This window comes from Bos grunniens, chromosome 5 (assembly GCF_055505025.1).
Source record: "Bos grunniens cultivar Pamir isolate PY7600 chromosome 5, Bosgru_T2T1.0, whole genome shotgun sequence".
NCBI lineage: Eukaryota > Metazoa > Chordata > Mammalia > Artiodactyla > Bovidae > Bos > Bos grunniens.
Window position 1 is genome coordinate 56,059,622 of NC_141169.1, and position 72,089 is coordinate 56,131,710.

Sequence of the window (72,089 nt, forward strand, 5' to 3'; positions counted from 1 at the left end):
TCAGACTGAATTGAAGAAAGTAGGGAAAACCACTAGACCATTCAGGTATGACCTAAATCAAATCCCTTATGATTATACAGTGGAAGTGAGAAATAGATTTAAGGGACTAGGTCTAATAGACAGAGTGCCTGATGAACTATGGATGGAGGTTCATGACATTGTACAGGAGACAGGGATCAAGACCATCCCCATGGAAGAGAAATGCAAAAAAGTGAAATGGCTGTCTGGGGAGGCCTTACAAATAGCTGTGAAAAGAAGATAAGTGAAAAGCAAAGGAGAAAAGGAAAGATATAAACATCTGAATGCAGAGTTCCAAAGACTAGCAAGAAGAGATAAGAAAGCCTTCCTCAGCGATCAATGCAAAGAAATAGAGGAAAACAACAGAATGGGAAAGACTAGAGACCTCTTCAAGAAAATTAGAGATACCAAGGGAACATTTCATGCAAAGATGGGCTCGATAAAGGACAGAAATGGTATGGACCTAATAGAAGCAGAAGATATCAAGAAGAGGTGGCAAGAATACACAGAAGAACTGAACTGTACAAAAAAGATATCTGGTCTTAACGACCCAGATAATCACGATGGTGTGATCATTCACCTAGAGCCAGACATCCTGGAATGTGAAGTCAAGTGGGCCTTAGAAAGCATCACTACGAACAAAGCTAGTGGAGGTGATGGAATTCCAGTTGAGCTATTTCAAATCCTGAAAGATGATGCTGTGAAAGTGCTGCACTCAATATGCCAGTAAATTTGGAAAACTCAGCAGTGGCCACAGGACTGGAAAAGGTCAGTTTTCATTCCAATCCGAAAGAAAGGCAATGCCAAAGAATGTTCAAGCTACCGCACAATTGCACTCATCTCACGTGCTAGTAAAGTAATGCTCAAAATTCTCCAAGCCAGGCTTCAGCAATGTGTGAACCGTGAACTTCCAGATGTTCAAGCTGGTTTTAGAAAAGGCAGAGGAACCAGAGATCAAATTGCCAACATCCGCTGGATCATCGAAAAAGCAAGAGAGTTCCAGAAAAGCATCTATTTCTGCTTTATTGATTATGCCAAAGCCTTTGACTGTGTGGATCACAAGAAACTGTGGAAAATTCTGAAAGAGATGGGAATACCAGACCACCTGATCTGCCTCTTGAGAAATGTGTATGCAGGTCAGGAAGCAACAGTTAGAACTGGACATGGAACAACAGACTGGTTCCAAATAGGAAAAGGAGTGCATCAAGGCTGTATATTGTCATCCTGCTTGTTTAATGCAGAGTACATCATGAGAAATGCTGGGCTGGAAGAAGCACAAGCTGGAATCAAGATTGCCGGGAGAAATATCAATAACCTCAGATATGCAGATGACACCATCCTTACGGCAGAAAGTGAAGAGGAACAAAAAGCCTCTTGATGAAAGTGAAAGAGGAGAGTGAAAAAGTTGGCTTAAAGCTCAACATTCAGAAAACGAAGATCATGGCATCAGGTCCCATCACTTCATGGCAAATAGATGGAGAAACAGTGGGAACAGTGGCTGACTTTATTTTGGGGGGCTCCAAAATCACTGCAGATGATGACTGCAGCCATGAAATCAAAAGACGCTTACTCTTTGGAAGGAAAGTTATGACCAACCTATATAGCATATTCAAAAGCAGAGATATTACTTTGCCAACAAAAGTCCGTCTAGTCAAGGCTATGGTTTTTCCAGTAGTCATGTATGGATGTGAGGTTTGGACTGTGAAGAAAGCTGAGCACCAAAGAATTGATGCTTTTGAATGTGGTGTTGGAGAAGACTCTTGAGAGTCCCTTGGACTGCAAGGAGATCCAACCAGTACATCCTAAAGGAGATCAGGGTGTTTTCCTGGGTGTTCTTTGGAAGGACTGATGCTAAAGCTGAAACTCCAGTACTTTGGCTGCCTCATGCGAAGAGTTGACTCATTGGAAAAGACTCTGATGTTGGGAGGGATTGGGGCAGGAGGAGAAGGGGATGACAGAAGATGAGATGGCTGGATGGCATCACCGACTCAATGGATGTGAGTTTGAGTGAACTCCGGGAGTTGGTGATGGACAGGGAGGCCTGGTGTCTGCAATTCATGGGGTCACAAAGAGTCGGACACGACTGAGTGACTAAACTGAACTGAACGGATGCAAACATAGGTCAGGCTCCTAGAAAACTCATTTGTATGGAAGAATTCTTTCCCCAATATTGATGAATAAATAAAGTATTTCTCTATTTAGAAAACTGAATGCAAAAATCCTCAAAAAAATTTTAGTAAACAGAATCCAACAACACATTAAAAGGATCATACATTATGATCAAGTGAGCTGTACCCCAGAGATGCAAGGATTCTTCAATATATGCAAATCAATCAATGTGATATACCATATTAACAAACTGAAAGATAAAAATCATATGATCATCTCACTAGATGCATAGAAAGATTTTGACAAAATTCAATACTCATTTATGATAGAAAACTGAAATTTGACAAACTCTTTTTTTTTTTCTTAATTTATACAGTTTTAGGGAAAATAGTATATACAGCAGTTATGTAGAACAGTATACTCAAATAGTTGCAACTATCAAAATAGTGAGAAGTTAATAATTGAGTATTTGGATTATACCTATTTTTAATGTGTTTTAAGGGCAAAGCAGGGGTAAGTAAATTAATTAAGGGCAATAGAATGGGCAAATCCACTATCTAAAAGAAAGACCCTGAACTTTCATCTCAACTGTTAAAACTTGTCTTATAAAGAGACATCATTTCTTATAAAATAAAATTTTACTTTCTTTATTGGACTTTGCACCATGAGATTGTAGTAAAAAGTATCTGTGAAGAAGTTATAAGGAGCAGAAGTATTAGTAACATTAAAATGGTATTGTTTTCACTGAACTATTTATGACAATATTAAAAATAGCTTTTGTCAGTAATTCTGAAGTAGAAACTAAAATTCAAAGAGGGAAAAATTATTCTATTTCGTTTTTTACTTTGTTTTATTTTATTATTATTTTAATATCTTCCACGTAAGTTCTCAAACTTCAGAGGTCATCAAATCACCTAAAGAGATTTTTGAAATGTGGATTGATTTTACTCCCAGAGTTTCTAATTTCCCTGGTGGCTCAGACGGTAAAGAATCTGCCCACAATGCAGGAGACCCAAGTTCCATCCCTGGGTTGGGAAGATCTCTGGGAGAAGGAAATAGCAATTGCTATTTCCAATTGCTATTTCCAATTGCTCCAGCATTCTTGTCTGGAGAATTCCATGGACAGAGGAGCTCCAGTGTGCTATACAGTTCATTGGGTCACAAAGAATCAGACATGACTAAACAACTAGCACTTTCCCTTTCAGATCTCAGGTAGGACCTTAGAATCTGCATTTCTAACAAGTTTCCAGGTGGTATCCACATGGTTGAGAACCACTGTTCTGTAGAGTTGCTAACAATTGATTATAATAAAGTAGTTTTCTGAAATATTTCCCAAACTAAGAACACTGAGAAAGAACCTACACTTACTTTACACAAGATATTTGTTTAAATTGGTCCACAACATCCATTTGTATATTTCAAATTCTATGGTACAGTGCCGAGAGGACAATGTTTATTATTTTAGGAAACCTGTGATGTATTATGGCATGGAGTGAAAGATACTTTGGTAAATCAAAAAATTGGGTGGTAGAGCCTGTAGTGGAAAGAAATATATTTTAATTGGTTTAATCACCCACAGGATCTCACACATTTGTGGACATGTAGCTATGACTCAACAAACACATGTTGACTGATAAATAATCCTCTGCTGTATGGAGTATACAAGTCTAGGTTTTTATAAATCTAGTTCACTTTAAACATACTTTCCTAAAGCGTTTTCTCATGTCCATTACATGGAATCTCTTGAACGCCAAAGTCATCTCTACATCACCGTCTCCTGCATCCAGCCCTCCCGCCTCCCTCTAGCTTTACCTTCACTTCAATCATATCTTGCCTGGAGAATCCCAGGGACGGGGGAGCCTGATGGGCTGCTGTCTATGGGGTCTCACAGAGTCGGACACGACTGAAGGGACTTAGCAGCAGCAACAATCATATCAAAACGTTAAGTTCCTTGGTCTCTCCATTTTCTCATGTCTTTCAGCTACCTATGGCTTCATGTCCTTCCTCTCAGCCCCATGATGAATTATCTCAATCACTCTCATAACATTTTCCACGATTATCTTGTCTTCTTTGTCTCAACACCGTTCTTTAAACAAAAGCCCCATGCTGGATCACACCAATCATCCAGCATCACCATTTCTGCATCTCTGCATCTGAAGGAGAAAAATCACACAATCAGGCAAGATGGTGCATCTGCATATTTTTTATTTTCTGTTTCATCAGAACGAGCTCTCAACCCAACCTGACCTGACCATTCTACACATGGAAGGGGCTGTCTTTCGCATTCTCCTGAGGAGTGATTCCAAACCTCAGCCCCTGCCCCCAAACTCCCTCTTCCACCCTCTTACTCTCAGAAAATGACGTTGCCTCCTGCTTCACTGAGAAAACTGAAGCCACAGGTCAGTCTCTTTCTCAGTTTCCTCCCCTTTCTCTTACATTGCTCTTTGACAGAGCAAAAGTACACTTGAGTTCTGTGGTAGCCATCCTCTAAGATGGACCCCAGTGATCCCTACCTGCTGGTGTTCACACCATTTGTAGTTCCTCCCACATTATACCAGGATTAATATGTACAAACAGAAGTGATGGTTAATGATGGTATTACACCAATGTTAGGTTATAAAAGACACAGCAGCGTCTCTTTGGGCTTTTACTTTCTTACACTCTCTTGGATCACTTGCCCTAGAAATCTTGTCATAAGCAGAACTATGGGGAGGCCTATGTGGTGAGAAACATAAGCTTCTTGTTAACAGTTCAGATGCAGCTGCTCCAGCTCTAGTCAAATCTTCAGAGACTGTAACTCTGGCCGCCAGGTAAACTGCACCCTTCCAAGATATCTGGAGCCAAAACTACCCAGCTAAGCAGCCCTCAGATTCCTGACCTTCAGAAATTATGTAAGATATTAAATGTTTATCATAAGCTGCTAAATTTTCAGGTAATCTGTTACTTAGCAACCAGTAACTAGTATAGAGTCTAAGACTAAATCACCCACTTCTCCTTGCCCCTTTCAGAAGCATTATTCTGTCATCTTTTCACCCTATATTTCGAGCTTTTCTAGTCTACCTCCTTTCCTGTATGAGATTGCTCCAAGTCTCCCTTTTTTCAAAAAAAAAAAAAAGACCACTCCTTGGGAATTCCCTGGTAATCCAGGGGTTAGGACTCCAAGCTCTCACTGCTGTGGTCCAGATTCAGTTCCTGGTAAGGGAACTAAGATCCCATGAGCTGTGCACTGTGGCCAAAGAGAAAAGAAAAAGAAGGAAAAAAAAAAAACAAAACACTCTTCTATCCCTTATGCTGTCTTTTGTTGCCCCCTTACCTCTCCCCTCATCTTCATATCAAAATTCCCAAAATGATGACTGGCTAGCCACAATTTCTAAACTGCCACTGGCTCCTCCACCCTCAGTAGACTGCTATTCACAGGCACAGCTTCACCAAAGTTTCTCACAGAAGCTGTTAATGCACTCAGTGTTGCCAAGGGCAATGGCTATGGTAAGGAGTTTGGATTTTATTCTAAGGGCAGAAAGAAGCAGACAAGAGGCAGCCAACTGCAGTGGTTAGAAGCACACACCTCATAGCCAAAATGCCTGGGAAGCAGAAACAGCAGTTAGAGAAAGGGCTCTAGTAGCAGCCAGGAGGGAAAAGATGATGACTTACTCCAAGGTTGTGGCAGAGGAACTGGAAAGAAAGACTATGTTTTTGGAGACTGAAACAATAGAACTTGCTGATGGGTTGCTTATGGGAGGAAAGAGAAAAGAAGAAATTGAAAATGACTTCCAAGTTTGGGGCTGGAGTGACTGGTGACAACTGATGATTTTATAAAGATATAAGGCTGGGGGAAAATAGGTTGGGGAAGGAGAGGTAAATGTGAAGAGTTTTGGCATTATGTTTGAGATGTCTAGCAGACATCCAGATAGAAATACCATGAAATAAAAACATGTGGAATAGTATCCTGACCACCAATAACTCCTGACCATTTTTAAAATATGACAAGTGAATTCAAAAACATCTATCAGAAACAGCTCATTATTTGTATATTTTAGCAAGTGTAAAGAAACTACTTTCCACAGGTTCAGCAATACTTGAAATCCCGTTTGGTTCATATTTCTTGAAATTAAGGCTCAACTAGGGTTTAATATTACATGAGCAATCAAACACAAAGACAGAGTTCAAAATTGGTGACTTTCAGAATCAAACTCTGCAGGGATTTGGGGCTTCTGATTAAAATATATTGACAGCACATAATTTAGGGTTAAATTTATCTCAGTTCTGGTTCTGTAACTTTAGTCCCAGAGGAGAAATAAGACCTAGCATATTAAGCATCCATCAGGGAGTCTGAAAACCAAGATCTAATTTGAGTAAGACTTTTATTGGATCACCATGTCCTAACACTTGTGAAAATAATTTAAACTCTCTCTTCGAGAATGAGAAAAGCAAACACAGAAAAAATAGAAGAAATACAGTTAAAATAATAAATAATAAGTAATGCCAGAAGGAATAACAGTAATAAGAAATAAAGAAAAAGCAAAAATAAATTATTGTGATCAGAAATTCATTTGAAAATAAAAATCATCTTGATATTAAATGGGCACCTAGCTAATACTACCAAACATTTAAAGAACTAACACATGTTTTTCTCAAATTATTTCAAAAATTTAAGAGAAGAGAATATTCCTGAACTTATTCTACAAAGCCAGTATCATCCTAATACCAAAACCAGGAAAAGACACCACAAAAAGAAGAAAATTAGAGGCCATTGATTAACATAGATGCAAAAATCCTCCACAAAATATTCGCAAATCAAACTTAACAATACATTAAAAAAATCATAAACTATAATCAAATGGAATTAGTTCCAGAGATCCAAAGATAGTACATCTGCAAATCAATCAATTTGATATACATGATTAACAAATTAAAGAACAAAAATCATTTGATCGTCTCAAGATACAGAAAAAGTATTTGACAAAATTCAACATTCATTTGTGATAAGAACTCTCAGCAAGATGTGTATAGAGGGAACATACCTCAATATAATAAAGGCCATTTATGATCAACTCACAGCTAACATCATACCCAATGGAGAAAAGCTGAAAGCTTTTCCTCTAAGATCAGGAACAAGACAAAGATGCCCACTCTCATCACTTTTATTCAATATAGAATTGGAAATCCTAGCCACAGCAATTAGACCAGAAAAAAAAAAAAATAGAGGCATCTAAATTGGAAAAAGAGCAGTAAAATTGTCACTCTTTGCAGACGGCATATTATATACAGAAAATTCTAAACATGTCACCAAAATCTATTAGAACTAATAAATGAATTCTGTAAAGTAGGACACAAAATTGGTATATAGAAATCTGTTGCACTAACAATGAACTATCAGAAAGAGAATTGAAGAAAACAATCCCATGTATGACTACATCAAAAAAGAATAAAACAACTGGAACCAAATCTAACAAAGGAGGAAAGGATATACACTCAGAAAATTCTAAGACACTGATGAAAGAATTGAAGATGACACAAACACATGGAAAGATATATATCATATTGGGTCTTCCTTGGTGATCTAGTGGCTAAGACTCCGTGTTCCCAATGCAGGAGGTCAGGGTTCAATCCCTGGTCAGGGAACTAGATTCCCACATGCTGCAACTAAAGATCCAGCATGCCTTATCTAAGACTTGGTACAGCCAAATAAATAATTAAAAAAAAAAAAAAGATATACCATATTTAAGGGCTGAGAGAACTAATGTTGTTAAAGTGACCATACAACCCAAAGCAATCTACAAATTCATACAAGTTCTATAAAAATACCAGTGGCATTTTTCACAGAATAAATCTAAACTTTGTGTAAAAAACCAAAAACATCTCAACTAGCCAAAACAATCTTGAGAAAGAAAAACAAATTTGGAAGTACCATACACTCTCTGATTTCAAACTATACTACAAATCTACAGTAGTATAATCAAAGCAGTATGGTATGGGCACAAACTAATCAAACCAGTATGGTATCAGCACAAAAACAGACACATGGATCAAAAGAAAGGAATACAGAGCACGGAAATGAACCGTACTCATTGTTTTTGTTCAGTGGCTAAGTCATGTCTGATTCTTTGCGACCCCATGGACTGCAGCACGCCAGGCTCCTCTGTCTTCCACTATCTCCCAGAGTTTGCTCAAATTCATGTCCATTGAGTCAGTGATGTTATCTAACCTTCTCATCCTCTGCTACTTCCCTCTCCTTTTGCCTTCAGTCTTTCCCAGCAGCAGGGTCTTTTCCAATGGGTCAGCTCTTCGCATCAGGTAGCCCAAGTATTGGAGCTTCAGCTTCAGCATCAGTCATTCCAATGAATATTCAGGGTTAATTTCTTTTCTGATTGACTGGTTTGATCTCCTTGCAGTCCAAGAGACTCTTAAGAGTCTTATCCAGCACCACAATTCAAAAGCATCAATTCTTTGGTGCTCAACCTTCTTTATGGTACAACTCCTACATGGTCAATTAAGCTATAACAAAGGAGGCAAGAACATACAATGGGAAAAAGATAGCCTCTTCACTAAATAATGTTGGGAAAACTAGACAACTACATACAGAAGAATCAAACTGGACTGCTTTCTCACATCATACATAACACACACACACACACACACACAAAACCTCTATATGGACAAAGACTTGAATGTAAGACCAGAAACCATAAAACTTCTAGAAGAAAACGTAGGCAGCACACTTCTTTGACTTCAGTCTTAGCAATATTTTTTTGGATGTGTCTCCTTGGGGAAGGAAAACAAAAACAAAAATAAACAAATGGGAGCAAATGAAACCAAAAAGTTTTACACAGTGAGGAAAACTATTAACAAAATGCAAAGGCAGTCAACTGAATGGGAGAAAATATTTGCAACTAATATATCTGATAAGAGATTAATATCCAAAATACACAAAGAGTTCATAAACTCAACATCAAAACAACAAACAACTTTATTTAAAATGGGTTGAGGATCTGAATGGACATTTTTCCAAAGAAAACATGGTTAACTGACACACAAAAAGCTGCTCAATATAACTAATAGCAGGGCTTTCCCAGTGGCTCAGCAGGTAAAGAATCTGCCTACAATACAGGAGATTTGCAGGAGACATGGGTTCAACCCCTGGGTCAAGAAAATGCCCTGGAGGAGGAAATGGCAACCCACTCCAATATTCTTGCCTATAAAATCCCATGGACAGAGGAGCCGAGTAGGCTACAGTTCAAAGGGTAGCAAAGAGTCAGACATGACTGAGCATGCACAGAAGCACAAATCACTAATAATCAGGGACATGTAAATCAAAGCCACAATGAAATTTCACTTCACACCTGTCAGAATGGCTATTATCAAAAAGACAAGAAATAACAAGTGTTGGCAAGGTTGGAGAGAAAGGGGAACCCTCATAGTGTTGGTAGTATTATAAACTGGTACAACCACTGTGGAAAACAGTACAGAAATTCCTCAGAAAATTAAAAATAGAACTACCATCGGATTCAGCAATTCCATTTCTAGGTATTTACATGAAGAAAACAAATTCTAATTTAATTCTAAATTATAAAAAAAAAAAAAAACACTAATTCAAAAAGATACATGTACCCCTATGTTCATCAGGTCATTATTTACAATAGCCAAGACATGGAAACATCCTGTGTCCACTGACAAATAAACAGTTAAAGAAGGTATGGTGAATATAATATATATACCATACCTATACTACATATATATATACATATACATGTGTGTGTATGTGTGTGTATAATAGAGTATTATTTAGCCATAAAAAGTAAAATCTTCGCATTTGCAAAAGCATGGATGAACCTAGAAGATATTATGCTAAGTGAAATAAGTCAGATAAAGACAGATACTGTTTAATCTCACTTACATGTGGTATCTAAAAGCAAGACAAGCAAGCATCTTATAGAAATAAAATAGAAATAGAGTCATAGATACAGAGTACAAACTGGTAGATGTCAAAGGAGAAATAGTAGGGAAATGGTTAAGGAAGATTAAGAAGTCTGAACTTCCAATTATAAAATATATAAATCACAGAAATGTAATGTAGAGCCTAGGGAATGTAGTCAAATAATATTGTAATAACTGTATGATGACAGATGGCAACTAGACTTCTCATGGTGATTATTTTGTAATGTATAAAAATATCAAATCACTATGCTGTATACCTGAAACTACTATAATATTCTAAGTCAATTATACTTTAATAAAAAAGAAAACAAGAAAGTCCACAGTTAGAATTTTCTTTTTGGCACTGCAGTAGTTGAAAGATATAAAAAAATATGTTAAGCGTAATCTAAGGAAAAGACGATAAATTAAACTGAGAATCTGTAACAGTAGATGCTGGAGATAATATTGCAAATGCACTCATGGACAATAGCTCAACCTAAAGTGCTATTTCCATCTAAATTAGGATAGAGGAATTCATGCAAAATAAAAACATCTTTAGAACATCAGAGACTGAGAGATTTACAGTCATAGACCCTCTCTGAGAGGACTACTAAAGAACATACTTCAGCAAAAAGGAAATTAAACCCAGGAGGAAGGAAAAAAGAGTATGAGGCAACAGTGAGGAAAAAAATTTATATATATGTGGGTAAATATAAGTAAGCAATGACTTATTTATAATAATAATTGACTAATTTAGGCAGGGTATGAAAAACAAGTTTTAACTAACTTAACAGACAAAATTTAAATTGAACAAGGTTGCTACTTTATGGCAAATAGATGGAGGGAAAATGGAAACAGTGACAGGCTTTATTTTCTTGGGTTCCAAGAACCCAAAATCACAGCAGACAGTGACTGCAGCCATGAAATTAAAAGACGCTTGCTCCTTGGAAGAAAAGATATAACAAACCTAGACAGCATATTAAAAAGCAGAGACATTACTTTGCTGACAAATGTCCATCTAGTCGAAGTTATGGTTTTTCCAGTAGTCATGTATGGATGTGAGAGTTAAACCATAAAGAATGCTGAGTATCGAAGAGTTAATGTTTCCTAACTGCAGTCCTGGAGAAGATTCTTGAGAGTTCCTTGTACAGCAAGGAGATCAAACCAGTCAATTCTAAAGGAAATCAACCCTGAATATATTCATTGGAAGGACTGATGCTGAAGCTGAAGCTGCAATACTTTGGCCACCTAGTTCAAAGAGCCGGCTCATTGGAAAAGAGCTTGATGCTGGGAAAGATTGAGGGCAGAAGGACAAGGGGGCAACAGAGGATGAGATAGTTGGATGGTATCATTGACTCAATGGACACGAGTTTGAGCAAGCTCCGGGAGCTAGTGAAGGACAGGGAAGACTGGTGTGCTGTAGTGCATGAGTCGCAAAGAGTCAGACACAACTGAGCAACTGAACAACAAGCTTGTCGGAAGAGGCTGAGGAACAGAGTTAAAACTTTCTAAACCCCTTCCCCAAAATTGTTCCAGAGGAAAATAAAGAGACCGATAAATTTTAAATATTATAAAGTTTAGGATAAATGTCAATTTTAAGAGAAATAGGTATGAAAATAGAATATATAACTTCCAAAACAGCAAATGGAGAAAAAGGAATAAAGAAGTCTGGATCATGCTTTTCCCTGGATCAAGGGGAAAGTGAAAGTGAAAGTCGCTCAGTCACGTCCCACTCTGCAACCACATGGAGAAGTCCATGGAATTCTCCAGGCCAGAACACTGGAGTGGGTAGCCTTTCCTTTCTCCAGGGGATCTTCCCAATCCAGGTCTCCCATGTTGCAGGCAGATTCTTTACCAGCTGAGTCACAAGGGATGCCCAAGAATACTGGAGTGGGTAGCCTATCCCTTCTCCAGGGGATCTTCCCCACCCAGGAATCGAACCCGGGTCTCCTCCACTGCATGCAGATTCTTTACCAACTGAGCTATCAGGGGAGCCCTACTGAAGGGGGAGGGAGTAAGCAAGGAAAAAGCAAAGTAAAATCCATATAATAAATAAGTATAAATATAGCATTAATAAAAACGAATGCAATTGGATTATTGCATTCAGTTCAGTTCAGTCACTCAGTCGTGTGCAACTCTTTGTGATCGCATGAATGGCAGCACGCCAGGCCTCCCTCTCCATCACAAACTCCCAGAGATTACTCAAACTCATGTTCATCGAGTCGGTAATGCCATCCAGCCATCTCATCCTCTATCGTCCCCTTCTCCTCCTGCCCCCAATCCCTCCCAGCATGAGGGTCTTTTCCAATGAGTCAACTCTTCGCATCAGGTGGCCACAGTATTGGAGTTTCAGCTTTAGCATCTGTCCTTTCAATGAACACCCAGGACTAATCTCCTTTAGGATGGACTGGTTGGATCTCCTTGCAGTCCAAGAGACTCACTCTCTAGAGTCTTCTCCAACACCACAGTTCAAAAACATCAATTCTTCAGCACTCAGCTTTCCTTATAGTCCAACTCTTGCATCCATATATGACCACTGGAAAAACCATAGCCTTGACTAGACGGAACTTTGTTGGCAAAGTAATGTCTCTGCTTCTTAAAACAGAAACCAAACCAGCCATAAACTTCTCAAAGATATTTTTAAAGTAAAATTAAGAGAAAAGGGAAAGTTACATACCAGGCAAATACTAACAGCCAAAAGAAATATAGGCTAGAATGTTAATATTAACAAGAAAAAAAAAGCACTAATAAGAAAAAGAAGGGACACTATAATGATAAAAGGTAACAACTGTGAAGCAATAAGTATGTAACATCATATCTTTTTAATATACTCCTTATAGAAAGCAACAGACTAAGCAGAAAAAGTTAAGGAATATAGAAACAACACAGTAAATTACTTGAACTAACATCTATAAAAAAATCTTTTCTCCACAGATATCAAATATGTATTCTTTTCAGGGATACATGATGCATTTACATAAATTGACCAGGTAAGACAATCTCTTTAACAAGTGGTGCTGGGAAAACTGGTCAACCACTTGTAAAAGGATGAAACTAGACCACTTTCTAACACCACACACAAAAATAAACTCAAAATGGATTAAAGATCTAAACGTAAGACCAGATACTATAAAACTCCTAGAGGAGAACATAGGCAAAACACTCTCTGACATACATCACAGCAGGATCCTCTATGACCCACCTCCCAGAATACTGGAAATAAAAGCAAAAATAAACAAATGGGACCTAATTAAACTTAAAAGCTTCTGCACAACAAAGGAAACTATAAGCAAGGTGAAAAGACAGCCTTCAGAATGGGAGAAAACAACAGCAAATGAAGCAACTGACAAACAACTAATCTCAAAAATATACAAGCAACTCCTACAGCTCAATTCCAGAAAAATAAATGACCCAATCAAAAAATGGGCCAAAGAACTAAATAGACATTTCTCCAAAGAAGACATACAGATGGCTAACAAACACATGAAAAGATGCTCAACATCACTCATTATCAGAGAAATGCAAATCAAAACCACTATGAGGTACCATTTCACGCCAGTCAGAATGGCTGTGATCCAAAAGTCTACAAGCAATAAATGCTGGAGAGGGTGTGGAGAAAAGGGAACCCTCTTACACTGTTGGTGGGAATGCAAACTATTACAGCCACTAAGGAGAACAGTATGGAGATTCCTTAAAAAAACTGGAAATAGAACTGCCTTATGACCCATCAATCCCACTGCTGGGCATACACACTGAGGAAACCAGAATTGAAAGAGACAGAATTGAAAGTGTACCCCAATGTTCATCGCAGCACTGTTTATAATAGCCAGGACATGGAAGCAACCTATATGTCCATCAGCAGATGAATGGATAAGAAAGCAGTGGTACATATACACAAGAGAGTATTACTCAGCCATTAAAAAGAATACATTTGAATCAGTTCTAATGAGGTGGATGAAACTGGAGCTGATTATACAGAGTGAAGTAAGCCAGAAAGAAAAACACCAATACAGTATACTAACGCATATATATGGAATTTAGAAAGATGGTAACGATAACCCTGTATACGAGACAGCAAAAGAGACACTGACGTATAGAACAGTCTTTTGGACTCTGTGGGAGAGGAAGAGGGTGGGATGATTTGGGATAATGGCATTGAAACATGTATAACATCATATATGAAACGAGTCAGCAGTCCAGATTCAATGCACAATACTGGATGCTTGGGGCTGGTGCACTGGGACAACCCAGAGGGATGGTATGGGGAGGGAGGAGGGAGGAGGGTTCAGGATGGGGAACACGTGTATACCTGTGGAAGATTCATGTTGATATATGGCAAAAACAATGCAATATTGTAAAGTTAAAAAATAAAATAAAAAGAAAATTTAAAAAATCAAAAGAAGTATTAATAAAGTTTAAAGAACTGATGATAGAAAAAAAATTGATCTCAACACAGTGCTATTAAAGTAGAAACAAATACTTAACGGGGTGCTCACTAATGCATCTTTACAATGTCCTAAAATTTGCAAACAAAAGTCCAAAATAGAAGAATAAATAAATAATAGACTAGAATATATGGAAATATGACAGATCTCCAAAATACAATAACGAATAACAAAAGCAAAAGGATGAATGGTAAGGTAAGTATGGTAAATTTATGTTTATTTATGTAAGTATTGAAAACAAATGAGAAAACTTCACAGTTGGATATATACGCCTTAAAGTATCAAAACATAAATTGAAAGCATACTTGCCAAAATAATGATAATGGTTCATCTCCCAATGAAGGGAGATGTTGGGGACTGCAAAGAGGCTTTATAAGTATGTTCTATTTCTAGAGAGGCAGTAATGGATCACGATTAAGAGCGCAGGTTCAGGGGCTGGACTGCCTGGGCTCAAATCCTAATTATGCCACTTTCTGTGTCCCAGTGTCCTCACTTGCTAATTTTAGTTAATAATATTCCCTACCTAGTAGGGCTGTTTGGGTTTAGATAAGCTAATGTATGTAAAACACTAGAACAGTGCTTGGTACATTGTAGCCACTCAAGAAATAAATGTTAATTTTTCTTTTAGTTGAGAATTTTTAAAGATGGAAAATTGGAGAGAGAGTGTAGAAAAAACTCTTTGGAGAAGTCTGGCTACAAAAAGCAAAGAAATATAGCTTTGCAGCTACAGCAGTGTGTGGAATCCAGAAGAGTTTATTTAAAATGGGAGATAATTGTGTTTGTAAACAAATGAAAATGAATCAAATGAAGGGGAAAGACTGATGGTTCAGAAAAGAGATGAAAAAGCCTAAGTGACTGTCTTTAAGAAGGATAGGGCTTTGATAAGGAATAAAGGTTCCCAGCACATGTGGAAAAATAATTCCTTGTGGGAAGGAGAAACAAACTTCTATTATTTCAGGAACGGAGAAAATGATACAGACATGGAAGTTTGAGAGGAAAGGCTGATGAAACTCCCTTTTGATGATTTTTGTTTTCTCAATGAATTTGAGAAGCAGTCTTCAGTGGAAGTCTAAGAAATTGGAAGATGTAAATCCATGCAGCATATTAAAGATTGAGCTTACTAGAGAGAAGCAGCAACAGAGTGTACAGAATTGAACTGGCACTGTTGGGGTCCTTTAATGGACAGGGACCTGGCGGTCCGGAGGCGATGGTAAGAAAGTGAAAGAGAGAAAGAGGCTGATACTCCCTGGTTTACGCAGAAAACCAATAAAGTCCTTGACACAGGACTTGCGTCTCTCACGAAGGCACCGGGCGCCCTCTCGAGGGGGGTGAAGGCACAGGGCGCCTTCTCGAGAGAGTCTTAGAAGCCCAGGCAGGAGAGTGAGTAAGACTGGTCTCTGTGCTCCAAGGAATCAGCCGAGGAGAGTGGGGGAGAGAGAGAGAGAGAAAGAAAGAAAGAAAGACATGGGGACCCACGCTCTGATGGAGCAAAGGTGCTTTAATGATTTTTCTGTGAGTATATATAGGCTGTAGTACAAGAAGTTTGTTTCGTCAATGATAAAGATCAGAAAACCAAACGTACAGCAACTGTTACCAAGGGAACAAGGGATGATGATGGTCACAAGGTCAGGAGACAATCCATATCTCAAGAAAGGGGATCGAGACTAAGCAGTTTTGTCATAAAGAGAATGTTTAGTAAAGGAGATTCAAGCCTGTCTCACACAATGACCCCAGTTCCTGGGAGCAACGTGCTGTTCCGCTTAAAAAGAAACAAAGGACTTGTGAGAAACAGCACATAGGAATCCTCCTGTTAAACATTCCCTGACGTGGCACTGAAGGTAGTGATCATGAAGTGACACTTTTTCCAACCCTTGTCAGGCAGCAACACTTGGCTGGGTGGGCATAAGCATGGAGATAGTAGAAGGCTGGACCTACATGGAATGTAGATTGTTGGAGAAGACTTGTGAGAGTCCCTTGGACTGCAAGGAGATCCAACCAGTCCATTCTAAAGGAGATCAGTCCTGGGTGTTCTTCGGAAGGAATGATGCTAAAGCTGAAACTCCAGTACTTTGGCCACCTCATGCAAAGAGTCGACTCACTGGAAAAGACTCTGATGCTGGGAGGGATTGGGGGCAGGAGGAGAAGGGGACGACAGAGGATGAGATGGCTGGATGGCATCACTGACTCAATGGATATGAGTTTGGGTGAACTCTGGGAGTTGGTGATGGACAGGGGAGGCGTGCTGCAATTCATGGGGTCGCAAAGAGTCAGACACGACTGAGCAACTGAACTGAACTGAACTGAAAGTGACAATTCCATTATACTAAATATTATATGATTAAAATTATCATGGATTCAAAGTGGATGAGGAAGAGGGGAACAAAGACAAAAGAGGGCTGAGGGATAGAAAGAACATGGGTTAAAGCTCTCAGAGTCTTCTTAGAATTGTTTCTATAGGTGACTGAGGAGGTAAACAGGAAAGACATTACTCAGAGAATGAGATGCATGAATTTACTGTGAAATTTTTATTTTAAAATTGAAGCAGTGAGAGAATACATAGCTGACTTGGAGTAGAAGGAATAATAAGTGGGGGTGAGATGGCCAAGACACTGAGTGTTCAGAGTATTGGTTAAGTCAGCTACAGGACACTGACTGCTCAAAACTGAGAAACAGATAAGACACCATGATCAGGTTTGTATTTTATCAATAGAAATATCCCAGCTACAACAAGGATGACGGATTGAAAGGATCAAGACTGGAGAAAGGGAGACCATTCCTGCAAACCTGCAAGATCATGGCGGTTCAGATTAAGATGGTGAGAAAGCAGGAAAGAAATGGACATTTTCAAGAGAAGCTGAGATGGCAGAAGGGCTCTGTGTTTTGTGGCAGAAGGTGGGAGTGAGGAAGGAGTCAAGACACCAAGATAAGGTAACTGAGGCAGATGCTAACACCATTCTCTGGAAAAGGGGAACGAGAACGGTGTTAGCCATCTGCCTGAGTTACCTTATCTTACTGCTCTGGGGACCACCTAAACTGGAGATAAATCACCTAATCAGTATGGATGTAAAAATAGCACAGCAATGACAACAATTAATATCTAGAGGTCAAAATTCCATAGTTCAAATGTTGATAATACATTTCAGTGGTTTGATACAGTTTCTATATAATAGCAGCACACAGTGAAGTCTTTTAAGTCTAGAAGAAAATTTAAATTATTAATAAATTTGGTCTGGACATAATTGCTTTGCCTGAAGATTAAAGGACTCCCAAACATCATAAAGATTAAATATTAAAATAAGTTACTTCCATTTCTTGATAGATGGGTCAATATCTGGTTTTTAAATTTGCATTTAAAAAATCAGTTAAGAAGCATAACATCAGTGCAACTTGATTAGACTAATATTTTGAAACTCTCACTAATCAAATTAACACAGTGCCCCACAATACACAACTTAAATATTTACAAAATGAATATATAACTTTGTTACATGCTATGTTTTCTCAGTGACAAGTTGATGTTGTGAGCACAGGTTTTAGAAAGAGCTGTGTTTCTAAAAAATTACTTTCATACATCTTTCATTTGCTGAATCTTAATCTTCTGAATATAATGGAAAAGTCAACCTGCATAGTAAGAATTTCTGATTCATTCAAATAATAACCCAATATCCATGTTAATTACTGTGATTTAATTATGGCATCTTCCCCCTTTCCACAATATTTATGAATTATTCTTTGTGTAATCCCAAGGTATGTTATTAATGCAAATGAAAGGACAGTTTAGTTATAAATATTAATGACCTGGGTAAAGTAACTTTAGGCCTGGAATTTTGTAACACAATCAATTTTTGTCTTTAATTTCTCATATTGCTTGATTATAGATGTTTCAATCAGGCATAGGTTTTTGTTTTATTCTCTTTGATGGAAGGTTAGAAATAATAGTATTATAATAATCAAATTTTTAAAAATACAGCATAATGTAATCTGTGGTAGTTTTTGAAATTTCCATTTGGTTGTAAAATATGTTCCCCTGTAATAATTAAGTACATAATGAATTTAAGGGCTAAAGAACAGCTGCTTTATAACATTTACAAGAAGTAATTTACATTTCTGAGAGGAAGTAAGAAATTTTTAACATAAATGTAATTAGAATCCGCTGGACCCCTTTTCTATTAGTCTTTTATTTTTTTTTCTATTAGTCTTTTAAAGACAGGTTTCTCTGATACACATTTTTCAATAGCTATTAAAGAAATTCAGTACTTTCCTTCTCCACTTGTAATATAAGTGTTTAAGGTTATATGAAATTCTTCAGGCACTTTACTTTGAGGTTTACCTGACGAATTATCAGGGTGACTATAATTACTATAGCTTCAATAATTCATAACTAATTCTCAATTATTATTTTATGCAGCTTTAAACATGGAAGTATAGTCCAGGAAAGTCTGCAAATAAATATTCCATTTACCATTGGGAGTGCTAAATGTAATAAAGATGTCAAAGAGTTGAAGAGCTCTCTATTTAAGGCTAGAAATAACTAATATTTAGTAAATATTTTGGGTAAACCAGATTGCCAGATTCTGAATTAATTTATCCCCCAAATAATTAGAAAGTTGTTAATAACAGTCAAAAGTACTTGAAGTTGTATTAAAATTGTCAACCATCATGACAGAGCATGAGAAACGGGTAAAAGCCAATTATAATAGCAGTGTTCATTCAGTTCATTTCAGTCATTCAGTCTTATCTGACTCTTTGCAACCCCTTGGACTGCAGCACACCAGGCCTCCCTGTCCATCACCAACTCCTGGAGCTTGCTCAAACTCATGTCCACTGAGTCGGTGATGCCATCCAACCAACTCATCCTCTGTCATCCCCTCCTCCTGCCTTCAGTCTTTCCCAGAAGCAGGGTCTTTTCCAATGAGTCAGTTCTTCATATCAGGTAGCCCAAGGATTGGAGCTTCAGCTTCAGCATCAGTCCTTCCAATGAATATTCAGGATGGATTTCCTTTAGGATTGACTGGTTTTATCTCCTTGCAGTCCAAGAGACTCTCAAGAGTCTTCTCCAACACCACAGTTCAAAAGCATCAATTCTTCGGTGCTCAGCTTTCTTTATAGTCCAACTCTCACATCCATACATGACTACTGGAAAAAACCATAGCTTTGACTAGACAGACTTTTGTCAGCAAGGTAATATCTCTGCTTTTTAATATGCTGTCTAGGTTGGTCATAGCTTTTCTTCCAGGAGCAAGCGTCTTTTAATTTCATGGCTACAGTCACCATCTGCAGTGATTTTGGAGCCCAAGAAAATAAAGTCTGTCACTGTTCCCATTATTTCCCCATCTATTTGCCATGAAGTGATGGGACTGGATGCCATGATCTTAGTTTTTTGAATGTTGAGTTTTAAACCAGCTTTTTCACTCTCCTCTCACTTTCATCAAGAGGCTTTTAGTTCCTCTTCACTTTCTGCCGTAAGGGTGGTGTCATCTGCGAATCAGAGGTTATTGTTATTTCTCCCGGTAATCTTGATTCCAGCTTGTGCTTCATCCAGCCCAGCAGTTCACATGATGTACTCTGCATGTTATGTAAATAAACAGGGTGACAATAAACAGCCTTAACGTACTCCTTTCCCAATTTGGAACCAGTCCATTGTTCCATGGCCAGTTCTAATTGTTGCTTCTTGACCCACACACAGATTTTTCAGGAGACAGGTAAGGTGGTCTGGTATTCCCAATATTCGCAGTGTTCATTGAAAGCCTGCAAAGTGCAAGTCACTATGCTAAGTGCTTTATCATGTCATGGTTTAATTAGTCCTTGTAACTAACCTATGAAGCGGATACTATTATTGCTTCCATTTGAGAGACCAGGAGCCTGAGCCTTTGTATGAGCAGTTTAACCATGGTCTCCAGAGCTGGTCTCCAGAAGGCTGTTGGCTTCAACCCTCCCCTTTCTGATCCCAAAGACTGTGGTCCTTCAACCCTCCTCTATCTCCCATCCAGGTAGGATAGCATCATGGTCAAGAGCACAGACAGCATGCGCTCCCATTTCTTCAGTTCAGTTCAGTTCAGTCACTCAGTCATGTCCGACTCTTTGTGACCCCATGAACCACAGCACACCAGGCCTCCCTGTCCATCACCAACTCCCGGAATTTACCCAAACCCATGTCCATCGAGTCGGTGATGCCATCCAACCATCTCATCCTCTGTCGTCCCCTTCTCCTCCTGCCTTCAGTCTTTCCCAGCATCAGGGTCTTTTCCAATGAGTCAGCTCTTCGCATCAGGTGGCCAAAGTATTGGAGTTTCAGCTTCAACGTCAGTCCTGCCAATGAACACCCAGGACTGATCTCCTTTAGGATGGACTGGTGGATCTCCTTGCAGTCCAAGGGACTCTCAAGAGTCTTCTCCAACACCACAGTTCAAAACAATCAATTCTTCTTTATAGTCCAACTGTCATATCCATACATGCTGCTGCTACTGCTGCTGCTGCTAAGTCACTTCAGTCGTGTCTGACTCTGTGCGACCCCATAGATGGCAGCCCACCAGGCTCCCCTGTCCCTGGAATTCTCCAGGCAAGAACACTGGAGTGGGTTGCCATTTCCTCTCCAATGCATGAAAGTGAAACTGAAGTCACTCAGTTGTGTCAGACTCTTCGAGACCCCATTGACTGCAGCCCACCAGGCTCCTCCCCCCATGGGATTTTCCAGGCAAGAGTACTGGAGTGGGTTACCATTGCCTTCTCCATCCATACATGATCACTGGAAAAACCATAGCTTTGACTAGACAGACCTTTGTTGGCAAAGTAATGTCTGCTTTTTAATATGCTGTCTATGTTGGTCATAACTTTGCTTCCAAGGAGTAAGCGTCTTTTAATTTCATGGCTGCAATCACCATCTCCAATGATTTTGGAGCCCAGAAAAATAAAGTCAGCCACTGTTTCCACTGTTTCCCCATCTATTTGCCATGAAGTGATGGGACCGGATGCCATGATCTTAGTTTTCTGAATATTGAGCTTTAAGCCAACTTTTTCACTCTCCTCTTTCATTTTCATCAAGAGGCTCTTTAGTTCTTCACTTTCTGCCATAAGGGTGGTGTCATCTGCATATCTGAGGTTATTGATATTTCTCCTGGCAATCTTGATTCCAGCTTGTGCATCATCCAGCCCAGTGTTTCTCATGATGTACTCTGCATATAAGTGAAATAAGCAGGGTGACAATATACAGCCTTGACGTACTCCTTTTCCTATTTGGAACCAATCTGTTGTTCCATGTCCAGTTCTAACTGTTGCTTCCTGACCTGCATATAGGTTTCTCAAGAGGTCATTTTTAAAAACATGGTCTGCCTCATGGTGGTTAAGAAATCTAGGGAATTGCTTAAGAAAACTACACAGGATCCCTTCCAAGTCTGATACAATGAGCACTGAGAAACTTGATTCTAACATCATGAATACCCTTCACTTTAGAAGTCAATAGTAACAAAAGCAGATTGACAATCAAGAGGATGCAAAGAGAAAAGTGTAGCCACTTTTTCACATGTACCTTTATTCTACTTTGAGCTCCTGATGCTGAGAGCCTCTAACTGTCCAGTCATACCTTTCCACAACTGGATACAGGGACACTGACTCCTGAGATCCAAGGAAAGCAGGCCCTCTTTTACAGAAATTTTCCATTATCCTTAAGAAGCGCTAGGGATTCCTCTGGCTTCATGGAAGCTACTTTTTATTTCCATCCTTGAAGAATACTAAATTTTAGAGTCAAAATGCTAGAATAGGACTTTTCTGGTGGTCCAGTGATTAAGAATCTGCCTGCCAATGTAGGGTACATGGGTTTGATCCCTGGTATGGGAAGATTTCACATGCTGCGAGGCACCAAAACCCAAGGGCCGCCTAAACCCATGTGACACAACTACTGAGCCCGTGCTCTAGAGTTTGAAAGCTACAACTACTGAAGCCCAAGAGTCTAGACCCTTTTAAGAGAGGCCACCACAACAAGAAACCCATGCACCACAACTACAGAAAGCCCATGTGCAGCAATAACGACCCAGAGCAGCCATAAATAAATAAAAATCTGTAACAACCTTCCAAGGTTTTCTGATTAACAGCTTTAAGTTCAGGTAAAAATATCCTCCTCTGGTCAGCGTGTCCAGCCTGTGTGTGAATCTTCCAGGAACCAAATCAGCTTAGGAAAAGGACCATCCAAACATAGAGAAGTTCTAATTATTAGCCTCTTTATTCTGAGCCATTATCTGCTTCCATTTTATTTCCATCCTCTGCACTCAGGCAAATCTCTTTCACGATCAGCCTTTCAACTTTTGAAGACAGCAATCAAATCTTCTTTTAACCTCAAATTCTCCAACTCATCCCCAATTCCTTCAAACATTTCTCTTTGGCATGGATAGCCAGACCTTCTACCAATTCCGTCAACCTATTCTATCTGTGGCCCTCTTAAAATATGTTCCCCCAGAACTGCACAGAATGCCACAGACATTATCGAATGAGAATCCAATATAATGTTGACAATACCTCCAAATAGTCAGGACGTCATGATTTCATTGATGCAACCTGAGATTGTATTGAGTTTAGAGCAGAAAAATCACATAGGTCAGACATTGAGTATACACAGTGGTGACCATGAATTCATGTTCTCGTGTTTACAGTTACTTCATTATGTATGTCCTGTGTATTATCAATAACCTAAGCATCCTCCGGAGAAGGCAATGGCACCCCACTCCAGTACTCTTGCCTGGAAAATCCCATGGAAGGAGGAGCCTGGTGGGCTGCAGTCCATGGGTTCGCTAGGAGTCGGACACGACTTAGCGACTTTACTTTCACTTTTCACTTTCCTGCATTGGAGAGGGAAATGGCAACCCACTCCAGTGTTCTTGCCTGGAGAATCCCAGGGATGGGGGAGCCTGGTGGGCTGCCGTCTACGGGGTAGCACAGGGTCGGACATGATTGAAGCGACTTAGCAGCAGCAGCAGCAGAAAGCACCCTCCAGTTCTACAGCCAAAGCTTTACTCAAAATTTGCTTTCCCATTAATTTGCCCTATGAATAACTAGATTCTCGCCCTTTTATAAAACTTATATCTAACATATATTGAGTTCTTCCTACATGCAAGAGCTGTGCCCATGACATACATGCCTCATCTTCTGGTACTTCCCCATAGGATAGAGACTTTCTCATCACATCCATTTTTCAGACAAGGAAAGTAAGGTTCAGATGGATTGAGTTAGTTTTCCAAGGTCACAGCGCTAAGCAAACAGCAAAGTCAGAATTTAAACCCAGTTGTGTTGAAGCCCCAGAGGCTCCACAAATCTTGTTCTTTTTATGTCACAACCATGATGTCCTCAAACATATTCTGTTTTGCGGTTGCAGCTGCTTGTTTTCTTCCTGCCCATTAAGTTACAATGCAGAGTCCTCTGGGTCCATTTGGAGATCTGCCAAGCTCTTCTCTGATCCTCCAGGAGTTATCTGGAAATAGCAGGAAGCCTGATCTACCACTATAGAATGAAAACCTCAAACTGTTTACTACACAGTTAATTCATGCAAAATTAAATACAATAAATTATAAACAATATAAAGATGATGCTAGTATAATTAATGCCTATTTCTCAGCCCACAATAATTCTGATCTAGCTGCCTGAGATAAACTGTCTCCATGAGGGAATATTCTGGTTTTCTCCTCTTTTCTTTTTGCTTGGGTTTTGGTCAACCTCTTCTGCTCTTGCCATTTGCCAGCCTATTCTGGGACATTCCCATCATAATGCCTGGGCCTTGATCACCATCTGTACAAAATTAGTAGTATTTACATCTGCAATTGTAAATACATGATATTTATCAACAGTATTGCTAAGGAGGTTTTCCTTCTTTTGCATATGCTCTGCAAAACAGACCTGACACTAATTACTACTCCTTGCTAGGGATGTATATCTCTTCAGTTTGTGAGGGCTGTGGCTCTTCTGCCTGGGGGTCCCTTGTTCATTACTGTTGTGTTCTGTCCCTTCCCTTGACAAGGAGGGAAATTATGTTAACTTCTCTATTTGGTAAAAAAGAATATCTTAAAACCCAGATGCCAGCTAAGACAAAGTTCCCCACTAGGCAAAAAGTCAAGGCCGTGATACTTCCTATGGATTAAAACTCAACATCTTTACTGATGGCAGCAGATTTGAGTTTAACCATTTATACCTGGTGCTCATGTGAACTACTTAAACCTCTTCAGGTTGTATAGTATGCAATGATAAGAGTACTTCCCATTCTCTTCCTACATGTTCCCTTTCTTCTGACAAACTATATAGACAAAGAGCTAAAGGCCACAGAAAATATGGCATAAAATCAATAGCACATTACACTGTGCAGTGGACAATTATGTCTTTGGGCAGATAAACATGAACTCTTCCCTTCTTTTAATAACAGCATTGTGGTGTTCTTTTAAGGAATTATCCCTCCTCTGTTGGATACAGTGGGATGAGATCATTCAGTAAGAAACCCTGTTGGCACTAACCATGGGAGGAAAGGGGTAGAGAGTTATGACCCTGCTGATCCAGTAAGATACTCCTCCCAAGAATCTGACCCTGAGCCCCCAATTCATTCTAGCAGCAGCACTCTGATGAGCCCATGGATTCCTGAAGCCCCCTCAGTCCTTTTCCTGCTCTGAATCTAGTTTTCCAGTCCTGCTGCTCATCTGTATCCTTCCAACAAATTCTCCTTTTACCAAGAGTCAGTTTCTATAGCTTTTATCCAAATATCCTTGACCGGTACACATCTCTCTAATGCCACCTCTTATGGACATAGCCTGTGTCTTAAATAGCATCATGCATACTAGATCATATCATCATCTAGGGCAAGAAAATGAAAACTTAACTGATTATTCCCATCAGCTTTAGCATTTTGCCCAAATGAAACTGTCATGCAAAATTTGCCAGCAGCTCTCACAGGGTTTTTCTTAAGTATGGCACTATTTTGTGTTTTGTGTCCATTTATGCAGACAGTCCACCACTTAGGGGTCCTCTTGGAAAGGGAAACCTCCTTTCATTGACTTACATTCCTATGAGAACCACTCATATTTGAATGCTGAGCTTGTGGCTTATTTGCCTTTCATTCTACAGAGGAAAAGGGTGGCATGAGGAAAAGAAATGAGTTTATGGTCTATTCCCATTTTAAGTAAGAGCAGAGGTTAGAATATTCTTATTTAAATACCAAGATATGAGGAGTGAAAGGTAAAAACACCTTATTACCTCTTGTTGTTTTAATTCACTTCAAACAACCTAAAATTAGTACATATTTCCAGGCAGGCTGAATTTTTTTCTATCCAGACAACCAGTGACTAGTTATGCAGCCCAAACAAGCCTGTAAAGACAGCCTTCTAGTGGTCTTCCTACTGCCAGCCACTTCCAAGTCTGTAGACTTCACCCCAAGTTCACCCTGAATGAGACAAGCATTTGTGCTAGGTGTGAGAGTCAGAGGCCAGGAAGTCCCAGAGACTGGTGGAAGTGAGAATTTAGCCAGCACTGTACACCTTATTTTGTGTGTGTCAGAATGTTTATGTCCATTCAGTACTGTTTCCTTCCTGTCGGGGAAGTGTCAAAGCCAAGAATTCAGTTTATTAACTCGGTGTGATCTGTTTTTCATCTTTTTCCTCATGCCTGAAACATCTGCTGTCAGTTTATATCTCTCCTGCCATATATGGAGAACTCTTTCCATTTATAGAATCCGAGGAAGCCATATCCATAATCTTATAAAATAAACCTCATTTTTAGCCACTTGAATATTTTTTTCTGCCTCACTCATGTGACTTTGGCAGAAATATAGCATAAGAGTATTGCACTATAATAAAGCAATTAATACTACTCGAGGCCAACAAAAGATGTAACGGAATGCTTCTTTCACCTCTGATACATTAGGTGTGGGCTGTAGGATATGAACTATGGTTGCCTTTATCTTTATAATACCAAAGAAAATCATAAAGAATGACAGCATCTGAAAAAGAGTCAGCATTTCCAAACCCACCTGTCATTCCAAATGGCAGATGAAACAGAGAAACAGACTAGAATGGAAGCCAGCAGACAGAAGAAAGGAATTGGGAGGGGAAAAAAAAAAAACACTCTTGATGTCCCTCATTTCTTAAAAAGAATGGTTTTAATATCATATGGTCTCGTGTTCATTACAAAGGAAATTAGAACAATATGCCTTCACACACACCAAAAGAGAAGAAGGAGGGAAAAGGGGAAAGCGGGGGTGGAAATGACTGGAAAGGAAATCTGGAAAGATAGATCACAGACATTTCCTGAAACAGAGGATGAAAACTGGGCTTCTGAGCCATGATGATTTCTCAGCAGCCTGTGCTGCTGTCACGTGAACTGCTGTGATTTGTAAGAGTATTTACTTAGGCCTTATTTTTGAGCAGTCTTGGCCTATGATATTTTCCATTTTAAAGAATTGGAATAAAATCTGAGTTTGGAACCCATCAAGAGACACAGCACATTGTATTAATATATTCTTTCCCATTATATCATTAAAAATTAGAGAGACCAGCAGCTGCTTGTTCTATTCTCCAAGACGGCAGCTATTAGAGCCTAAATCGGCAAGGAAATGAAATATATATACATATATATATATATTTATAAGTATATCTATGCCAGATTCTTATGGCAAAAGGGACAATATTTAGTGGGAATTTGATTTATATGGATCAAATTCCTTCTCCTTCTTGTTTTTTAAAGAAAACAAGAAACATTTCATATGGAGTAGTTGGATACAGCTTTGTGAACATATGGTAGTTCTTGGAAAAATAAGCATCTTTCACCTCTGCTCATTCCTTTCTAATGAGATCTTCCCCATCTATATTCAAACCATGGTCATCTAATATCTTCTTTCTGTTGTGCATAACATTTATTTTAGAAGTTATAGTCTAATTATTGTGGCAAGACTAACTCAATATTCTCTATCAAAATGTGTACTCTAGAAAATGGAATCAATATGTTCATATTTTACAGCTTCGTTTCTTTTAACTCTTTAGTAGCTAAACCTATTATAACAGGCAATTTTAATAATTCTTTGCATTTTACAACCCCTTCTTGTATAAGTTGTCACTTTATTCAAAACTCTGATTACTCCAGAAATTAAAGTTATTTCTAGATGTATTTTTTTCACCAAAATAAAACATATAAAATGTGTAATCCAAAATCTTAAGTTTAGAGATACATAAAAACACACTGGGCTTCCCAAAGGTCTCAGTGGTAAGAATCTGTCTGCCAAGTAGGAGACCTGGGTTTGATTCCTGGCTCTGGAAGATCCCCTGAAGAAGGAAATGGCAACCCACGCCAGTATTGCTGCCCGGGAAATCCCATGGACAGAGGAGCCTGGTGGGCTCCAGTCCATGAGGTCACCAAGAGTCAGACACGACTTAGCAACTAAACAACGACAACAAAATCACATTAGCAAGGCCATGTAGGCCACTAGGAAAAGACCCAGACTTTGGAGTTGAACAGAATGAGCATCACAAGTTCTATGAACACTATGTGATGTTACTAAACTTCTCTAAGGCTTTGTTCACTAATAATTAAAATAGGCAGGATAATGCTTATATCTAAAGATACTGTAAAGTATAAATAAGAAGATGGAGTAACATGCTTTATACAGTGTTCCAATAAATATTATTGGATGAGCAAATCTCACACCCCATTATAAACCCAAGAAAAAGAGTGCACATTCCCACAAAATATTTCCACAAGAATGTACTTGGCACTTTATTCAGAATAACTGAAACCTGGAATCAACTGAAATGTCCATCAACAGGAGAACATATAAACTATTTGGATTTTTAAGCATTAGAGTAACATTCTGTGTATGATAAGCAGGCAAATAACAACATTTAAACTGAAGTACATAACACACAGTACCGAATTCCTTCACTTCGGTCTGCATGCTTTCCTGTACAAACGGCCTTTGTTAGATTGAAACAGAGTGGGATTCCCTCCCCATGTCCTCTGCCTGCCTTTTGTCTGTAGAAAAACATTAGTCAAAGAATAGATTTAATCAGAGAAGTGAGAAAATGTAGAAGCAAAGGATAAGAGTCAAACAGGACAAAATAATAATAATTTAATCATTAAGCAAAGGTTCCTTGAGGAGGAACATTTAAGGGCTATAGAAAACACTCTGAGCTGTCTCCTTTGAGCTGTCTTGTAGATACTGAAACCCTCACCAGGTGGAAGAAGTTAACTGCCTTCTTCTGACCAGACTGTAGCCATAACATAAGTTGCCACACTTCTGAGAACTGGCCTCAAAGGAATGGGAACAAATCAACCCTAGAACTAAAGATTATCTATACTCAACACAATCAGGATGATTCTGATCAGACCACTGCACAACAAATTTCAAGATGACTGTCAGAACTGACTGTGCTATTTCTGCATAGAGCTCCCTCCTGCCTGTAGCCTACACATCTGAAACTCCCCTTTGTAAGTTCTTGCTCACTGACTCTCAGTGGGGAATTGGCCTCTGACATGAGTCCACCTTCTCCCCCAAACTGCCAGTCTTAGAAATAAAGAAAACTTTCCTTTCTACCAACCTTGCCTCTCAAGTATCGACTTCCAGTGGTGAACAGCCAGACCCCACTTTCAGTAAAAAGATCCTAGAATGGGCTTGATGAAGCTTCAGCAACATTTGCTCCAAACCCCTCATCAACATGAAGCAACATGCTCAGTAGACATGGGTATAAGCAGAGTCAAGGCAAGTACCCAGGTGACCTGACTCCTAATTCAGTGCTCCTTCTACTGCTCCACAAGACAATACAACATGGTGTAAAGCGCTCTGGAATTAGACCATGGTTCCACCACTGACCAGCTATTTCATCTCCATGTGGCTTCAATCTCTCTTAGCCTGCATACTCCCTATGTTGTAGAGATGCTAACAAAACTGTGTCGAAGATTTGCTGTATGGGTAAATGAAACAATACAAGTCACTGGTACAGTAATCAATCAATGAAAATCAAGTGTACTTTACCCTTTAAAGCAAAATTCCACCTGTTATCAAGTAAGATGGGAGCCAAGTCACAGCCATTTCATGAAAGCCTGTCATCATATGCCCAACCGGAAAATTCCATAACATTCTACTTGAAAGCTGAATGTATTTAAATATGAATTCTCACTGGCCCTTTCCAAGAAAATATCCCAGGTTCTTCTAAAAGCAAATGTCTTAGAATAAGTTTTTAAATATTATATTTTATATTCTAACTGAAGGGGTTGATTTATTTCTTTTATCAAGGAATATATTTGCATCTTAAAAAGCATACTAGATTACCTAGTATCAAACCATGGTTTGATTCCTAGTGTGGAATTTATACTTTTATCAAGTTATTGAGCTTAAATGTTTTGAAAACTGAAGGGATACATGGAATTAGTAGGAGGGTGAAAAACACTTTTAAAATGCCACCCAAATAAAGAATATACATATATAGTTGTCATCTAAAACCATAAATGGAAGCTGGCAAGCAATGCCTCCCCTTACAAAATGCAGTTTTTCATAAAATCAGAGATCCTACAAATGGTCCCATTTCTTTACAAACTCTGGAGTTGTCCTTTGTTTTTACTAAACAAGACCTAAAGCCAGTTGGTGCACAGGCCACTCCCTGACTCTGAAACATCAGAAATGGTATTGCTTCTTTATATGACACTTTTGGAGTCTATAATGGGTGGTGGAAGGCAGCAGTCAAAGTCCCTAAAGGGCATCACCAGACATGTGTGGTCCTCTGAATGGACCACGTCAGTCCATTAAGAACCAAGTGCTTTTCCTTGTCAGAGTATAATTTGATGGTGGTAAAGGCTTTATACATCCTTTGTTGTTTCTGAAAAGAAATAGGAAATATACTATTTAGATTCTAAGGCAACTAAAATAGAAGCATTTTGTGGCAGATGGGATTTTTATGAGCTGTTTGTCACCATATACCAGTCTTGTTAAGAAGCAATCGTTTTCTGCTTCATTACACTAAGATAGCTCTGTTTAGGGTTCCACTCAGCTGTGAAATGATTTTAAAACTTCTGTGAGAAGTAGAGATGGGTTTTTTTATATAATAAAAGATTGTTGACAAAAATGTACTAAAACACAAAAAAGTGGTCAAATGCACTATTTTTGTGTCAGGGAAATAGAAATATGCTGAATCTCCTACTTATGTTTAATCTACTCATTTATGCCAACAGAGAAAACTGTGTAATACTTTTATTTTTTTCGCCTAAGAAAGGTAAGAGTTCCTTTTATGATTTTACATAGTCTTCATGGCATATATCATATAAACAGAAAGGAAAGAGTACTTGAGGAGCAGTTTCAGCTTAAAATATGTAAAAAGAAAAAAATTAGTAAATACATTAAAACATTTTAATGGCTTTATTTTCCTGAAAACTAATCTACTTTTAGGTTTCTTTTCCTATTTGGCCATGTGTTTAAAGAATAACCATGGCAGTGGGGGGCGGGGGGGAGGATAACCATTGGGACCAGGAGGAGACTGAGCTTGTTATTTCAAAGATTATTAATTTATCATATCACCTTTTCTGGCTCTAATCCCCATTCAGTGTAATTTGCGGGAGTCAGGAGGGCTTAGATCACATTCTGACCCAGTCACTTACTTATGTAACTTTAGGTACATCAATTAAGCCTTCTGAATGAATAAATAAATAAAGCTTCTGAATGAATGAATAAATAAATAAATAAATAAAGCTTCCTTATGAATAAAAAGGTGATTGGCAATACAAACCTAGCAATATCAGTGATTTATTGCCCCAATAATGCTGCTTCCCAAGTGGTGTACGGTAACAAATCCGCCTGCCAATGCAGGAGACACAGGTTTGATTCCTGGATCAGGAAGATTCCATGGAAAAGGAAATGGCAACCTACTTCAGTATTCTTGCCTGGAAAATTCCATGGACAGAGAAGCCTGGCAGGCTACAGTTCACGGTGTCGCAAAAAGTCAAGGACAACTGAGCAACTGAGCATACACACAGCACAAAGCTATACAAGAAATAATCACAAAATCTCAGTGGTAGACAATGGTAAACACTTATTTAGCTGGTAAGTCTGCTGGGCTTGGTTGGTTTAGGCTGAGTGCAACCAGGCTTAGCTCTGCACACTCATGTGTCTGCAGCATGGCTGGCCTGTGCATGTCTGTAGGTTGGCTCTGCTAGGGCTTGGCTTGCAGTTGGCTGATCTAGGATGGCCTCAGCTTATCCAGTTAGGGCAACCTCGCCCTGCTTCATGTGTTTCCCATCCTCCAGCCAGCTAAGCTAGTCTCATTCTCATGACATGGTAAAGGTGCTGAGAGAGAACAAACCCAATCACACAAGTTTGTTTTAATCCTTGCTTGCATCACATTTGCTTACCTCAAATGGCCAAGGCAAGTCACACACCATAGTATAGAATCAGGTGGAATGGTTTTACACAGTGCCAAGGCAAAAAGTGAAGAATTGGGCCATTAACACCATCAATATGCACAGTTGTCGATGTCTGTAAAAACTGAGGCATCTTGTGAATGTTTATGAAGCCAGCCATACGCAGCAAACTGAAAGTGTTAGTCACTCAGTCGCATCCAACTCTTTGCTACTCCAGGGACTGTAGTCCGCCAGGCTTCTCTGTCCATGGAACTCTCCAGACAAGAATACTGGAGTGGGTAGCCATTCCCTTCTCCAGGGGATCTTCCCAACCCAAGGATCATCCCAGGTCTCCTGCATTGCAGGCCAGATTCTTTACCATCTGAGCCACCAGGGTACCCAGCAGGACCTCAGTAAATGCTTGTTTCCCTCCCTCCTAAATGCTACCAGGCTCTTGAAGCCCCATCTCAATTAATCTCCTGAGATCTTTGTCTCTTCAAAAGACAAAATGAAAACAAAAATTACTATATACAATTCTTGTAGTTTTCTTTCCTTCTCAAACCAGGGCACTCAGCCTCAGGGAGTTAAGAAACTATGTGACACATCTTTATTACATATTTATGCAAATCTGGGGAAATGAAATATTTTTATGCTGAAATACATGCAGATATTGTATGAACTGCTTTGGGCTCCACTGGAAGCAGGCAGCATGTAACATGGTCTCTCCGCTCTGCCCTTTGGAGAAAATAATGTGGCAATCTAAAAAGTTGAACCCCTAAATTTGAGCCCATTCTGCAGTAGCCAATGCTCCCTATAAACCTTCTGCTTCGGAAATTTTTCCTAAAATCCAAGACTTAACCCAGTAAAAGAAACTCTGAAACAAAGTCAAATAGTAAGAGAGGAAAAGCACACCATATTCACCTTGCAAGCAAATAAAGTTTGAATAAGCAAAGGGTAGGATTCTGGGGAGAGCCTATTTAGAGGAAAGCAGGAGTGCTTTTTTCTCAGAAAGAAGGAGCAAGCACACTGAAGGAGAGACAATGGATTCTCTAGTCCTTGGTGGTTCTGTGGGAGCTTCCACAGTCCCCAGAAAGCTCCAAAAGACATTCTCTACACACACCACTCAGGCTAGTCCTTAGCAGGACCAGACCATCTACTCTGGCAGAGAAGTGCTATGGCTTCAAGTGCTTTGATGTATGGACCAAAAAGTCCACAGAGACAGAGGTGAGCAATAACCAAGCCCTTCCAGAGATGAGATACAGCCCCAAGCAGCTGCTCCTCATTCACCAACCTCCCAACTCACTTCAAGACTCTCTCCTATCATGAACGTACTTGTAAATTCTGAATTTTACTTCATAACGTCCCTTGCAAGTTTCAATGAAGTAAATATTTTTTTTCTCTCTGGTCTTCGAGAACAAATGCACTGGGAAAAAGCACCAAATAACTTTACCTGTGTTTTGCCCAGATGCCAGAATTGAGCAGTGAACTCCAAAGCTAGAACAAAATGACAAAATAAACCTGGAGAAAGCAGGAAGAAGGAAGTAAATGGTAAAAGTATTCAATGGTAAACTAATTAGAAAACCGGAAGACAACAAAATTTATAGCTTTTGCGTCTAAAAGCTACTCATCAAAAAGACACGTAGAATAGAAAAATCTACACAATCAAGGAGGAGATCCAGCTTGCTACCTATGCTAATGAATCCAGTTCATCAAGCATTAAATATCAGAGCTCAATAGACATTGGGAGCATGAAAAAGAAACAACTTAGGGAAGAGGAGACATTTATTAGGAGTAGAAGTATAATCAGTATCCTCAAAGTTATTAGTATTCTCAACTGACTGTGAAAGAAAAATGAACAATCAGGGACAAGAAAGAGTTTTCAGAGATGAAAAACATGATTGCCAAAATTTTAAAATTCAGTTTGTATGGCATAATCTGATTTTGTTACTAGTATATATGTTCGCATTCAAGGAAATCTGAAGTTTATAACCCAGACCATTGACAGAAAAGTGTCTCTGAAAACTGAAATAGGATTGGTGACCTGAGCAGGGGATAAACTTTTACTATTTCATTCAGTGTTTAAGAACAGATGCATGCATGCATGCTTAGTCACTCAGTCGTGCCCGATTCTTTGAAACCCCATGGACTGTAGCCCACCAGGCTCCTCTGTCCATGGGATTCTCCAGGCAATAATACTGGAGTGAGTTGCCATTTCCTCCTCCAGGGGACCTTCCCATCCCTGGAATCGAACCCATGTCTCCTATGTTTCCTGTATTGCAGGTGGATTCTTCACCCACCCTACAACAAACTCGAAAGAAACAGATACCCCACTTAACTCTGAGCAAGCTACTTAACACACATAAACACACACACACAATGGAGTGTTATTCAGCCGTAAGAGGAAAACACTGCCATTGGCAACAACACAGACGGAACTTGAGGGCATTGTGCTGTGTAATATGTCACACAGAGAAAGACAAATACCTACATCTTCACTTATACACGGAATCTAAAAAAATCCAAAGTCCTAGAAATAGAAACCAGAATGACGGTTTCCAGAAGCTGACAGTTGGGGGAGATAGATGTGGTCAAAAGGTTCAAACATCTAATAATGAGTAAGTTCTGTGGATCTAATGTCCAGCATGGTGATCACAGTTAACCATCTTACATTATTTACTTGAAGGTTATATACTAAGAGAGTAGATCTTAAATGTTCTCACCACACACACACACCCACACACAATGGTAGTTACGAGGCTTGAGAAAGGTATTAGCTAATGCTATGATGGTAATCATTTTGAAATATATGAGTGTATCAAATCAACACTTCGTACACCTTCAATTTATGCAATAATACATGTCAATTATATCTCAATAAACCTGGGGAGAGTAATAAGTGTAGCTCTCAAACACACTAATTTATATAGTTATGCCTCTAAGAAACTGAGCATTTCTGAAACTTGGCTTAAACTGATGGCCCAATGGGATAGAAAGAGCATCTGTAGATGCCCTTCATTCAGATCATTCTTACACAGAAGGAAGTTCAGACCAAGTTCATACTGCTACTGAGAGAGCCTCCTCACCCTGCACAAAATTCTGATCGTTCTGGGTAGGTACAATTATGTAAATCTAGCACATCTGAAGTATGCTAGGGGAGTTTGAATTTTAAATAATCTTATGGTGAATCTTTCTGTAAAACAAATTATTAACTCTTAATTTTCTTGTTTCATAAAATCAGATTTTGATATGTGACATGTTTACAGTTGGATAAATCTATAATTTTGCTTCAAAAAGTGTGTAATCTCCTGCGACTGCAGGCATCAACATTCATGGTTCCATGAGATATGCAACCTCATGCACTGGATTAAGCAAATGCCGTTCTGCATGCCTAATTAAGGGCAGAGATGGTGGCCTGCTGTTTCCCTTCTTCAGCCCCACTCCATCTAGGGACTCTCAATCACCTGAGTAAATTTTACAGACATCCCTGTTTCTGTGCCTCGTGTACTCAAAATCAAGCCCTGTAACCGAATTAGCTTCACTCTGCTCAGAACGCTGCATCTTCTCTGCTCAGAACTCCTCATCTTCTGGCTTTTTTAAAACTGGCTCCCTTACTACTCTCAAGTTTGTATTTTCAATTATTAAAGAAAAGACATTCCTTACCAAAACCGCAACTCGTCTCTTTAAAAAAAGAAAGAAACCTATGTCTCTCTCTTTTAGGCACAAAGCCAACACTTTTAGAGGCCTGTCAGTTTGAGTCAGGTGTGGGGCTGAGTTGCTGAAACATATTGCATTCACGTGTACCATATCCTTAAAATGAAAACACAATAACACTGACTTAACTCAGAAGCCCTAATCAGGACTTCCCTGGTGGTCCTACAGTTAAGAATCCACCTGCCAGTGCAGGGGACATGGGTTCGATCTCTGGTCTGGGAAGATTCCACCCGCTGCAGAGCAACGAAGTCCATAGACCACAACTACCAAAGCCCACACACCTAGAGCCTGTGCTCCCAACAAGAGAAGCCACTGCAATGAGAAGTCCACAGACCGCAACTAGAGGGTAAGCCCTGTTTGCCGCAACTAGAGAAAGCCTGTGCAGCAACAAAGACCCAGTGCAGCCAGAAATATGAACATTTCTTAAAGCCCTAATCAGTATAACTCAATATTTTAATTCACCGAAACAAACACGTTTTAAAAGCTAATTTGAGCTAGAAAGTCCAATAAAGAAGCAAATGTTAGTGAAGCAAAGGGGACCGAGGTGGCAAAGGAGAAAAAAAGTTACATATTATAAAGGCACAAGATGACATTTTGATGATCAAGAAATTCCTTCTATTGTGCCAGGTGCCTTAAAACCACCATTTCAGATATCTATGGGTGTTATTATGGAAAAAATAAATGTCACTAGGCCACTTTGTATTATAAGATATGCATTGTAATTTTTAAAATAAATTAACTAGCTTTTAGTTTTTACATGAAAAACATTTTAAACCTCAGAATCAGACTGGCTTAAAATCTCTATCTGGTATATGACAAACGATGCGTTTGTGAGCTGACCTTGATTTTGAGAATTGCCTTTAAAAAATCATTATGAGAAGGAGAGGACCTGAAGGAATTCCTTCTGACATATTAATAGCTCTCACCAAGACAATTAGGTCATGGCTGAATCGAGTCAGAAGCACTTTCATCTCTGGAATATATTGAATTTTTTAAAGAATTTTTCAGTCATGCATTTTGCAGAACACGTTCAAATGCAAAGCATGACTCTCTCCTTAGAAACTGGGTTCTTTTGGACCTTTCAGAGAGTCAGGGGCCAGAGACAATTTCTATTCTATTGCATCTCTGTGAAGCACTTCAGATGGGAAATAACATGGCCATGGGTGTTTCAGGGAATAATTCAAGTGACAATGTAGAAATAATGAGGTTCTGAACTAGGGCAGTATCCATGGGAATGGCAAAGAGGGAATAAGTCAAGAAATCCTGAAGATGCAAAATGAACTTGGTTTCTTAACTAAATAGATGCAGGATATAAGGAGCATGACAAAATTTCTAGGTTGAGTGAATAAAGGAGAAGGAAAATCACACTTAAGGAAGGAAATGACTTCCACATAGACATGTTGAGTTTTAAAAACTTTTAGTGCACACAACAAACAATTGTAAATACAGATCTGAAGTGCAAGAAAGAGAAATACATCCTAAAGAATAAGATCTGGGAATGTATAATAAAGTTCAACCCAGGAAGGAATAGGAGGTTCCCTGAGGAAAGGAGTGGGGAAAACAGCTTAGAGTAGAAGTTTGGAAATGGCTAAGTGCAATTAGCAGGCAGGAGAAGATAAGCCATTCCTTCATTCAATAAACAGTTTGAATGAAACCACCTCTCTCTTCCACTTTGTAAAGAGAATTTGTTTGTTGGGTAGGTGGGTTGGGAGGAGACGCTACAGAGTCCTCTGTCCTGCTGTAAGACTGGTATAGGATGGTAAGAGCCAAAGTGGATGAGCTCAATGAGCACAGCAAGCACCATGGGGGCTACGGCGGAAGTCTCTGCACAGGGTCAAGCAGAAACAACTTCAACCACAAAGTCGAAGGAAGGGGGTGAAGTTAGTGCACCAGCCTACCTCTCCACACTGCCTCACCATTGCTAAACACCACCACCTCTCACCCTCTTCTCACACTTCAGGGCTTTCTTCCAAAAGTCAACAAAGCTTAGATCAAAACATCAGGTATCTTTCAGGTAAAGGGGAGTATCTACCTGTTTAGGACAGTAAAATCACTCAGAGTAAAGGACCAAGGCTTCCTGCAGTAAATGCACACAGGAAACACACATAATCACATACCTCTGCAAGTATATTCACACCTTCCTTCCTGGCCTCATAGAAGTTTCCAGAATTTCTTTACACCACCACCTCCTTCTCCCACTGCTCCATTCTCTTTCTCTTCCATCACTGTAGCTTAATTCTAATGTATCCCATGCCCTTTGTTTCTTTATGTATCTGAATGGTCATCTCTAGATAAGCTGCTCTGCACTTGTCTCTGGCTCTCCGTCCCGCCATTCACACCCAGCTCCTGCTCTTGTTTCTTCTTCCATACATATGATGACCCTAAAAAGCACATTAGTTCTTGGCATACCGTTCACACTTAAAACCTACACAAATCAGCCAGCCAAGTCTGTCAGGCAAAGTGTTCCTCCTATACCAGCTGCAAGGAGGGTACATAGAGTAGTTAATGTGGATATAAACTCTCATATTAAAAATTCAGAGTGCAATTGTGGCCCAAGCCAAGGAAACTCCAAAAATACATCAGAAATAAGCAGCCTTCAGAGAGTCATACTGCTCTGAAGATATACATAATTTCCTGAAGTAGAATCTTCCTTTTATGAGTTAAAGAACAAATCCCCATTTTTGCCAGTTGTTCAGAATTATCAGGTCAGAATAACTACTTTAAGTAAACATTCATAATGTTTTCATTATTTTATGTGTAAAGAGCTGTTCTGATTCAAATATATACCCTATAACTTTGCAAATCATTGTTTTCATCATTACTGTTCATACACTTTTACTACAAAAGCTCACTGTTACTGATTTATGGCATTTTTCTTGCCATCAGATTATTTGCTAAATCTATCTAATCCTTTTGCCCTCTGTATAATATTTCAATTTAGAAAGAAATATCAATATGTTGACTCCTGTGCTGAGAATACTTTTTATAGTGAAAAATCTAATGGCATATTCAATCACCCTATTATTGTTATCAGTATATCTGGATCCAGTGGTAAATGTCTTGAGAAAGCTAAAGTCTTGAGGAAAAAAAGTGAGGTCATCCACAGGGGATACATATATAGTGATTATTACTGGGCTCATGTTTTCAATTTAATCACTCTCTATGATCCATTTGCCCTAAGGATATGACTGTTGAAACAAAATTATTTCACTTATACTCCTGTTAATGGGAACTCTAATTCTAGTCAGCAGCCCTTTGTGTTACAAAAGACTAAACCTCTTCCTAATCATTCACAAGGTTTAGGAATGAATTAAAATTCAAATAAAAATTCTCTCATAAGGTAATAGAGCATGTGACCCTTTTATGATAAACTATAATGCTGGGGTGCATAATACAATTGCTCCATCATTTGCTATTCCCAGAAGTAAAACATATAGTAGTAGTAATATATGCTGCTCTGTGTATTTCATACAACACTACCTAATAACACATCCTTTTATTTTCTCGACAGTGATTTAAAAGTATTACAAACTTCTATATTCAAGAAAGAATATTTTTATAGTCTTAATCTTCTTTCAATCTCTCTAGCATAATGTTCCTTAGAATTATTCTTTATCACAAGACAAAATAGGTCCCCAAAAAAGTCCAGGTAATCATCTGTCTTTTATTCTTCTATTTGCTTCAACAAAGCAAACACCGTAGGATCAGAACTGAGTAAAATGAGACATCTTTAAAGTGGCTTTTTTGTTGTCTCAGCCCACCAGTCAGAACAAAGACACTTTTCCACTAGCTGTGGGTCCAAAAGACAAGATTCTGAGTGCCTAAATCCAAGAGCATCTATCTGTCATGATAGCCCACAGCAGCTACTTCCTCCAGCACCATGCCCAGTTCACTTCCATATTTCCCTGAAGATACAAGCAAGAAGACACTCCAGGAAAATGTGTGTAGTGGCTGGACACCTGACCTTGCCTCCTCCCACCTATGGTGAATTGGGCCAGGCCAGTCATGAGCCTCAGACTCTCTCTTGCCTTTGGCACAGGTCTGGATGATGACCTGCTTCCTCCACCCCACCTCTCCTGCCATCTGGGTCCCACTGTGGTCCTGCTTCTTCCCTGCAGTGCCTCCAGGTTAGAGGCAATCCTAGCAACAGCTTCCCAAGAGAAAAACAGGCAGAAATACAGATAAGTGAATGCCTTCGGGCCAGTCCCTGATCAAAGCAGGATCAAATTGTCCACTTCCTGCTTCCTTTCCTCACGTTGATCCCCAATCCCCACTCAAACCAGGCTTGGACTGGCCTTCCAAGTCTCTGATGACCTGCCAATGAGAAATATTCCTGGCATATCTTATCACAGTTTTACCTCACCATAACTGCTTGTGGAAGGGAAGAGAGCAAGGGGAAGGGAAGAAATGAAAGGATAGAAGATAGCAAGGAAGGAAGTGGGGGTTGGGAGAAAAAGCAAAGGAGGGAAGGAGGGAAATGAGAGTGTATGCTGAAAACACTCCCAGCTCAGCAGCCTCAGATAAAACCAGCCCCCGTCCTCAAGCGTCTTTCACTACATGGGATGGGGCTGTTACTAGCTATTGGTAACTCCAACTGAGCCACCTTTTCTGGGGTGGGTCTAGGGTTAGTCTCATTGCTCACTGAATACATTCAAAATTTTCAAGCTATTTTTCTTTCATCAAAATAAAAGGGAAAACAAAAAGCAAAAAATGATAAAATGGAAAACATTAGAAATTTTAAAAAGCAAACATTGACCTCCCAAGGTAACACTAGTTTGTCAAAACCAAACTATTTTATATATTTATTAAAATTATACTTCAACTGGAATCCATGTTAGACCTTGATGATTCCAGGAATCATTCAACCAGGATGTCTAGTTGAGAACTAAACTTAATGAGTGTCATTAGGGATAAAAGAGGAGGAATCAGATACCCACTCAATCATTCAGAGTTTAACAAAGGAAGAAGAACCAGCCAAAATCATGTGTGTACATTAACAAGGAATTGGTTTATGCAATTGTGAGGACCAGTTAAACAACTCCATAGGGTTGACATTCAAAAAAGAGAAGAAATGAAAAAGCTGTTACCTGTGAGCACAGGCTGAAGCTCCTGTCCAGAGGCAATCACAAAGAAAGATTACAAGCAGGATGAAGCCGCCAAGGCACAAGCTGAAGTTTACTGCCCCCAGGCCATTAAGAAGGGGAAAGTATAAGCAGGCTGCAATTCCAAGATCCAGTGTGCGTTAGTTGTTAAGTCATGTTCGACTCTATGACCCCATCGACTGTAGCCCGCCACACCCTCTATCCATGGGATTTGCAAGGCAAGAATACTGGAGTGGGTGGCCATTTCTCCATGGGATCTTCCTAACCCAGGGATCAAACGTCCATCTCCTGCATTACAGGCAGATTCTTTACTATCTGAGCCACTAGAGAAGCAAAATCCAGTGAAGAAGAGCAAATGCAGACCCAGCAGCTGCTGGAGTCTTGAGTCCAGGGAGGGCCTCTTTGAAAGGGCTCACTTGACTAGGCCAGACCCACTCAGGGTAGTCTTCCTTATGATTAACTTCAAGTCAACTGATTAATGACATCAAACTTCAAACTCCTTTGTTGTAGCATCTAAATTAGTGTTTGATTGAATAGCTAAGGACTATTGTTCAGTACAGCCAAGCTGACACATCAAGAAGCTATCATACCCACTGCCCACTAAAACTAATTGGGGAACTCTACTAGTCTACATTTATTCAATGCATAAGCATTTACTTTATGCAAAGCCCCATGCTATGCACAAAGGTTCATATAGTCAAAACTATGGTTTTTCCAGTAGTCATGTATGAATGTGAGAGTTGGACCATAACGAAGGCTGAGTGCCAAAAAATTGATGCTTTTGAACTGTGGTGTTGGAGAAGACTCTTAAGAGTCCCTAGGACTGCAAGGAGATCAAACCAGTCAATCCTAAAAGAAATCAATCCTGAATATTCATTAGAAGGGCTGATGCTAAAGCTGAAGCTCCAATACTTTGGCCACCTAATGCAAAGAGCTGATTCATTAGAAAAGACCCTGCTGCTGGGAAAGACTGAAGGTAGGAGAAGGGGACAAGAGAGGACAAGATGGTTGGATGGCATTGCCAACTCAACAGACATGAGTTTGAGCAAACTCCGGCAGATGGTAAAGGACAGGGAAGCTTGGCTTGCTGCAGTCAATGGGGTCACAAAGAGTCGGTCACAACTGAGCAACTGAACAACAATCACGCTATGCACTAGAAGAAACTGACTTTATTATACAGAATCCTACAAAAAGGCTTCTGAAAGTGAGGCACCAACAAGAGCAGAAATATCTAATCACTTTGCTATACAGCAGAAATTAACACATTGTAAAGCCACTATACTCCAGTAAAAATTAATTTTAAAATAATTTTTTTAATTAATTTTGAAAAACAGAATTAATGACACGGAGCAAAAGATTTAAAACTAAGATATATACAGATTTTTAAAATTATATTAGGAAGCAGTGCAAAAAAAAAAAAAACCCACCTAATTTCCTTAAAATAAAAAGAGAGGAAAAGATATTCACATTGGTATGGTATCAAAGTCATGTTTACACTGGCATGTAATAACATTCTCAGAGTACAGACTATGGCTTAGTTTTGCTTTTCCCAATGAAGTTTTCTCAAGTTTTAAAAATTTATAGTGCTCGCTTCGGCAGCACATATACTAAAATTGGAACGATACAGAGAAGATTAGCATGGCCCCTGTGCAAGGATGACACGCAAATTCGTGAAGCGTTCCATATTTTAAAAAAAAAAAAGAAAAAAAAATAAATAAAAATTTATAAAATATGTTAAAGAGAAAAGCATACTTAACAGTTTGTGAGGGGAACCACTCCAATTCCAGACTATAAAAATTAAATTTAACCCTCAATAGAACTGCATGTTATAAAAACAGCATGTCTATCATTGTTACTCTGGTTGTGCTCAAGAGAATGAAAGATAATGCAAAAACACAGCACAGAAAAAAAGTGAGGAAAGAACAAAGTCATGAAGAGTTTGCATATAATTAGTTGTGAGAACTGTCACACTTAGGAATACTGATCCCTCTGTGTTTAACAGTGTAACCTGCACAAGAGTGGGCTTCCTGGAGTCCAGCCTGAGCACACGGTACATCCTAAGTCTGTCTCTCCCCTCCCAGCTCCTCTTCATCATAATCCCAGATTTATTCACTCTTATTGTCTGTCTGTCTGTCTGTCTGTCTCCCTCTCCCTCCCCCTCCTCCACTTTCTCTCTTCTTCCCTCCCTGCTTCTGCCCTTGAATCTCCTTGTCCTCTCCTCTCCTTTCTAACATAGAGTGTGGGCTAAGTCATTTTTCAGTTGTGTCTGACTCTTCACAACCCCATGTTCTGTAGCCCACCAGGCTCCTTTGTCCATGGAATTCTCCAGGCAAAAATGCTACAGTGGATTGCCATTCCCTTCTCCAGGGTATCTTCCCAATCCAGGGATCAAACCCACATCTCTGACATCTCCTGCTTTGGCATGTAAGTTCTTTACAGCTAGGGCCACCTGGGAAGCCCCTGACATAGACTAACCGAGATTATTCCTAACTCTGCCTTTCTCCTCCCCACTCCCCACCCCAAACCTCATTCAGCACAACAGAGGCCCTGTCTCAGGCCAAGAGAACAAAGAAAGAACCATTCCTCCATGGAAGGTAAGGGGAGAGAACAGTTGCAAATACCCATTACTTTTATAGTTTTTTCCTGACAGAGCAGTAAATCTCCGATGCATTTGCAAGTAATGAATCAGAGCTAGTTCTTTCATTTCTCAGACACAGGGGGTGAAAAAAAAAAAAGCCAGAAAAATAAAAAGATAAATATACCCATCCCAGGTGTCACACTGAAATTTTTTTTAAAAAATATGTTTTATTTGCTCATTTGCTGAACTGCTCTTAAGATTTTTATTTCTCTAGATGAAATACCAGGTATCGGGGACCAAAAAAGATACAGGTTTATTCTTTATTGGATTATGTTTAAAGTAATAGAAAAGGAATCTTAAGGCTGGGAATGGTTTTGAGATAGAAAAAAATACAAATACAGAGTTGATGCCCAGCATTATTCGTGCCTGAGATGAAAACCAGATTTGTTACAGCTGACTCTCAATTATTTCAGGAGCTGACTGGGCAATTTGTGAATTAACTGGAATCTCTGCTTCTCTTTATGCCTCCCCTTCAGGGCTCTTGGCCACTGCACTGCAGGTTGGGACTTTTGTAGGAAGGTGAACACAGAGGAGAGAAGCCATGAGTCCATTCTGCTCACCTGCTACTTGCTAAAAAGCTTAGTAAGATTGAAAAAATAATACAATTAGATTTGTACATGTGGGGGGAGGGCACTTCAATTACCTCTGGTATTCCTGTCCCTCATTATTTTTCACATTCAAGCATAGGTTTCATATTCAGATTGTAATTTCATCATCCAAATTCATTACCCAGGCTGAATTAAAGGAAAACTTTATATCAACAAGGTAATATTTAGTGTAATAATTTCAGCATTATAAGTCAAAGGAATAAGGTTCAATAAAAATATTTAACATTTTTATTCTAGAATTAAGATGGCCCATCCTACTTATTTATTCAAGATTTTCTCTCGAGATGTTTATTTCTTGAGGTGCAAAACCTTCACTGTTCATTCAAAAAATTGTATTTAAAAAATTTCAAATGTTTGTCAAAACCTTTAATGCCTGCCTTATTCAAGCAAGCACAAAACAATATATACACAGTAATGAAATACAAGAAATGAAAAGTCTTGAGAACTCAGTTTAGAAATGTGTAAGGAAAATAGATGGAAAAGAAAGACAAAGGTTTCTTTGCATGAAAAAAATTGGTGTCAGAATTCCATAATGCTGGATGCTTCCCTGTTGACTTTATCAATGTGTGTACAGGTGATATGTCTCACTCCTGTATTCATTCATTCATTCATTTAGTAAGCATTTCTTGACGATCAACCCTATGCCAGGCATTGTGCTAGATACTGAGGATACAGATATGAGATAAGACACATGGGAAGAATGTGAAGGGCTACAAATAGGAAGAATGGTAGCTGTGAGGGTTTTGAACAGCATGTTGACAGAGGCTGGTTCAGGAAAATGCCCAAGGACCTCAGTAAACAGTGTTCTGTTGAGTTGGTTATGAAAGAAAGGGGACTCGTGTACCTGCAGCAGGGAGAGTGTGTGCGTGCAGCCTCTGAGCTTCTGTGAAACGCCAAAGCACATAGTGAGCCCTATCCAGAAATAAGCTGACAGGAAGAGAGAAAAACAGTGCCTCGGACCTCTGCTCTCAGCAATGGTCCACATTTTCCTCCCAGCAATGGTCCACAGTCCTCCTGACTGTGTCTTTGCTATTATATGTGAAAGTGAAGTTGCTCGGTTGTGTCCAACTCTGCAACCCCATGGACTGTAACCTACCAGGTTCCACCATCCATGGGGTTTTCCAGGCAAGAATACTGGAGTGGGTTGCCATTTCCTTCTCCAGGAGATCTTCCTGACCCAGGGATTGAAGCCAGGTCTCCCGCATTGTAGACAGACACTTTACCGTCTGAGCCACCAATAGCTCCCTGCTGAATCTACCCACAAGCAGTTGCCTCTGTATTACTAACCCAGACCATGAAGGAAGCAGCAAGTCTATCTGGGGCCTCCACACCACCATCTGGAGGGGACTGTTGTGGTTCCTGTGGCTCTTAGACAACCCAGCACCTGGTGTGTGAGGACCGAGCCTAAACATCTGAGTGGCCCTGCTCTGACCTCCCACTCCACAGTCTGCCCAATACCACTGCCTTCTCCTATTCAATAGTCATTAATTCAGGTCTTCCTCCTATACATATTTACTGAGCACTCAGTATGTGCCAAACACTATACTGGTGCTGGGAATCTAGAGATAAACAGAACTGAAGCGGTCCAGTCTTCCTGGAACATTCATTCAGGAAGACAGTTTCTAGAACTGGAGCTCCTATCCTCAACTCGAAGTCATTTGGCTCAACTCTGAAACCACACTCTCACTAGCATTCTGCCCTAGGAGGTGCCATGCTCCCTTATACAGTCATGCTGTTGCTGTTAGTTGCTAAGTTGTGTCTGACTCTTTGTGACCTCATGAACTGTAGCCAACGAGGCTCCTCTGCCCATAGGATTTCCCAGGCAGGAATACTGAAGTGGGTTACCATTTCCTCCTCTAGCAGATCTTCCTGACCCAGGAGTCAAACCTGAGTCTCCTGCTTAGCAGGTGGATTCTTTAGTACGGAGCCACCTGGGAAGTATACAGTCATGGTCAGGCAATAATATGGAGCTGTGGGAGGAGAGAGGGGGAAATGGTGATGTGAAATGAAATATTTTCTGCTCTTCACTCTACTAGTAAACAAGCCTTTTCCAAATGCAAATTTCTAGCCCAGGTGAAACAAAGCCAGCTATTTGGAGGCCATCAGCTACTTCTTCCCTGGTAAGCTCTCAGGAGCTAGGCAGGGATGAGAGAGGTGGCCATCTGCCATGTCACCATCTCTTATGGTAAACAAGGAATTAGTAGGTGAACAATAAAGAAAGCAGGATTGGCCTCAGATAGCTAGATGCATATGAAAGAAATTATTTTGGCAAGCCTGGATGCTTGCATCTTCCCAGACATAGAAGATTGCTGAATCTCTTCATGTGAGAGATTTAGTTCTCTCTTAATTAACAGTGGACTTCCCTGGTGTCTCAACTGGTAAAGAATCCACCTGCAATGTGGGAGACCCAGGTTTGACCCCTGGGTTGGGAAGAACCCCTGGATAAAGGAACAGCTATCCACTCCAGTATTCTGGCCTGAAGAATTCCATGGACTGTATAGTCCTGCTAAGTCATTTCAGTCATGTCTGACTCTGTGCGACCCCATAGACGGCAGCCCACCAGGCTCACCCGTCCCTGGGATTCCCCAGGCAAGAACACTGGAGTGAGTTGCCATTTCCTTCTCCAATGCATGAAAGTGAAAAGTTAAAGGGAAGTTCAGTCATGTCCAACCCTCAGCAACCCCATGGACTGCAGCCTTCCAGGCTCCTCCATCCATGGGATTTTCCAGGCAAGAGTACTGGAGTGGGGTGCTATTGCCTTCTCCACTGTATAGTCCATGGGGTAGCAAAGACTCGGGGTAGCAAAGAGTCAGACACTACTGAGTGACTTTCACTTTTACTAATTAACAATAATCTTTTCAGATTGACTGCCCCTTGAGGCAAACTTGTATATAGTCTGGCCCCTCCCCTCCTTCCTCGAAATCAGCTCTCTCAAGGTCATCTGAGGTCTTTTGGGCTCCAGTCCTAACATTCCCGCTGAATAAAACCTAACTCTCAACTTTTAGGTTGCACGTATTTTTTTAGTTGACCAGAGTCATTTCACTTTTAGCTATGCAGAAGGCTGTATCACCAAACCAAGAGAATGATCTGAAAACAAATCTGAATGTACTTGGGACCCATGGGCCATGATACTCAGTCATCTACATCACCAAATCAGAGAAGAGTTTCTGATAACAGCTCAAGCAGCCACCAGACTAAAGGTAAGAGATAGGTCCAGCAGACAGGTGGGAGAGGAAATGGAAGAAGTGTAACCCAGCATAGTGGAATAGCCAGGTCCTCTGACCTGCTATGTACCTCAGCTTCTCCATCTGTAAAATGGAAACAAAAATACAGGCATACTTGGGAGATATTGCTGGTTCAGTTCCAGACCACCATAATAAACTGAATATCGCAGTGAAGCAGTCATATAATTTTTTTTGTTTTTAACACATATACATGTTATGTTTATACTATATTATGTCTATTAAGTATGCAATGGGCGTACCTCATGGCTCAGATGGTAAAGAATCCACCTGCAGTGTGGGAGACCTGGGTTTGATCCCAGGTTTAATTAATATACCTTAATTAACTTTCTTGTTGAAAAATGCTAACCACCATCTGAGTCTTAAGCAAGTCACAATCTTTTTACTGGTAGAGGATTTGAAATACGGCAAGAATTACCAAAACGTAACACAGAGATATAAAGTGAGCAAATGCTGTTAGTAAAATGCTTGATGCAAGGTGATCACAAACTTCCATTTGTTCTTAAAAATACAATACCTGCAAAGTGCAATAAAAGGAGGTCTGCCTGTAGTATACTCATGAGGGTGTTGTAAGGATTCAATGACTTAATGCATTTAAATTATGGTGCCTGAAACACCATAAGCTCCCTAATAAATGTTAACGTTTACTGTTCCTCTCCCTGGGGAGGTCAGAGAAGCCAACGAAGAAGGCTTCTTTGAGCTCAGTTTCAAGGGACCTTTCTCCTGCTCCACAGACTACATGCTGCATGACATACTCATAAGAAAACAATTAAGGTGTGATAGCTTCCCTTGGTAGATAACAAGGCTGACAAGCAGTCAGAATCTTCAGGCAAAGTGACATGCAAAGTTCTTTGATAATCTATAAGATATTAGGAATGTTGAGTGTAAGATGGGCAGGAGGACCTCTCATGGAGCCAGGCAGAGGGGCTGGTGGTGGGAACCCAACCAGCTTCTCACCTCACAGACTCAGCCTTGGCCCTCCTGGAATGGAGTTGCTAGTAGCTCATCTTTCTAAAGAAAACCCTTTCTTTCTAACTGCCCACCATTTAAAGGGATCAATCTGTTTTAAAAATTGAGTAACAGGGTTCCCTTTTCTCCACACCCTCTCCAGCATTTATTATTTGTAGACTTTTGGATCGCAGCCATTCTGACTGGTGTGAAATGGTACCTCATAGTGGTTTTGATTTGCATTTCTCTGATAATGAGTGATGTTGAGCATCTTTTCATGTGTTTGTTAGCCATCTGTATGTCTTTTTTGGAGAAATGTCTATTTAGTTCTTTGGCCCATTTTTTGATTGGGTCGTTTATTTTTCTGGAGTTGAGCTGTAGGAGTTGCTTGTATATTTTTGAGATTAGTTGTTTGTCGGTTGCTTCATTTGCTATTATTTTCTCCCATTCTGAAGGCTGTCTTTTCACCTTGCTAATAGTTTCCTTTGATGTGCAGAAGCTTTTAAGGTTAATTAGGTCCCATTTGTTTATTTTTGCTTTTATTTCCAATATTCTGGGAGGTGGGTCATAGAGGATCCTGCTGTGATGTATGTCGGAGAGTGTTTTGCCTATGTATAGAACAGTCTTATGGACTCTGTTGCAGAGGGAGAGGGTGGGAAGATTTGGGAGAATGGCAATGAAACATGTAAAATATCATGTAGGAAACGAGTTGCCAGTCCAGGTTCGATGCATGATGCTGGATGCTTGGGGCTGGTGCACTGGGACGGCCCAGAGGGATGGTATGGGGAGGGAGGAGGGAGGAGGGTTCGGGATGGGGAACACATGTATACCTGTGGCGGATTCATTTTGATATTTGGCAAAACTAATACAATTATGTAAAGTTTAAAAATAAAATAAAATTAGAGGAAAAAAAAAAAAATTGAGTAACACCAACTTACACTTCCAAGTTTTTGCTTGGCCCAGTCTTCTATATCTTGCTTCTTTCAACTCTGTAAAATGTTTTCCTTCCATGAAGCATTTTCAGGCACTTCAGTTTGTTTCCCTGTAAATCTCTGGCTTTTTTTGTCTGCTCCTCAGTCACCTGCTTTGTTATGGATCCAATTTTGTGGCTCACAAACAAAATCTGCTCAGAAGTGTCCTGTGAAGCAGCCCCCACAGAGCTGCCTGGGACTTGAGAGCTTTCATTTCCACCCCTGTAGAGAGCGGCAATGACGCAGCATGGAGACCAGAAATGAGGGAAGAGGGGGAGGGGCGCATTTAGCGGTCAGGTTCATCCGTACAGTTTGCCCTTTTAGCTGCACTGATTCCTTCACTTTTTTCTGCGGTTCTGAAATACATTTTTGACCTCCTATCTTAATTGGCATATCAACATAAATTTACTAGCAAGTAAGGCATCTTCTAAGGGGCAGTTTGAATTTTTGCTTTATTCATTATACCTATTTATATTATTTAAGGTGATTCTGTTCAACTGTGGTTTTGCAAATAGATGGAATCATTTCCGGAAAAGTAATAATAACAAATCAATGTCTTATTTCAGAATTATAAAAGCATAAGCCTCTTTTAAAATAACTATAGTTGCACATCAAGAAATCTAAACAAATGTGTAGTTAAGAATGATTGCTGTACCTTGGGGACTTCGATTCTACAAGACAGATTAGCAAGATAGGTGCCTCATTATGCATGAAAGTCATTTGTTTTTCCATGAATCCAGCACAGCACAAGTTCTGGGGTTGCAATTCATAAAGAAAACAAATGTGAAAACTGAGAGCTGTTATGACATTTATCTTCATGAATATGGAAACAAGTGAATTATTATCTCTCTCTTTGCAAGGTGGAAAGAATTGTCGCAACAAATTTGAATCTTGGTGTTTGTTGGAAGGTGAGAGCTGAAGGGCCTTAGTTAATCTGGCCCTTCTTTTCGTAGGAGATTCACCCACCTTTAAATGGTCAGTCAGTGGCAAAACTCCCAAATCAGGGATCTTTTCATTGACCCAAAAAGGGCCAATTTTCTCCTAATCCCATTTTTTCTAAGCAATCAAGAGGCCTCTTGGGACATCCCTGGTGGTCCACAGGTGGAGATTTCACCTTCCAGTGTGGGGGGTTCAGGTTCAATCCCTGGTCAGGGAGCTAAGATTCCACATTCCTCATGGCCATAAAACCAAAACACAAAATAGAAGCAATATTGTAACAAATTCAATAAAGACTAAAAATGATCCACATCAAAAAAAAATCTTTAAAAAAAAAAGGCCTCTTCAACATACTTAATATGGGATCTTAAATGACATATAAGTAATCAATTTTTGACTGCTTGTCTTGAGCTAACCCACTTTTTGATATTTATCTTCATTTTGCCTATATTTATGCTACACAAATTCCACTGTCAATAAACTCTGTAATGTCCAGAATTATGAATCTGAACCTTTCTGTTCAGGAGCTCAGCACCATGCTTAGTAAGAAAAGATTCCAGGCAGCTCAGCTTTGGCTGTGGCCTCATACATTCACATTTGAGATTTTAAAATTCCACTGAAAATCCATTGATATTCCATTAAGTGTAAAAAATTGCTATTTCTGGGGAGCTCTTAAGGTCTTTCTGGAGAAGCAAGATTCCTTTATAAAGAACTAAAAAATATATTTTTTAAAGTAAAGCAGTCAAACAAATGCTTTAGAGTCCTTCAAAATGCCTTAGAGTCCTCTCTCACTGGAACTATTACTAATTATCCACATGTATTCTACTAATTTATGTCAGCTCTATTAACCTGTTAAAAGGATTTAGCAGAAGAAAGGCATTTAGAAACTAGACTAGAAATCAAAAAACTTCAAATTTAAACATGATATTTGCTTGCCAGGGAATACAGTGAAAGGAGAATGGTATAATGATGAGAAAACAGCCTGCCTCCCAAGTCTTATTTGACCACCTACCACTTGTGTGCACTTGAACATGTTTTAATCCCTGGGCCTCAGTTGCATCCTTGTTAGTAAAAATAAGCATAATTCCTACATCAGGGTGGATGTAAGAAACTGGATAACATACGTGAAGCCAACAGAAAGCCAGACTCATAATAGGGGCTCTGCTACTGCTAAGTTGCTTCACTCGTGTCCAACTCTGTGCGACCCCATAGACGGCAGCCCACCAGGCTCCCCCATCCCTGGGATTCTCTGGGCAAGAATACTGGAGTGGGTTGCCATTTCCTTCTCCAATGCATGAAAGTGAAAAGTCAAAGTGAAGTCTCTCAGTTGTGTCCAACTCTTTGCGACCCCATGGACTGCAGCCTACCAGGCTCCTCCGTCCATGGGATTTTCCAGGCAAGAGTACTGGAGTGGGGTGCCATCGCCTTCTCCAAATAGGGGCTCAGTGAATGCTAGGTTGTTATCTCTTCCATGGCATCCCTACTTTCACTCTCCCTAATCTCTCTGTTCCTAATCCAGATAACCTATATTACAAGAGAACTGTAAGGACTGATTTTAGGATGATGCACAGAAAATATATAGAGCATCTATGTTGCAAAAATCATTTATTAGAGCATTTATGTTGCAAAAAATCCTTCCATAGACAAAAGAATTGCTTAAAGAAAAATATGTAACAAAAAGATCTTCCAAGACAAGACACATGGAGGAGGCACAAGAAATAGAACTAGCTGGTAACTGCAAGGTAGGAAGAACTGGTTGAGGGGAGAGAGAGCCTTCTTCTGACGTAAGCAACTGAGTGACCAAAGATACCTTGAACTGAGGTGGGCAAGGTAGAGGATAGGACAAGCAGAGGCTGTGACGAGGGATGATAATGGGTTTAACTTTGGATGGTAATGGATTAAGTTCTAGACCTGGCTATGGTCTGAATGTCTGTGTCCTGCTCAAATTCCTATGTTGAAATCCTAATCCCCAGGTTGATGGCATTAGGAGGTAGGTCCTTTGGGAGGTGATTAGGTAGTGATGGCAGACCCTCTTAGATTAGCGCTCTTATAAAAGAGACTCCTGCAGAGCTGCCTAGGTCTTTCCACCATGTGCTGCGTGCTCAGTTGTGTCCGACTCTTTGCGATCCCATGGACCGTAGCCCACCAGGCTCCCCTGTCCATGAAATTCTCCAGGCAAGAATACTGGAGTGGGTTACCGTTTCCTTCTCCTTCCACCATGTGAGGACACAGCAAAAAGACACCAAAAAGGAACCAGAAAGTGGGTTCTCATCAGAACCTGACACGCTGGCACCCTGACCTTGAACTTTCAGCCTCCAGAACTGTGAGCAATAAGTTGCTGCTGCTTATAAGCCACTGAGCGCCGAAGAATTGATGCTTTTGAACTGTGGTGTTGAAGAAGACTCTTGAGAGTCCCTTGGACTGCAAGGAGATCCAACCAGTCCATTCTGAAGGAGATCAGCCCTGGGATTTCTTTGGAAGGAATGATGCTAAAGCTGAAACTCCAATACTTTGGCCACCTCATGCGAAGAGTTGACTCATTGGAAAAGACCCTGATACTGGGAGGGATTGGGGGCAGGAGGAGAAGGGGACAACAGAGAATGAAATGGCTGGATGGCATCACTGACTCGATGGACGTGAGTCTGAGTGAACTCCGGGAGTTGGTTATGGACAGGGAGGCCTGGCGTGCTGCGATTCATGGGGTCTCGAAGAGTCGGACACGACTGAGCGACTGATCTGACCTGATAAGCCACCCAGTCTATGGTATTTTGTTACAACTGCCCAAACAGACTAAGACAGACATGTTGGGTTTGAGCTTTATGATTCTCTAATCAGCCCCCTAAATAGACAGTAGTCTCTAAACAAATGTTTCAAGCATGTGCATGCCCTCAAAATAACCTAATTTACAAGAAACCCTTTTTAGACAAAGAATCATTTGATAAAGCAGCTCCTTGACATATCTGTTTTGTGAATTCCAGTCTCAGTATATCAGGTTTTCCTTCAAGAAAAGCAAACCTGCACATATGCTCATTATGGTCTTTAAGAATAGATTTTCTAATTCATTGCTCCAGGAATGATGACTGCCAATTCAGAAATCTGAGTCGTCTATCACAACTTCTATGTAATCCTGTTTATCATTTCAAAATTAAGTTGCTGTCTTTGTCCAGAAGGAAAGAACTTGGTTTTTAAGAAGCACTTTTGAAGTCACCTATGAGTTTCTCAGAAATTATCACATTTAACACCATGGCTTTTAACTTGGGTCATAGTTTTCAAGAAGTTTTCCTTCTGTCCAAAACCTCATCCCTTCCTTTCACCTTACGCCACCCTCGTTCCCACCTATCCTCCACCATTGCCATCAAAAACCCTTGAAAAGTCTAGGAGTTCTTACTTCAGAGGTACTACCACCATTTCAAACATACTAAAATGAGTCATGCAAATCACTTATAACTTGACTGGCTGAGTTGCAGAAGACTAGATGATATAATGTTATGTTCTAAACATATTTAAATTAAAGTGTTCATGGGTGGGTTTTTTTTTTTGGTTTTTTTTTTTTTTTTTTTTTTTTTTTGAGCACAAGCCACTCATTGTCCATACTTGGCCTGGCAAAAGAATCTTCTCTGCTCAAATATATATATATATACATACATATATATATATGTATATATATATATATATATATACACACACACACTTAAATTAAATGTTAATATCAATTTTATCAAATTGAGCTTTTTTAATTTTGGAAAAAAAGAGAGAAATTTCAAACATTGTTGTAGGCCGTTGAAAAGTTTGTTGTCCATTAAGCTCTTTTTTAATAGCTGATGGATAAAACAGTCCCACAACAAAGCCTTCTCAGAGAAGTCCAAGGCACTATCATCTTCTGAATATTTTTGCTGATCTTTTCCCCCTCACATATAAAGCATTTGTATTATTTTAAGTGTTTCTTATTATGGGCTCTTCTGTCCTCATGTAAAAGATGGCATGAAGTACCATGAGAATTGGGAATTGATTACCTCATTTGTCCTGGAGGTGGGGGCCACCTCTTCCTGCCCCTGCAATCTCTAGTGTGCTCAGGCATGATGTGGCGTGAGAGCACAGCTGGCCAGGTTTGGACACCTCCGTTCCGTTACAAGACCTCTCAGCAAACACCGCAGGGCCTTCTACATGATCCAAGTGAGGCCTGAGGTAGAGCCAGCATGGTCTTCTATGAGATTTCACTCCAAGGACTCTGAATTTTCAAAGATACTCACAGGACAGGTGTTACCAAAAGCAAAACGTGATTATTTAAAAGACTTATCTCTTCAAAGTACCAAATATGCCATAGGTATCTGCCTTGGCAGAAATCAGTAGCAGAAACATACTGAAAACCAAGCTTCTCTGAGTTCATAGCTGATTTCCAGAAGTACTTTGTCAGATTCCTCCCGAAGCTGAAAAGCCAAGGATAGGAAGGACCAAGGATAAGAAGGACCTCTATTGCTCCTTCCCTGCCAAATGCAGTCACTCTGCTAACCCTGGTCACCCTTGGGAAAAAAGAGAACAGGAGGCAGGCAAGACAGAGGGATAAATGGAAGGGGCCGCAAGCTGTGCAAAGACTGCGTTTGTCTCCTACACCTTACATTCAAACCTATATGCCTCTCTGTGAAGACAATCTGAGTTGAGAGAGCAGGAGACAGAGGCCTATTTAGCCAATAATTTGATAATATTTTTTAGACACCCCTTATCTCTAATTAGATAGCCACTTTCTTTTGACAATGAAAGAAAAAGTAGTTCTTACAATATTAACTTCTCAAATAGCAAGATTGTGTTGATTTACTGTGCTCATTTAAGCTGTGCATTTCGCTCCACGAGAGATGGCGTTGAGAGAATTGATTTTATAAAAAACTGTAGCACATGATAATTGCAACTTATTGATGGTATTAATTATCTCAATTTCTGTTTTGTCATTTGGTATACAGTTTAAAGGCTTGAGAACTTAAATGTAAAAGGGGGGAAATGATTTTAAAATAAAGCTAGTTATTTATTTGACAAAAGATAAAATCAAAGGGTTTTTTTTTTCTTATTTATGAACAGAAATTCTGTGTAATGTCATCCCTAATAGAGTATCGATTTCCCCCTTTTGATTTTTGCAATGTGCTTTGGATCTGCCTTTTATGTATTTTAAATATACGAGTTTTGCGTTACATTTGGGAAAACCTGCAAATACAGAGAATATATTTTCCCAAATATTTCGGTTGTCAGAAATCAATTCCACACACATTAGTCTAGCATCAGACCAACTGTGACACGTAAAAGAAAAATAAGTTGAATTGAAGAATTCAGCAATAACTGCTCAATGAAAAAAGATTGATTGCAAACCAGGAATGATTTCAACCTGATTATAATTTTTTTAATTTTATTTCATTTTTAATTGGAGGATAATTATTTTATAATACTGTGTTGGTTTTCTGCCATACATCAACATGAATCAGCCATAAGTATACATATGTTTCCTCCCTCCTGAAACTTTCTCCCACCTCCTTCCCCTTCGCACCCTTCTATCAACCTGATTTTAAATTAAAGGCAAAAAAATATATGTGGAAATGATCGCGAATACTTATACTTCCTGAAAAGCTTCCCCTCTTCTCTCCACACTCCCGCCAGCCTCAATCACATTATTTGCACACTGAAAAATAACTTTGGTAGCAGAGCTGGCAGCCCCTTAAACCGACACTCATCTTCAGTCTTCTTACCAATCCCTTCTCTGAGAACAAAAATGTGAGATGCAAAAAAATAAAACAAAATGAAGAAGAAACTGTTACATATTTGAATGAGACTTTGTAACATACAAAAGTCAAACATGATCTCTTTGTATTAACTCAGTCCAGAGTCCCCAACTTCTAACTTAATTTTGGGAGTGGAGAAATCCTCAAGGGAAGTCAGTGATTTACCTCCACCTGTAAATCTGAAGGATGAATTTGGAAGCAGTTCCCTGGTGGTTCAGATGGTAAAGAATCCACTTGCAATGCGGGAGACCTGGGTTCCATTCCTGGGTTGGGAAGATCTCATGGAGGGCGGGCATGGCAACCCACTCCAATATTCTTGCCTGGAGAATCCCCATGGACAGAGGAGCCTGGTGGGCTAGGAGTCCATGGGGTCCCAAAGAGTTGGACACAACTGAGCCACTAACATTTTCTTTTCTTTTTCAAAATTAGGAAAAGCAGCTTATTTAGAAAGCAGAAAAGCCTCAGACTTGGAATTAGATGTCTTTGGCTTGGTATCTAATTAGCTGTGTTGCCTTGGGCATGTCGCTAAGCCTTTCTGAGTATTTTCCTCCCCAGTGCTATGGATGAATTGGACAGGATGATAGCCACATTCTCTTCTAGTTAACTGTCAGCCAAAAAGCACTGATTGAGCAACTGCCTTGACTCCAACTCAGTGCAGAATAAAGTAGAAGGCTATGAAAATATTCTGTGTGTGTGTGTCTACCTCCCCTATCGGTCTTCAACTTAAAGGCGAATACATGCCCAGTTCTTCTTTGTTTCTCCTAGCATTTCACAATGTCTTGCAAAATAAAATCACCCAACAATTTCTTTGGTGAGTAAATGAACATGTGAAAGCTTTCATAGTAGTTTTATAGTCTCCCTGGGAAAATACCAAAAATGCATTCTGTCTTGGCAGGGACAGGGGGAGGGCAGTAAAGGTTACAACTAATAGAACCGAGAAATATGTTGAACAGAGGAATTTCATTTATCCCACTCAGAAGCAATAAATTAAAATAGGATATTACAGTACTCTCCTGAATTTAAGACCATGAGCCCATTTTATAACTGGAAAAGCATCCAAATGAACAGGCAACATTGCTCACCTCTCCAGGCACACCTAAAATGACTGATGCTTTGAAAGAAAATTTCTTGCTAATAATCATGAACTCAGTTGATGCCTCAAAAGCTTTCCACCAAGATTGCTACCTTGGTGAATGAAGCTTCCTTACAAAATGGGAGATTTTAATCCCCAGTGAAGTCGTCATAGAATTGCAAACATCGGAATTTATTTCATGAGGATTGAAAATCATTTTTCTCTAAAATAACAAGCTTAACTTTTAAGGAGAAAGGACATTTAAATAGAAGGGAGGAAATCTTTTCCACACACAGTTTTTTAGTTTTCACAGTTAAATAACTGAAACTAAAGCTCCACTTGACTTAAAAGTAAGCAGGATTCTAAACGTAAACCACAGCCACTGCAACACACAATCAGTTTACTCCCCTGAGAGCTCTTTGGCAAGGAGATGGGGAGGCCTCTTATTTGTCAGTCAGGGTGAAAGACAGAAAAGCAAGGTGTCAGTTAAAGAAACAGATCCATGCTTCTCTAATGCCTTCTAAAAGTCCCCTGTCAAAAATCTCCACACATTGTAGCCTTGCTCATTTCATCTCCTTAGACATCACATATCATTAATCATCTCTGTCTGTCAAGACAAAGAGCTGGAAAACATTTATATTCCAAAATCTCTCAAACATCAAATAGGTCTCAAACACAAAGTGTGCTCCGGTTATCAATTATGATTGGATACTTAAGGTGACAAGTCCTGTTTCAGGCTCTTAGCTTTCCCTTCCCACCATCAGGCTCAGAGAATTGCACATGAGAGGCACAAAATATAACCACACTCAGAAGGCTGATAGACTTCTCCTTAAGGAATAAACAGTCTCATTCCTATGACGCGGAAAGGCAAGCAGCGCCCACTGTGACCAGACTTCCTCCTAACATTCCCCTCAGTGTATCACTGGTTCCAAGATGGTGTCCTGTGAGGAATGGGAAAGCCCACCTGCTCCTCCCCACCAGCCAAAGCTGCCACCCGCAGTAGCCTGCCACATGGGGGTCAATCTTTGAGTGACAGTATTTGCTCATAACCAAACATCCAAGTACCGCTATTAAGGACAGAGTTGAGTGGACAAACCAGAGAGAAGGTCTGCACAGTTACCACGGAACAGTGGGTGTCTATGAGAAGGAGAGAGAAGAAGGAAGGCTCTGGAAAGAAAAGACATGGAGTTGACTCAAGACTGTCTTAACCTACCTTTACAACTTTGCCTTCTTAACAGCTCTGAGACCTGGAATAAGAGCCTTAGGGTGATGAGAAAGCATCAGGAGTCATTGGGTGTGTAGGCAGCAAGCAGGGAACCCTTTCCTTTCCTTGTACCTGTTTTAGGACTCTTGTAAACACCACCCCAACACAAGGTTTCTAAATGTTTGACTCTACATACATTTTCGCCCTTAACTCACAAGTTCAAACCTGATGGCTGCTTATTTTATGAAACTGTAGGTTTTTCATTTATAAATACATTTTGCTCCAAAGATTCAAGTGTGTGCCCATCTTAACTTTGTCAGTTTTGTTACCTCTGCGAGAAAACCCTCCCACCATAATGGTTTAGCTAAATAGCACCCATCATTCAAAATTCAACTCCTTTCTCATCCCTTCTGAAAAGAACCTCATTAAAGGGTGATATTTCCCCCTTCAAAACCTCTACAGTATTTTCACATAAATCACAGAGTCAGAGAGAGAGAGAGAGAGAGAGAGAGAGAGAGTGTGTGTGTGTGTGTGTGTGTGTGTAACAGCATATCAACACTGCACAGAGTTCTTACCTAACTTCTGGATGTCCAGGTTGGCTGGGCAGGCAGAGCATAGGGTACTCCCATCCTAGATCCAAGGACAACCCAGTATAGGGCACTCAGTGCATTTTAGTATAGGTCTCCAGTCTAACCAATCCCCCTCAGGAATGATTTCCCAGCATCCAAACACTGTACAGTTCTAAAGAAAATTACTGTAGCCTGAAACCAATGACAGCAAATAATTTTTGCCAACACTGAAACAACACTGCTTCCTCATAATTGGGAGATGAATCTTCTCATTGTTGCGTGTCTCCGTGTTCTACTGTTTCACTTAGCTTTTATACCAGTTTTTCCGTTTTGCCTTCATTACTGTACTATCAAATCTTTCAAACGAAAGAGCTAAAGTAGATTTTCTATATTTTTCCTTAAAATTTTATTTCAGACTTAGAAAATATATGTAGTTATCAAATGAAAGTAAGTAATATTATTTCTGTATTAGACTATTTTTCAAACAGTAAGATAACTAATTTTTGAATGTTTCTGATTTGGTTTAGTTCTAGGAAATTAGATTTCCCTTATCTATAATCTATTATGTGACTAATGTGTGTAGTGTTCACTTTTGAAAGAATCCAAAATAAGGAATTTAGAATATTAGTTCATTGTTTATATTCACATTAACCAACCAATTAAATTGACTTTTTTTTTCTTTTTAAAAAATTTTTCAAGTCTTTGATTCCTACCATTATGCTTCATTTTTTTTTCCAGGCTTTGGTGGTATTTAATAAAAAAGAGTTTTCCAAGGATTCTTAAGGAAATGATATATCTTCATGCCCTCCACTACAATTGCTTATTTCCTCTGAGCTTAGCTTTCAGGATGGGTATTGTAAAAAACTTAACAGAAAACAAACAATTTTAAAGACAAGTACTCCTCCAACTAATACATAGATAAATTACACAAAGGGTAAAAAAAGTCCATGACAAAAATACTCTTTAAGGGTAGAAATGTACGTGAGAGTCATGGAATATGCATTTGGTAGATTCATTTTGCTCACTGAGAGTTTTCTTTCCCAGCTTTTTTCTTTTTTTTTTTTTTAATTTTTTTTTTATTGAAGGATAATTGCTGTACAGAATTTTGTTGTTTTCTGTCAAACTTCAACATGAATCAGCCATAGATATACATATATCCCCTCCCTTTTAAACCTCCCTCCCATCTCCCTCTCCATCCCACCCCTCTAGGTTGATACAGAGCCCCTGTTTGAGTTTCCTGACACATAGGGCAGATTCCCATTGGCTGTCTATTTTACATATGATAATGTAAGTTTCCGGATCACTCTTTCCACATCTCATCCTCTCCTTCTCTCTCCCCATGTCCATAAGTCTATTCTCTGTGTCTGTTTCTCCATCGCTGCCCTGTAGATAAACTCTTCAGAACCATTTTTCTAGATTCTGTGGTATGTGTGTTAGAATATGATATTTATCTTTCTCTTTCTGACTCACTTCACTCTGTATAATAGGTTCTAGGTTCATCCACCTCATCAGAACTGACTCAAACGTGTTCCTTTTTCTAGCTGAGTAATATTCCATTTTGTATATGTACCACAATCTTTATCCATTCATCTGTCGAAGGGCAACTAGGTTGCTTCCTTGTTCTGCTGCTGCTGCTGCTAAGTCGCTTCAGTTGTGTCCAACTCTGTGTGACCCCATAGATGGCAGCCCATCAGGCTCCTCTGTCCCTGGGATTCTCCAGGCAAGAACACTGGAGTGCGTTGCCATTTTCTTCTCCAATGCATGAAAGTGAAAAGTGAAAGTGAAGTCACTCAGTCATGTCCGACTCATAGCAACCCCATGGACTGCAGCCTACCAGGCTCCTCCGTCCATGGGATTTTCCAGGCAAGAGTACTGGAGTGGGGTGCCATTGCCTTCTCCTAGCTATTGTAAATAGTATTTCAGTGAACAAAGGGATACATGTGTCTTTTTCAGTTTTGGTTTCCTCAGGGTATATGCCTAGGAGTGCGATTGCTGGGTCATATGGTGGTTTTATTCCTAGTTTTTTAGGGAATCTCCATACTGTCTTCCATGGTGGCTGTATCAATTGACATTCCCACCAACAGTGCAAGAGCATTCCCTTTTCTCCACACCTTCTCCAGCATTTATTGTTTGTAGACTTTTTGATGATGGCCACTCTGACCGGTGTGAGGTGATATCTCATTGTGGTTTTGATTTGCATTTCTCTAATAATGAGAGATGTTGAGCACCTTTTCCTGTATTTATTAGCCATCTACAAGTCTTCTTTGGAAAAATGTTTGTTAAGCTGACTCATTTGAAAAGACCCTGATGCTGGGAAAGACTGAGGGCAGGAGGAGAAGGGGATGACAGAGGATGAGATGGTTGGATGGCATCACTGACTCAACGGACATGAGTTTGGGTAAACTCTGGCAGCTGGTGATGGACAGGGAAGCCTAGTGTGTTGCAGTCCGTGGGGTCGCAAAGAGTCAGACATGACTGAGCAACTGAACTGAACTGAACTGAAGTCTTTTTCCCAATTTTTGATTGGGTTGTTTGGTTTCCTGGTATTGAGTTGTATGAGCTGCGTGTATATTTTGAAAATTAATCCTTTGTCAGTTTCATTTGCTATTATTTTCTCCCAACCTGAGGGTTGTCTTTTCACCTTGCTTATAGCTTCCTTTGCTGTGCAAAAGCTTTTAAGTTTAATCAGGTCCCATTTGTTTACTTTTGTTTTTATTTCCTTTACTCTAAGAGGTGGGTCATAGAGGATCTTGCTTTGATTTTTGTCATCGAGTGTTCTCCCTATGTTTTCCTCTAAGAGTTTTATAGTTTCAGGTCTTACATTTAGGTCTTTAATCCATTTTGAGTCTATCTTTGTGTATGGTGTTAGGAAGTGTTCTAATTTCATTCTTTTACACGTAGCTGTCCAGTTTTCCCAGCACCATTTGTTGAAGAGGCTGTCTTTGCCCCATTGTATATTCTTGCCTCCTTTGTCAAAAATAAGGTACCCATAGGTGCATGGGTTTATTTCTAGGCTTTCTATCTTGTTCCATTGGTCTATATTTCTGTTTTTGTGCCAGTACCATACTGTCTTGATGACTGTAGCTTTGTAGTATAATCTGAAGTAAGGAAGGTTGATTCCTCCAGCTCCTTCTTCTTTCTCAAAACTGCTTTGGCTCTTGGGGGTCATTTGTGTTTCCATATGAATCGTGAAAATTTTTCGTCTAGTTCTGTGACTAATGCCATGGGTAATTTGATAGGGATCACATTGAATCTGGAGATTGCATTTGGTAATATAGTCATTTTCACAATATTGATTCTTCCTACCCAGGAACATGGAATATCTCTCCATCTGTTTATGTCTTCTTTGGTTTCTTTCATTAGTGTCTTATAATTTTCTGTGTACAGTTCTTTTGTTTCCTTAGGTAAGTTTATTCCTGTTTAATTCTTTTTGTTGCAATGGTGAATGGGATTGATTCCTTAATTTCTCTTTCTGAATTTTCATTGTTAGTATATAGAAATGCAAGTGATTTCTCTGTATTGATTTTGTATCCTGCAACTTGCTAAGTTCACTGATTACCTCTAGTAATTTCCTCATACTATCTTTAGGGTTTTCCATATACAGTATCATGTCATTTGCAAACAGTGAGAGCTTTACTTTTTCTTTTTCAATCTGGATTCCTTTTATTTCTTTTTATTCTCTAATTGCTATAACTAGGACTTCCAGAACTATGTTGAATAATAGTAGTGAAAGTGGATACCCTTGTCTTGGTCCTGATCTTAGAGGGAATGCTTTCAGTTTTCCACCAATGAGAATAATGTTTGCTGTTGGTTTATCATATATGGCCTTTACTCTGTTGAGGTAGGTTCCTTCCATGTCCATTTTTTGAAGAGTTTTAATCATAAATGGGTACTGAATTTTGTCAAAGGCTTTTTCTGCATCTATTGAGACTATCATATGATTTTTATCTTTCAATTTGTTAATATGGTGTATCACATTGATTGATTTTCATATATTGAAGAATCCTTGCATCCCTGGAATAAAGCCAACTTGATCATGGTGTGTGAGCTTTTTAATGTGTTGCTGAATTCTGTTTGCTAAAATTTTGTTGAGGATTTTTGCATCTATGTTCATCAGTAATATTGGCCTGTAGTTTTCTTTTTGTGTGTTGTCTTTGTCTGGTTTTGGTATCAGGGTGATGGTGGCCTCATAGAATGAGTTGGGAAGTGTTCCTTCCTCTGCAATTTTTTTGAAAGAGTTTTAGAAGAATAGGCACTAGGTCATCTCTAAATGTTTGATAGAATTCTCCTGTACATCTGTCTGGTCCTGGGCTTTTGTTTTCTGGGAGATTTTTTATCACAGCTTCAATTTCAGTGCTTGGGTTGTTCATAATTTCTATTTCTTCCTGGTTCAGTCTTGGAAGATTGAACTTTTCTAAAAATCTGTCCATTTCTTCCAGGTTATCCATTTTATTACCATACAGTTGTTCATAGTAGTCTCTTATAACCCTTTGTATTTCTGCATTGTCTGTTGTAACCACTCCTTTTTCACTTCTAATTTTGTTGATTTGATTCTTCTCTGTTTTTCTTGATGAGTCTGGCTAAAGGATTGTCAGTTTTGTTTATCTTCCAAAGAACCAGCTTTTAGTTTTATTAATATTTACTAGTGTTTCTTTCATTTCTTTTTCAATCATTTCTGCTCTGATCTTTATGATTTCTTTCCTTCTACTAATTTTGGGGATTTTTGTCCTTTTTCCAGTTGTTTTAAATGTAGTGTTAGGTTGTCTATTCGATGTTTTTCTTGTTTCTTGAGGTAGAATTGTATTGCTATAAATTTCCCTCTTAGGACTGCTTTTGTTGCATCCCATAGGTTTTCAGTTGTCGTGTTTTCGTTGTCATTTGTTTCTAGAAATTTTTATTATTTCCCTTTTGATTTCTTCAGTAACCTGTTGGTTATTTAGAAACATGCTGTTTAATCTCCATGTGTTTGTGTTTCTTCGTTTTTTTCTTGTAACTGATATCTAGTGTCATAGCATTGTGGTCGGAGAAGATGCTTGATACCATTTCAATTTTCTTAAAATTACTGAGGTTTGATTTGTGACCCAGATGTGGTCCATCCTGGAGAATGTTCCATGTGCACTTGAGAAGATGTATTCTTCTGCATTTGGATAGAATGTCCTGAAGATATCAATGAGATCTATCTCATCTAATGTATCATTGAAGACTTGTGTTTTCTTATTAATTTTATGTTTTGATGATTTTCCCATCGGTGTGAGCGGGGTGTTAAAGTCTCCTACTATTATTGTGTTATTGTCAATTTCTCCTTTTATGTCTGTTAGTGTTTCTCTTATGTATTGAGGTGCTCCTATGTTGGGTGCATAGATATTTACAATTGCTATGTCTTCCTCTTGGATTGATTCTTTGATCATTATGTAGTGTCCTTCCTTACCTCTTGCAATCTTCTTTATTTTAAGGTCTATTTTGTCTGATATGAGGATTGCTACTCCAGCTTTCTTTTGCTTCCCATTGGCATGAAATATATTTTTCCATCCTCTCACTTTCAGTCTATATGTGTCTTGAGATCTAAAGTGGGTTTCTTATAGACAGTATATATATTGGTCTTGTTTTTGTATCCATTCAGCCAGTCTGTGATTTTTGGTTGGAGCATTTAATCCATTTACATTTAAAGTAATTATTCATATATATGTTCCTATTGAAATTTTCTTCATTGTTTAGGGTTGATTTGTAGATATTTTTTCTTCTCTTGTATTTCTTGACTATATAAATGCATTTAATATTTGTTGTAAAGCTGGTTTGGTGGTACTGAATTCTCTTAACTTTTGCTTGTCTGAAAAGCTTTTGATTTCTCCATCAATTTTGAATGAGATCCTTGCTGGGTACAGTAATCTTGGTTGAAGATTTTTCCCTTTCAATACTTTAAATATATCCTGCCATTCCCTTCTGGCCTGCAGATTTTCTGTCGAAATTTCAGCTGTCAAGTGAATGGGGTTTCCCTTACATATTACTTGTTGCTTCTCCCTCGATGCTTTTAATATTCTTTCTTTGTGTTTAGTCTTTGTTAGTTTGATTAGTATGTGCCTTGGCATGTTTCTCCTTGGATTTATCCTGTATGGGACTCTTTGTGCCTCTTGGACTTAATTGGCAATTTCCTGTTCCATTTTGGGGAAATTTTCAACTATCATCTCTTCAAAAACTTTCTCATACCCTTTCTTTTTTTCTTCTTCTTCTGGGACCCCTATGATTCTAATGTTGGTGCATTTGATATTGTCCTAGAGGTCTCTGAGACTATATTGAGTTATCTTCATTCTTTTTACTTTATTCTGCAGTTCAGAAATTATTTCCACCATTTTATCTTCCAGTTCACTGATTTGTTCTTCTGCTTCAGATATTCTGCTATTGATTCCTTCTAGAGTATTTTTAATTTCAGTAGTTCTGTTGTCTCTTCATGTTTATTTTTTAATTCTTCTAGGTTTTTGTTAATTGATTCTTGCATTTCTCCATTTTGCTTTCAAGGTTTTGATCATCTTTACTATCATTATTCTGAATTCTTTTTCAGGTAGTTTGCTTATTTCCTCTTCATTTATTTGGACTTCTGCATTTCTAGTTTGTTCTTTTATTTGTGCAGTATTTCTCTGCTTTTTCTTTTTTTTAACTTCTTGTGTTTGAGATCTCCTTTTCCCAGGCTTCAAGGTTGAATTCTTTCTTCCTTTTGGTTTCTGCCCTCCTAAGGTATTCTGAAAGGGATGGGAATACCAGACCACCTGACCTGCATCTTGAGAACCCTGTATGCAGGTCAGGAAGCAACAGTTAGAACTGGACATGGAAAAACAGACTGGTTCCAAATAAGAAAAGGAGTACATGAAGGCTGTATATTGTCACCCTGCTTATTTAGTTGATATGCAGAGTACATCATGAAAAATGCTGGGCTGGAGGAAGCACAAGCTGGAATCAAGATTGCTGGGAGAAATATCAATAACCTCAGATATGCACATGACACCACCCTTATGGCAGAAAGTGAAGAGGAACTAAAAAGCCTCTTGATGAAAGTGAAAGAGGAGAGTGAAAAAGTTGGCTTAAAGCTCAACATTCAGAAAATGAAGATCATGGCATCCGGTCCCATCACTTCATGGGAAATAGATGGGGAAACAGTGGGAAAAGTGGCAGAATTTATTTTGGGGGGCTCCAAAATCACTGCAGATAGTGATTGCAGCCATGAAATTAAAAGATGCTTACTCTTTGGAAGAAAATTTATGACCAACATAGCCAGCATATTAAAAAGCAGAGACAGATATTTACATGCCACTGAGCAAGAGAAAATTTATGATGCAGGAAAGAGAGAGGGCAATGAATGAAGCAATGATCTTTGTTGGCAAGAGAGGTTTGGATTTGGTGCACAAGTGGCGGACTTCAGTTTATCTGAGTGTCGATTGTTCATCTTTCCTTCTTTCTTCCTTTCCTCCTTCCCCTCATCCATTCTTTTTTTCTTCTTCTATTTTATTTTTATTTATTGAAATATAATTGACAAAATAACTTGTATAAATTTAAGCTGTACAACATAATGTTTTGAAACATGTATTTAGTGAAATGACTACCACAATAAAATTAGCTAACACATCAAAAAAATAAATAAAATGTATGAAACGAGATGCCAGTCCAGGTTCAATGCACGATACTGGATGCTTGGGGCTAGTGCACTGGGACGACCCAGAGGGATAGTATGGGGAAGGAGGAGGGAGGAGGGTTCAGGATGGGGAGCACATGTATACCTGTGATGGATTCATTTTGATATTTGCAAAACTAATACAATTATGTAAAGTTTAAAAATAAAATAAAATTAAAAAAAAAAAGAACCCAAAAAAATAAATAAATAAATAAAAAGCAGACTATTATTGTATTATTGTTAATTTCTCCTTTCATACTTGTTAGTATTTGTCTTACATATTACGGTGCTCCTATGTTGGGTGCATATATATTTATAATTGTTATATCTTCTTCTTGGATTGATCCTTTGATCATTACGTAGTGACCTTCTTTGTCTCTTTTCACAGCCTTTGTTTTAAAGTCTATTTTATCTGATATGAGTATTGCTACTCCTGCTTTCTTTTGGTCCCTATTTGCATGGAAAATCTTTTTCCAGCCCTTCACTTTCAGTCTGTATGTGTCCCCTGTTTTGAGGTGGGTCTCTTGTAGACAACATATGTAGGGGTCTTGTTTGAAACTGGAGCCTATTATACAGAGTGAAGTAAGCCAGAAAGAAAAACACCAATACAGTATACTAACGCATATATATGGAATTTAGAAAGATGGTAACAATAACCCTGTATATGAGACAGCAAAAGAGACACTGATGTATAGAACAGTCTTTTGGACTCTGTGGGAGAGGGAGAGGGAGGGATGATTTGGGAGAATGGCATTGAAATATGTATAAAGGTTCAATGCACGATACTGGATGCTTGGGGCTGGTGCACTGGGACAACCCAGAGGGAGGGTATGGGGAGGGAGGAGGGTTCAGGATGGGGAACACATGTATACCTGTGGCAGATTCATTTTGATATATGGCAAAACCAATACAATATTGTAAAGTTAAATAAAATAAAATTAAAAAATAAAAATAAATAAATAAAAATAAAAAGCAGAGACATTACTTTGTCAACAAAGGTCTGTCTAGTCAAGGCTATGGTTTTTCCAGTAGTCATATATGGATGTGAGATTTGGACTATAAGGAAAGCTGAGCACTGAAGAATTGATGCTCTTCAACTGTGGTGTTGGAGAAGACTCTTGAGAGTCCCTTGAACTGCAAGGAGATCCAAACAGACCATCCTAAAGGAGACCAGTCCTGGGTGTTCATTGGAAGAACTGATGTTGAAGCTGAAACTCCAATACTTTGGCCACCTGATGTGAAGAGCTGACTCATTGGAAAAGACCCTCATGCTGGGAAAGACTGAGGGTGGGAGGAGAAGGGGACGACAGAGGATGAGATGGTTGGAGGACATCACCAACTCAATGGACATGGATTTTGGTAGACTCCGGGAGTTGGTGATGGACAGGGAGGCCTGTCATGCTGCAGTTCATGGGGTCGCAAAGAGTCAGACATGACTGAGCAACTGAACTGACCTGAATGTAAGGTTGGCCCATTGGTTTGTGTAAGCTTCTCATAGGGTGAGATTTGTGCTGTTTTTGTTTGTTCGTTTGTTTGTTTTCCTCTGATGGGCAAGGCTGAGTGAGGTGGTAATCTTGTCTGCTGAAAATTGGGTTTCTTTCTTTTTTTTTTTTGATTGTTGTTTAGATGAGGCATCCTGCACAGGGTGCTACTGGTGTTTGGGTGGTGCTGGTCTTGTATTCAAGTGGTTTCCTCTGTGGGAGTTCTCACTATTTGATACAGCTTAGGGTTAGTTCTCTGGTAATGGAGGGTCTTGGAGCCAGTGCTCCCACTCCAGAGGCTCAGGGCTTGATCTCTGGTTGGGAACAAAGATTCCATAAGTGGTTGATTATGGCATTAAGTGAGATTAAAACAAATATCCAAAAACAAGAAATCAAAGATGAACCCCAGACAAACGTCAGTTACAAAATCAGGCAAATAATAACTAAAATAATGGAATATACACCCATGAGCAAAGTCAAAACAGTCCAACAAAAATAAAATACAAAAATAAAATATTGACCTGGTGAACAAAGGAAATCAAAAATTATATTTACCAGTTAAGAGCAATGCTAACTAAGCACAAACTGGAAAACAAAACTAAAGCAAGTTGCCAAGTGGGGAATAAAGCAATGAAAACAAAACTAACAAATATGTTAAGAGGAAAGGAAAAAAAGAAAAGAAGGAAAGGATAGATATGCAAAGTTAAATAAAGGTAGATGAAGAAGATTTATATACATTGGAGATTAACTGCAAGGGAAAAGAATAGTAGGAAACAGTAGGAAAGGCAAACAAAGGAATGTAGAAAAAATATAATAGGTTTAAGAAAATTCAATTATAAATTATAATTTATTTTAATTTATAATTAAATTAAAATAAAATTTTAAAATAAAATATTTATTTAAATATTTTAAAAAATAAAATGAAAATTATAATTATTCAATTATAAAATAGAGAAAAGAAAAAAAAATAATAAAGAAAAAAGGAAAACTCCACAGAACTGCAAAGGCCCAAAGTAGAGGCAGAGGTTTATAGCAACAATAAAAAGTGTGACTGAAAATACACATATACATATACACCCATAAGCAAAATCAAAACAGTCCAACAAACTAAAGTACAATAGTTGACCTAGTGAATAAAGGGAACCAGAAAATTATGTCTACCAGAACAAAACTAACTAAAGCACAAGCTGGAAAACAAAACTAAAACAGGTGCCAATTGGGATTTAAAGCAATGAAACAAAACTAACAAATATGTTGAGACCAAAGTAAAGAAAGAAAAGAAATAAAGAATAGATACGCAAAGTTAAATAGAGGTAGATAGAGAAGATTTATATATATTAAAGATTAACTGCAAGGGGAAAAGAACAGTAGGAAAAGCAAACAAAGGAATAAATGTAGAATAATAATAATAGGTTTAAAAATTAAAATTAAAAAAAGAGGGGAAAAAAAAGCGGAGGGAACTCCACAGAACTGCAAAAGCCCAATATAGAGACAGAGGTTTATAACAACAATAAAAAATGTGGCTGCGTCTAGGGCAGCAGGAAATATAGTGCTCTAGAAGGGTATGGCAATCAGTATTGGCCAATATGCTCCAGTATTCTTTCCTGGAGAACTCCCCTCCATGACAGAGAAGCCTGGCAGGCCACAGTCTTCAGGGTACAAAGAGTTGAACATGGCTGAAGCGATCCTGTGTGCATAGATAGATGCAAGATTTTTTTTTTTTTTTTTTTTGCCTGTGGCAGCTCTGCCCCAGCGAGAGTTGAGAGTGAAGGTGGCACTGCTGCTTGGCTTGTGGGGACCCTGGTGGTGCCAAACGTGCAGGGACACAGGACTCCCTCTGCTGCAGGAGTTATGGCCCTATCAGAGTCTTTTTTCAAGCCTTTTGTAGCTGGTGATCAGAAGGCCTCTTTGGCCAGTCTTTCTCCATAGCTCCGTCCATTCAGGCACTTAGAGGGCTCCCTTGCCTGGAATCCTTCTCTGTTGTTTGACACGTGAGGCACATAGAGAGGCCCCCCCTGGCTGGGGTCCTACTCTGTAGATCGGTGTTTCAGGCACTTAAAAGGGGCACCCTGGGTGGGGTCCTACTCTGTAGTTCAGTAGGTCAGGCGTTTGATGGGCCAGCCTTTCTATTGTTCAGCTGCTGGCATGTGTTGGGTAGGGGGGTGCGGGGAGAGGCTATGGAGATAGCTCCATCCCCTATGCATGACTCAGCAGCATCACCTTGCTTCCATGGCTGCCCAGCTTTCCTCCACAGGAATTTCCCACCACAGTCTCCTCCCTCACATCCCCTCAATTCGTCTCTCCGCTGTCAACAGCAGCCCTTGCCTTGGGATTGCTCCATAATCTCTTTTTTTTTTTTTTTATTCTTCCAATTTTATTTTATTTTTAAACTTTACATAATTGTATTAGTTTTGCCAAATATATCTCTTAACTACAGCTCCCAACCACTGTGCTGTCTAGGGTACATATGACTGCAGCAAGGACTGTCTGATTTCATTCCATTTAGGCTGCCACAGATCAGCTGTTTAACTCTCAGCCTTAAATGTTTCTCTTCTGACTCAGATGCCCTGATGTGTGAATTGGACCCCTGCTTCAGTTCCCCTACCCACCGAGGGCAGATTCAGTCCTACTAACACTCCAGTTTTCCTCCCTAGTTCCTTTGTGCTACCAAGTTTTGCGTGGGTCCATAACCCACTCCAGTACTCTTGCCTGGGAAATCCCATGGACGGAGGAGCCTGGTAGGCTGCAGTCCATGAGGTCGCAAACAGTTGAACACGACTGAGTGACTTCCTTTTCACTTTTCACTTTCACGCATTGGAGAAGGAAATGGCAACCCACTCCAGTGTTCTTGCCTAGAGAATTCCAGGGACGGCAGAGCCTGGCGGGCTGCCATCTATGGGGTCACACAGAGTCAGACACGACTGAAGTGACTTAGCAGCAGCAGCATATATTCTTTTCAGGTACTCTTGTCCGCTTTCAGCTGGTGTTCTGCAGGCACTTCTGTGTCTAAAGGTGTATTCCTGATGTATCCATGGGGAAAGATGTATTCCATGTCCACCTACTCCTCTGCCATCTTGTTCCTCCCGATTCCTACCATTATGCTTCTTAATGGTTACAGATGTTGACTGACAATATTAATCTGAAAAAGGAGTTTAAAATGCTAAATCTTTACAAAATAAACAATTGTAGTTTTTAAAATATAATCTATATTAAAAACAAGCAAATCATGTCACTCCACACTTTCTATAGGAAAGAATAGCACATTCATAGGTGTGTGTGCACCCATAGAAAGTCTATCAAACATTTAAACATTACCTTTATAAGATTTTGTTGTTCAGTCACCAGGTCATGTCTGACTCTTTGCAACCCCATGGATTGCTGCACACCAGGCTCCTCTGTCCTTCACTGTCTCCTAGAGTTTGCTCAGATTCATGTCCATTGAGTCCCTGATGTCATCCAACCATCTCATCCACTGTCATCCCCTTCTCCTGCCTACAATCTTTCCCAGCATCAGGGTCTTTTCTAATGAGTCAGGTCGTTACATCAGGTGGGCAAAGCATTGGAGCTTCAGCTTCAGCATCAGTCCTTCCAATGAATATTCAGGACTGATTTCCTTTATGATTGGCTGGTTTGACCTCCTTGCAGTCCAAGGGACTCTCAAGAATCTTTTTCCAACACCACAATTTGAAAGCATCAATTCTTCAGAGCTCAGCCTTCTTTATAGTCCAACTCTCACATTCATACATGACTACTGGAAAAACTGTAGCTTTGACTACATGGATCTTTGTTGGCAAAGTGATGTCTCTGCTTTTTAATATGTTGTCTAAGTTTGTCATAGCTTTCCTTCCAAGGAGCAAGCATCTTTTAATTTCGTGGCTGCAGTCATTGTCCACAGTGATTTTGGAGCCAAAGAAAAGAAAATCTGTCACACCTTCCACTTTATCCCTTTCTGTTTGCCATGAAGTGATAGGACCAGAAACCATGATCTTAGTTTTTTAATGTTGAGTTAAATTGGGTTTTTAAGTTTGTGTTATCCTCACACACATCCTCCCCAGCATTATGATGGGCCACATAAATGTTACTATTTTAATGTAGCAGATAGATTTCTTACATTTTAGATACTTAGTAATACTAGTTCTAATTGAGTGAATTTCTGTTACTTAAGCACTGACTTGAGTTTATTAATCACTTATAACATGTTATCTCATTATATAAACCTCATGAAGTGAGTATTCTACTTTTCATTTTACTGACTAAGAAACTGAGGATGAGAGTGGCATTCCTAAGTGGCTGAACTGAAGTTTACAGTTAGTCATAAAGGCCATGATCTTTTCACTATACCATGTGCCCAAATTAAGC

At 39.3% G+C, this 72,089-nt stretch overlaps 1 long non-coding RNA gene and 1 other non-coding gene across 2 annotated transcripts; one reads left to right on the plus strand and one right to left on the minus strand.

Annotated features, from left to right (window-relative positions):
* Window positions 1-3,664: 3,664 nt before the first annotated feature.
* On the minus strand, window positions 3,665-49,380 carry LOC147371955 (uncharacterized). Its single transcript, XR_015164844.1, has 2 exons — window positions 49,014-49,380; window positions 3,665-4,280 (listed from the first exon to the last, which is right to left on the minus strand). It is a non-coding gene; the product is annotated as an uncharacterized LOC147371955 (long non-coding RNA).
* LOC147371956 (U6 spliceosomal RNA) lies at window positions 42,223-42,329 on the plus strand. The gene has a single exon (XR_015164975.1). It is a non-coding gene; the product is annotated as a U6 spliceosomal RNA (small nuclear RNA).
* Window positions 49,381-72,089: the final 22,709 nt, after the last annotated feature.